The following is a 70,467-nucleotide window of genomic DNA, read 5'->3' as shown; positions in this document are numbered from 1 at the left end:
TAACAAATAAGAATATGAACATTGCAAGGTATCAAGCTGGGGAGTGAACTGTAAACGTGCATTCGGATTATTTCGTTTAAAATAGCTAATATGATCAAATGGACTCAATGTCCATGATAACATAATTTATCTCAGCTCCAAAATGTGAGTAAAGTGTGAAGGAGAAGCTGCAGTGAGTCGTCTTCTGCAGCCTCATCTGCTGTGATGTGTCTTCATACACACATGTGGAGACCTGTCTTCTATTTTGGGCCCTTTGTGCTTTGTTGTGACGGGGAGATCCGGCTGTGGCTGGGCCGGCTGAAGGGTGGGTGCTGTTTAAGAATGAGCTCCATCATATTGTTTGACAGAAACTCGCAGGTTGATAGAGTGCATTCTCGGAGAAGCACTGGAAAATGGTGATTTCCAAAAAGAAGTAGACAGAGAAGCAGCTCACATGTCTCTCAGCCTGTCAGAGATCTGAGGCCTCTGCATTGTCCACAGTGAAGAATCCAAATGTAGAACAGTTATTTTAATGATCTATTCCAATATATTTGCTGTTGTGTTGATATTTGTAAAAAAAATTGGACAATATCGTTTTTTTTATTAAACCTGACAAGCTGAATATTTGGCTACTGGTGTCAAATAATCAACCTAATGGTCATAATTATACAGGCTCACTCATAATGTCATCAATTTATCATTACTGCCCCTAACTGCTTCATCACCGACTAAATGAAATGAGTCGCATTTGAGAATATGAGTCAACTCAAATATTTCAATATATTAACCATATGTGAAAATAGTCTCATGTCTGTATTATCACTATGAAGCTAAAACGAATATGCTCAAGTCAATGAAGATTTTAATAATTAATCAATAAGATTTGATACTAGGTTCCTGTTTGAAATGGGTTTCTGTTAAGAAAGACCAAAATTAAATGCATTTGTGCCACATGTTCTTAAACATGTTTTCAAGAAATGTAAAGCTCCAAAACGAAAAGGGATCAAGGAATAACTACAGATTATGTGGTTTGTCTCCAAAAAATAAACAATATCCCAATCCACCTCTGTGCAGGACTTTAGCCTGAAAGACATTTGGTTCTTATCTGCTTTACAATGTTTGCAAATCCTCATAATTATAATTCGTATGTTTTCCATATTTGAACATTTGACCTTGAAAAACGGTCAAGATTTTTACATTTTTATGTTTACTTTTATTAAATAATAAAGTGATAATTTATGTGAAGTGACTATCTCTGTATTTTAAATATTAGGTGGAAAGAAGAGTAGAAATCCCTCATTTTCAGAGAAGTGTAGCAAAATTGTCCGACAACCTAATAATGATTCACCCACTATTTAACGAATTATCATTATTCCACATCCCCCTGTCACTACTGACAGCAGAAATATTATAAACCCAAACATCCACCCTGCAGAAAGGCCCAAGAGGAAGACCCTGCACCCCCCTGCAGGTGACCCTGACCTCTGACCCCCCCACTGAGAGGGGGGGCACATGATTATGATCACATTTATTTGTTTGGTGACCTTGTTGGTAGTTTGCAGTGATCACATGTGGGGGCAGTTTCCTCTCCATCACCTGCAGCCTCCGCCCCCCCCCCCCACCACCACCACCACCTAATGGTTTCATGGCGGAGCGAGTTGGCTTATTATGCTAAGAGGTTTTGTCGCGCTAAGTCGTGCATGTGTGCTTAAAACGTACATTTCATTAACAAACTGCGGAGGTATAAAAGCGGATTTATGAGGCTTCAAAAGATCACAGGAAGGACGCGGTTTGCAAACCCCCCCAACTCCAGGTGCCGCCGCAGTCAGGTTATATCAGCAGTTACTCTGCCTTTCACACAACACTGCAACTCCGGGATTTCTCTAAAAGGGAGGCTGTCTGCACCTGCCTCCACACACACACGCACTGCCACACGCACACAACGCATGGACACACACGTGGAGAGGTACGTTGGTTAAGACACTCCATGACCTCCCTGATTCCTCAAAAATATGGTTAAAATAAGAAATATGGCAAATACAAAACCAAACACGTGTCAGCAGGTGTTTTTATTTGTATCATAGAACACGTGTAGTTGTATTTTCTAATGCACCAAAACAGAGTCTTGTCCTATGGGCCAATGTAAATCTGTGTTTTGTGCGTAAAAGCGCAATCCATTAATCATAAGAAGGTTTGACTTGATTTTGCTGCTGTGAAGAAATGTGTGAAATCATCTAAAGAAAATGGAGAAAAAGAAAGTAAAAAATTGGTTTTAGTTAAGTAAATTTTCAAATTTGTGGCCTGAGAAAAAACATGTTTCCTTAAACACACCTGATAAGTGGGATAGCTTGCTGTAGACTCTGATTTCATCTGCTAAGTAGTAGTGCGTATTGACGGAGCTCCAGATCACACAGGTCACCGGGAGATTAACACACACACACACACACACACAAACACACACGCACACACACACACACACACACGCACACACACACACACACACACACACACACAGGCGGATCTAATCGGAAGCCACGTTCCCCTCCTTTGACCCGTACGCGCATTATTAATGATAGCTTTTGATTAATCCTACTTTTACCCCGGGAGCACGACGAGGTGGCGGAGGTGGCGCACGGAGCAGCGGGGATCGAACCTGCGCTTCAGACTCAGTGTATGATGGGCCTTTTAAATTAGGTTGCGTTCAAAGTGAAATCTTGAAAATGTCCTTTAAAAAAAAAAAATTAAATTAAGAAATTAATGTTAATTGTGTAATTAATGGATATTGTAATAATAACGATAATAATCGTCGTGATAATGCATTCAAAGCTAAACATGCATTTTGTCCCATGCTGCTTCTATAACTGGAATTAAATACACGCCGAGAAATAACCACTACCTGTGTAATATCTCAATTTGTAATTTATATTAAGGTTTACATTTATTCTAATAAAGGATTTTGACACAAAGAAAATAGGCTGGTGTCGATTATAGATATTTTTCATTAACCCCCTTAAAAAAGACTTCCGATAAAAAAATCAATTGCACCTTTAAATGGTCCGTGGCACATCGGGGCAAATCTTATTTTCTCCATCAACTGCATATTTTCCAGATACGAGACGCTCGCTTTGAACCTGCTCTGAAACACAAAAGCCTCCCTCTCGCCCCAGTCTCGTTGGATTTTCTCACAGGGCGCAGGGAAGCCTCGGTATTTGATGTGACATCCTCTCCCCGAGCGCAGCACCGCGCACTCACCTTCATGCTCGTGAATAAACCGCTCTCTTTGCATTCACCCGCTGACCGCGTTTCCTACTGTTTTCACATGTAAAACCGAGCAATGATCGGGGTCGTTAGCACCTCATACAAACTCTTAAGGAAAGTCTTTATTCTCCCTCCAGCCATTCATTGTCGCCGCTGCTGCCGCTGCTGCTCAATATTCTTCCCACCGTCGGCTAATCCTGCAGGAATAAATAGACTTGAATTCATGCGTTGCAGCTTGGACTCGCACTACGGGGTTGTGGAGCTGCACAGAATCAAGGGCATGCGTCTCTGCTCCAAACACTACGGAGTAAAAAGGTTTACACTTTACGCACGGAGTCTCCAATGCGCACAGGAAACATTTGCGTAAAAGTATAGGGTAAAAAAAATGCAAATTTTTGGTTCTTCAAGAAAACTCAACAAATTGTTTAAGACAATTAAAAAGAAGAAGAAGAGACTGTTAACTTAGCTGTTGTCGTTTTCGTTCTGCTGCTCTCAATAGAGTTTGTATTTGCAAAAGTTAAAGCGTTGGATTGTTGTTGTTGTTGTTTTTTTTTTTACGCAGCCACGTTAATGCGCATCGGATCTTTCAATCACGCAGCCCAATTTTCTCTCTTCGCCTCTTCCTCCTCCCGCCGCCGCCGTTAAATGGTCTATGACGGACGAACACAGGAAATCAGCGGAAAGCAGCATTGCTGATGTCCCATTGTTGACAAATCCATGAAACAACTCCAGTTTGCATGGTTTAACAGAGAGAGAGAGAGAGAGAGAGAGAGAGAGAGAGAGAGAGAGTAGAAGAGAGGAGGGAGGAGAAGAGAGGAGAGGAGAGGGGGCGTCTGTCGTCACCGCACCACGTGCCCTCCTCTGATAGTATATCTTATAGCTACTGGGAAAAGTAATCTATCAGACAGCCCTGTTAAGAAGCTCCGGCCTTTAAAAGCAGCATGTGTCATCTCGACTTGGTTCTCTTGATATCGCTCCGGTAGGAAATACACGCGCCGGGAGAAAGGGACGTTCCGGAGAGCGAGAGGCGCAACATCCTCCCAAAAGCAACTTCGAGGCGAGACGCGCGGCTCCTGCACGGGCCTGCTCACTGCCACCGAGTGGAGACATTATTTTGCAGAAGTTGAAGTTGCTCTTTGGCTTGACTGTCTGGCGGCCGGTTCCACCGCATTTAGACTTTGGGAGACATTCGATCACTTGTCAGAAGACCAACAGGAGCCCGCTCCGTGCGCGCACTGACCGCGCTCGGTCCCATCACACCCGGCTGCTCCATTCCTTTGGCTCCGGAAGACTTTCTTTCTATTTTTTTTGAAGCAGAGTAAGTGAGCCGTGAGATGACCCTGTCTGGAGGCAGCGACAGAGCCAGCGACATGTCCGGCCAGACCGTGCTCACGGCGGAGGACGTGGATATCGACGTGGTTGGAGAGGGAGACGACGAGGGCATGGAGAGGGGGGACAGCGACTGCGACAGCCCGGGGGGAGGCATCCTGCACGGCCTCCGAGGTGAGCCGGGGGACGACGAGGTGGAGGATGAGATCGAGGTGGAGAAGGAGGAGATGGGCTCCGGTGGAGGGAGTCCGAGCTGCGAGAGCTCCGGGGAGGGAGAGGCTGGCACCGGCAAGGGAGAGGGTCAGGACGGGAGCTCCGCGTCGGGAGGCTCGCTCCAGAAGCCCAAAAGCAGCCTGGTGAAGCCGCCTTACTCCTACATCGCCCTCATCACCATGTCCATCCTCCAGAGCCCGCAGAAGAAACTCACCCTCAGCGGGATCTGCGAGTTCATCAGCAGCCGCTTCCCGTACTACCGGGAGAAGTTCCCGGCGTGGCAGAACTCCATCCGCCACAACTTGTCCCTGAACGACTGCTTTGTGAAAATCCCACGGGAGCCCGGCAACCCCGGCAAGGGCAACTACTGGACCCTGGACCCCGCGTCCGAGGACATGTTCGACAACGGCAGCTTCCTCAGGAGGAGGAAAAGGTTCAAGAGGGTTCAGCCGGACATGCTCCGGGACCAGACCGCGCTCATGATGCAAAGTTTCGGCGCGTACGGCCTCGGGGGCCCCTACGGGAGGCACTACGGGATCCACCCAGCGTATGCCCATCCGGCGGCTCTGCAGTACCAGTACATGCCCCCGGTGGGTCACATGCTGCCGCCGGGCGTCCCCCTCCTGCCCTCGGTGGAGCTCAACCGAAAGGTGTTCAACTCCCAGCTCAGCCCGAGCCTCCAGATGCAGCTCAACAGCCTGAGCACGGCGTCCATGATCAAATCAGAGCCGTCCAACAGGCCGTCGTTCAGCATAGAGAACATCATCGGGGTCTCCAGCGCGTCCTCGTCCTCGCCCCAGGCCTTCCTGCGGCCTCCGGTGACCGTGCAGTCGGCCCTGCTGAGCGCGCAGTCCCTGTCCCTGACCCGGAGCTCCGCGGCCATCGCCCCCCTCCTCAGCGTTCCGTCCAGTCTCCTCTCGGGACACGGTTTATCCTCCGCGACGACGCTGTCCAAGTGGCCGTCACAATGACTTTATCACAGGAAGATATAGACTCTTATTTTTTATATAGAGACCTTACGGGGGAGAGCACATATCTATAGGCAGCACTGGACTTTGTAGCCAAGTAAAGACTGTTGTTGAGACAGAGCAAATAAAAAGAGAAGAAGAGATATTTCTGTACAGGTAATATTTGTAAATATTTGTAGAAAAGAAAAAAGATTTTACCTGTTTGACTTTTAAATGTCGTTTTTTTTGTTTTTTTGTTTTTGTCCTCGTTTGAAATCTGTAATAATTATTTTTCTTTAATTTCCATTTTTTGTATCGGGAAGCTCCAGTGGACCCAGTTCCCTTTTTTCATACAAGACACAAAACAAAGCTCTGAGGAAAAAGATTGTTTATAATGATAATTGAAAAAGATATCAAGCATATGTAATTCTATGTAGCTATATTGTGTTGTCAACTGAATTTATTTGTAAATAAATCCAAGAAAGAAATCAAATCAAACTTTCCTTTCTAACATTTTTAAAAAATCATTCGATAGATTGAATGAGACTCGTGATTGTTTTTACATTAAATTTCACAGGCGTTGCAGGTGATTTTCGAAAATTTGATATTTTAACAACCAAACATAAGCTAGAAATATTATTTCTTTGTTTTACAAAATCATAATTGTCTTTTCATGTGAATTTTACTTTATAATTTCCAGGTTTAATAACAGTGGATATCGTTTCAAGATGTTGTTTTTAATTTAAGTGTGAATTTATAATAATACTAATCTTATTATATTACTCGAGCAACAGCAGGAAATTTGAATTTACGATTTACTACAGCTCAAACAAGCCACACGCATTTACTTTTTTTAAAAGCTTAAACTTCATTGTGAGATCTTAATAAGGTATATTTTTGGGGTACACCTCAATTTAAACTTTATGTGCTGACAAATATATAAATATAATAATAAGGAATTGTGTAAAATAATGAAAGCTATTATAGGCTACAGATTTTAAAATTAAATACAAGTTTGAAAGGATTATTATATAAAATGCATGACTTAGAGATTTAGGGAAGACAAACCTGAACATATTTATTTCAGTAATCATTTGAACTCAGTTAAGAAATATGTGAACTTGCAGTAAATAATTAAAACGATCTAATTATTTTTTAAACCCTATATATATATCTCTCTATATATATATATGGTTGTTTTGCTGACAATGGCCGCAGCCCGGGTAGAGGTCACAGTTTAGACACCTTTTAATTTACTAGTAGCTCACATCAGCGCGCGGATCGTCTTACAGGATATTCTGCGGCTTGGCTACTATAAAGGTAACAGTTTCGCAGTTGTGTCTGGCTAATCACTTTTACACAAACAGCAAATGGTGTGTGTGAGTGTGTGCGCGGGGGGTGGCGGGTGTGTGGGTCTATGAGTGTGAGTGTGTGTGTGTGTGTGTGTGTGTTATAGGCGCTATATTTATCTGATCCCCATGGGAAAGAAAAAGGGAAAGGAGCTCACTCTCTCTCTTTCTCTCTCTCTCTCTCTCTCTTTCTCTCTCTCTCTCTCCCTCTCTCTCTCTCTCCCTCTCTCGCTCTCTCTCTCGCTCTCTCTGCCTCAATACTTCCAGACACCGAAGAAGGTGCTGATGATGCAAAAGGCTTCTCCAATGTCACCCTGATATTCCTACTGAACACATGTATTATAATAATAATGATGATTATTATTATTAAGCCATGATTGACATTATAATTACTAATAGTCTATTGGTTCTGGATGATAATCTAGAAGAAAGGCTAAATAAATATAGATATTAAAGGATCTGTACATAGGCCTAAATACGTTCTGTAATAATTGTTTTTAAGAATTACAATTTTCCAATAAATGTAATATGCACACACTCACTATGACAGACAGCTTAAATTGGCACTGAATGAAACACACCCAGCTTCAGGGGACGTGTTTGGAAAATTTAAATGTTGTCAAATATTGTCCAGAGGGGTAAATAAATAAATTCCAATAGTCATAATAACAATAAGCTAAACAGACCTATCATATCTGTGGTTTTGATCTCAGATATTTTGTGTGTATATATGTGTGAGGCATGTTGCAGGTCCGGGATCAGCCTCCACAAATCAGACAAACTCTCTCATGTCTCACGGTGTCTCAGTGTGTGCGTGTGTGTTTGTGTGTGAGTGTGTGTCTGTGTGCGTGAGTGTGTGTATGTCAGTCCGACTCTCACCTCGGAAGGGGAGACGAGACTCAAGCCGCTAGGGGGCGTTCAATGACACCTCTTGCTCTTCATTTAAGAGAATCAAAAAACGAAATAAATATTTAGAATGACCTGAATTGATGGAAGACAAACCATCTCATTAATTAACTCAATCAGTCCTTTGCACATTGATCACACGTTCAGGCTGAATACATCCTTATAGTTAATATAAGTGGAGGTGCAGATTTAATTTAAAGGAGATGATGACACTGGAATTAAAGCGATTAACCATCGTTCATTTCCATTCGCAGCAGGAAATGTGTGACTGGGAGGCTGCTGGTTATTTTCATCCACATATTCTGAATACAGAAAAATGCGGATGAAAATCTGTATACAGTGATTTACATGTGGTACTATTTAAGGAAGTGTAACCCTCATGTAAATGAGGGTTAGAAGGTGGATATTGCTGATGTTGAGGTTTACATTTACGATTTCAGTGGCGATGGTGGGAAAATACAAAACTCATTAGACTGTTTCAAAAACAGATAAAGAAAATACACTTCAAAATGTTAAAAAGAGGTGATAACGTCATTGTAAAAATAAGTGCAGGCCTTATTTAATTTGTTGACACCTATAAATATGTATATGGATAATAATAATAACGAAAATGATATGAATAATTATCTCATGATATCGCAGTATACGATTATAATTTGTTCAATCTAATACAATATCGACCCTTTTACGTTATTATGAGGTCAATTTGCTCAATGGACGCAGAAGATAGACGCCCCCCCTCTCTCTCTCGCGCGCGCGCTCCAATAATGACCTATACGCAGCTGCACGTGCTTGTGCACAGGTGGAGAAAAGGCTGCACTGGTTCCCACAGCTTCACCAGTCTGTATTAGTCACAAGAGACATTCTTCATAAAGTCTGAGTTTGACTGTAGATGTATTACAGAACTACCAAGTTTATTCTTTAGATTGAGTCAGTTGAGCTTTTTAACAGGATATAAGAAAACTAATACGGTTCTTTTACATGGAATTATTTGGGTGTTTACACCTCACCTATGAATGGGCCAGGAGTACCGACTCTTTAAAAAACAATCGCATTAGGTAGGTTTTTTTCTAATTTTGCCCATCAGTTCAATTGTATTCATTATTGACAACATATTTAATGTACCTGCCTTCAAATACATCTTGACAAATACATTTCAGGTAAATACAGCCAGCGATACCCAGATTAATGCAAAGAGTTGATGCTGGATGAATTTTCATGGTAGGAGCCCTAAGATGTTATTTTAATACACCCAAGAAATACTTGTTGTTTGCAAATAAACATAAACACACGAGTACCAATTGAAGTAATCCATTAAAGGTGAAATTTAAAAGTATTTTACCTAAAGGCTCTAATTTCAGTATTTGTTAGACTTAAAATAATATCAAAGCATCATAAAGTGGTTAGTTGCCATATATTACCATGACGTGTACAGAAGCTACTCCTGAATCTGGAATTTTAACAATCTGATAATCAGCTCACAAACTTGAGCCATTGCTGGTTTGAAAAAGACAAATAACAATGTTTGACACCTTCATTTAATGCTGTTAGCACGAGCCCATGTAGCCACCTGCCGTGTGGTTTGTCAGCTTGAATCCAGAGCAGCTCAGACTTGATCCTTTAACCATTTACATGCCAATTTTTGCCCATTTACATACAATGTCTCCTATCATGTGTCACATATCAGTATTTTCTTGATCCCTGAGAGAATAAACTGCTTCATAATTTCCTCTCACATTATCTAAACTCCACATTTAATGGGACACGCCATGAAGATGGATTCACTTGCTTTCACGCAGCAGTACTACCTTCTTCCCTTGTCCCAAGCATGCAGGGTTTTAAATATCTGGCTGATAACATTTTTATTAAAGGGAAGGAATGCATGTGCGACCTATGACCTTTAAATCAGTGAGGCCATGTTAAGCGTCACAAAAAAAAAGCCTGTTTCTGAACCACATTCTGTTTTGATGAAAAACAAATGGCCCTAATGGTAAATATTAGTCATTGCATCCTTAAAATTTAAAAAAAATTAAGCTTTTTATTACAATTCTTTATTTCTCCTCATATTGACAGACATGTGATAGAATAGTAGAAAAGATGAACTTGGACTTGTTGGAGCCGACTCGACCGGAACTATGATAGACAACAATGACATTGGGAAGCAAGGCCCAGGCCTCCATAATAACTAGGTCATCCTCCACCACCAGCTATAGCCTTCATCTGGGCGGAGATCACAGACTGTAAATGTAGGTACAGCAGTTACTGAATATTTAAAAAGGCATAGAGATGAAGCAATAAATGACAGAGTAAAGCTGCTGTGGCCGGGCATTAATAACTAATGGGTACCAGTGAGTTATAGGCTACTGCCGTTGTAATGAAAGTGTCATTGCAAATCAGCAGTTGTCCGAGGTTATTATTATTTATGCATAATTGATGCCCGAACCACAAGGAACACGTCTCACCCAACAAATCCCAACACCTTGGGAACAAAGACGATGGTGTCAACAGAGGAAAAGGTCACAGAGGAGAAAATGCCCCTGGGCTGAGATTTACAATGTGAGGGGAGGGCGAAGCTGTTATAACCACACATACAGAAGGTTACGACAAACTAGTTACACAACTGAGTCTCTGCAGGGGATGGTTGCTCCACCAGGGTTAGCGGCTGCAAAATGGACGAAACATGTAGTTACACTTGCTACCATGAGATCCTCATCTGTTTCCATAACTTGGAAAATATAAGATGTAGGATAGATTTTCTTTTGCAGGATTCACAAGTGTAGTTAATTTCAGTGATCTTTGTTTCTTAAGTGGCCAGAGTTAAAAATGCACAAGTTATACTATCTGTCATTCGGGCACTCATTCATTAGTTTCCCTTAATACTAAGTGTGTCATATTAGTAGCCCCTAATTTCCAGAACAAGACAAGTTTTGGAACCCACACATTTTTTCTGGTTATGCTGGCAGTCATTGGAAAATAATCCTGTCTTTGTTTTCCAAAATATTTCATTCATATTTACATTTATAACCATTTCTATAACTTATTTTTTATTTGTAGATGTTTAAAAAGTACCCTGTGTTACTGGAATCAAAGATTATGATGATGCACATGTCAGTTAATTTCAGTGTTATTCTGTTTGTGTAGCGCCAAATCATAACATACATTATCTCAAAGCACATTACGCACACATATGCCAACTTTATGATACAAATATTATAACTTAGTGTTCTTGAAAAAAGATAAATTTTCCAGCAGGCAAGAAAAAACAACGGAGATAAATAAATAAATTATCCTGCAATCAACTCACGTGTTCATTCAGTTTGTGGCTGAGTTGTGTTGTAAGTGAATTGTTGTAATGATATTATCAGCAATGGTTACGTAGGGACTAAGTGAACAGCTTATTCATTTCACAATAAAACGGAATAACACTGATGAAATGTATCTTTGGTGCATGATATCCATCAACTTGTCATAAATCATTACAACAAATGATGCATTCACTTTACCTAGGGAATTTAGACTTTCCATATCCGAGTTGTAGCTATAAATATAGAAAATGTACATTGAATTCCGGAAATTGACGTCAGACTAAAAGCACATCTAGTTATATCGCCTATAGATCCATCAAACTATTTAGTGACGTTATTTTTGCGTCCGCAATGAACTGTCTGCTGGACGAAGAGGACATTTCCAATTTCCCCTAATGTTTGCAAACGCCTCTTAAGTCTCAGCACCTACGTCATCCTCCAGTGTCCAATGAGAGCGTAAAACGAAGCCTTGGCGGTTGACGTATACAGGAAGTGTTAACTGTCTCAATGGGGAGATGAGTTTGTTTTCATCGTTTTCTTTCCTCCTCGATAAAACTGCTTCTGCCTCGTTGAAGTGATGCCGACGTGGAGCCTCGTGTCCATCTGTGTGCTTCTCGGTGTGGCGGCGAGATGGGGGGTCTCGTTAAATCCGTACTCAGGTAGGAAGTCAGTGTCGTTTCACGTGAGCACGAGAGAATCACAACAAGTCCTCTGCTGTAGTTCAGCTGGACTCTCAGTAGGGTGCTACACGTTAGCATGTAGCATCTAGCCTACAGCCTGCAGTAGCTGTTGTTGTTTTGTGTTTTGGGTTGTATTCACCTGTGTGTGATCTCTCTCTCTCTCTCTCTCTCTCTCTCTCTCTCTCTCTCGCTCGCTCTTTCTCTCTCCACAGGGGCGGGGAAACCTCCCATGTTTGGAGACTACGAGGCTCAAAGGCACTGGCAGGAGGTGACCCACAACCTCCCAGTGCAGGAATGGTCAGTGTGAAGCTCTGAGGAGAAAGCTCATGTGCCTCATTTGGGGTTCGAGGGGTTGTGTTGATTATCATAACATTGTGTAATGACTGGGCTGAACACACTGGTTTGCAGTGTAGAAGGGACACTTGTCTAATTTCAGAATAAACATGTACAACATGTGTTCTCTCACAGGTACTTCAACACCACTGACAATGACTTGAACTACTGGGGTCTGGACTATCCTCCTCTTACTGCCTATCACAGCTGGATCTGTGCTTATATGTAAGTAGTTTTATTAGATTACAGTTTATTAACTGTGAATTATATTCTGCATGATGGGCACATGTATTGCAGTTGCAGAACACCACACATCTGTGTTTCAGGATGTCCTTCAGATATTCGATGAACCAACCGCAGTGTTAAAATGAAAATTCCAAATCTAAATCATCCGTGGTTTCCTGCAGAGCCAAGACGATAAATCCCGAATGGGTGGAGCTCCACAAATCCAGAGGTTATGAAAGTCCAGCGCACAAGTTATTCATGAGAGCAACAGGTACAAGAATCACAGTAAATTAAATAAAAAAAACTTCAACGATTCATGTCCACCTCCACCTTAAAATACCGATAATTGTTTTTTATGATACCACGGTTTGGATTTGAATATTGAGTGTAAAATGTATGATTTCTTTCTGTTCCAGTCCTGGTGGCAGATTTGTTGATATACATCCCCGCTGTGGTTTTGTACTGTTTCTATCTGACGGATGGATCCTCTAGGAAAAAGGTAACGCTCGCATTTAGTAGTGTTTTTTAATCTAAAAGTACCTCTCTACTATCTAATAGTAATTAGCCACATTTTCGTCTTAGTCTGGAAAACCACCCGTATTAAAGCAAACTACAGCCTCAAATCTGAGAATTACGAAATCATCAATATAATATTTTAATAGGATGTTATTACATTACACTATCATGTTTTTACAGTATTTTACATGAGTTGAAAAAGACTCTTACTAGCTTTGTCTGCAAAAAAGGCAGAACTTGAACAGATTATCCCAGCATGCATTGCAGCACAGACTGCTGGTACCTAACTATCAATAAGGAAGTACTGTCCAGGATTGAATTAATGAAATAAGAGAACAGCTCAGTTATCAAACTGATAATCTGTCACTGCAATCTAACTAAATTCGGTCAACTTGTAAATGTTTTCTTTTTCTGTCGCCAGGTCTCCACTCTGTTCTGCTTCTTGCTGTATCCAGGACTCATTCTCATTGACTATGGACATTTCCAGTATCCTTTATTTTTTTAATATTTGTAATCAATCAATCAATCAAACTTTATTTCTATAGGTTTATGCAGTTCTAAGTCACAAATGGCAGATGAGCCAAAAATAAGAAAAACAAATAAAAATGCAGTTAATGAAATACTGTAAAAAACAATTATTTTAAAAGCTATTTCAAGAAAATAGATTAAAATAAATGGAGAGCGCTTACATTTAAATATTTATTGATTTATTAAATATTTCATCTTTATTGTAAAATTATACTATTCGGAAGTAAGAATTTAAAGTAGTTTTACATCTAAAAACCTGATTTTGCTCAGTTGTGAAACACTTTTCCTATGTTTTGAAACCAAACCCTGCAGCATCATTATTTAATGATGATGGTTATGAGTCTTTGTTCCACGTGGTAATGATCACTTACTTGAGATTAAATGAAAATAAACAATAGCCAACTTCAGACATACTGTGGTTGTCTTGTTTCATCCATTCACACTATCGTCTCACTCCGTCACATGATAATTAAATGAAAGATCTGCAGAACAAATAGAGCAATAAAAAATGGAAAGTGACATAAGCCATGAAATTGATGGTTCTTCATATCAGTGTTGTAAGCCCTTGTTATTCAGACACTAAAGAAATACAACAATGACATAGCTCAACACATCTGGACTGAACTGACCCTGGCTCAGCTTCTGTGACTACGCTTATATTCCAGTAATGACCTTAACGGTATTAGGTACAATGGAGTGAGCCAAGGCTTCGCTCTTTGGGGGGTTCTGGCCCTCGGTCTGGGCTGGGACGCTTTCGGCTCCATGGCCTTCTCCCTGGCTCTCAACTACAAACAGATGGAGCTGTACCACGCTCTGCCCTTCTTCTGCTACCTGCTGGGGAAGTGTGTCAAGTTGGGTCTGATGGGGAGAGGGTGAGTCTCTGGATTTATTTGCCTATTGTGTCCCTCATGTCTGTCTTTTCTCACATTCTCTCTCTTTGTCTTTGGCAAATTAGCCGTGAGTCACCTACTTACTCCATATTGTCACAGTTTAAACCACAATAGAACTCAGTAGAGCATTTACCTCCACCTCCAACAGTAAAGATAATCAAGCCACACAAAATTGCACAAACTCATGGACAGCTGTCTAGTGAGCATGAAGAGATTTTCTTTTATCTAGGTTCATAAATCTCTGGGAAATCGGAGAAAACATCCCAAAACACTCTCGCAATGAGAAATAAAGTGGGGGGAAAAAACACACACGCTGGTAGTTTTTGTGTAATGCTACTAACTTAACATTCACTCAAACAAACATCAATGAAAACCCAATAATCCTCGGCGGAGGCAACTTTATTCAGCCACAGTTCCCAGATGACACACGTCTGAAACCACAGAAAGAGAAGAACCAGACCAACTGATTTGTTTTCCACTGTCTTTTAAATTACTTATTATTTTTTATTTTTTATTCCTTCAATCAGTGATGATTTCACCTCATGTCTAAATAAAGCAGAGGCCGGTAAATAGTTATTTAAAACCTCAACAACAAACAAACCATAAAAACAGATCGAGAACATAACATTATGATCCTTCGGTTCATTCGCCGGTGATGTCGTTTTGCTGGCTGCCTCTGACAGCGTCAACTGAGCGCTGAAAGCAGATATGTAATGTCAGTCTATGAGAGAGCGCTGTCCTCAGGAGATGCCGCAGAATGACTGAGGTAATCACATTGGATGTTGTTACTAGTGTGTCCAGTGTCTGTTTGTCTAGTAACAATGTACCAAGGGCATTTAGTAGCAAATGGAAAGCTGGATTAGAAGAGCCAGGAGCGGGGGGGGGGGTGGGGGTGATATGTCCAGATGACACTCTCGTCATGCCCAAACTCCTCAGCTATGTCTGTGTGTGCAACTTAACCAGCAGCTTGATGGCTACAGCTGACAAGATACCCTGACCTACACTAAAGACTTTCAGCTGATGCATGGCTTTCACTGCATTCCTCAACATGAGGGTCAAAGTCCAAATTTAGGGCCTGCAGACAGTGTGTACTAATTGTTTGAAGAATACCAGCAGACATAGACGGAACCAAATGCTTAACGTCAACATGTTTATTCTTGGAAACTAAAGCGAGAGCAAAACACCCTAATATTGTGGCCCTTGTCTCTGTGTGACCCTTTTTTTCTATGCAGGCTTCTGTTGCTGGTGAGAATTGCTGTCACCGTGTTGGTGAGTTTTGCCCTCTGCTGGCTGCCCTTCCTGTCTGACCCCAGCCAGGCCCTACAGGTGGCGAGGAGGATCTTTCCCGTGGCTCGCGGTCTGTTTGAGGTACAGTAGACTCTCTTGAATCAACACTCAACACTGAAAACCACAACTGAGAAGCCCTATCTTCCAATGAGGCCAAGTCTGTAGTTGTACTTGTACGTGGGAATCAATGAATAGCTGCTCTCTTCTCACAATCCCAATATGCCTTTTAAAGAAAGGAGTGGGAGAAGATACTATCTCCTGACAGATCATGAATATATAAAAGGATAAATAGTGTTAGACCAGGATGGACTGGAGATCAGAGGAACTGGTCACATGTTCATCTCCTGTTCCCACTGAAGCCTGAGGGGAGACAGAAGGATTTTAGTTGCAGGTTCAGTCGGAGGATTATAGTTCTGTTATCTGTTTTAAGCGACCCCTTCTTCAACATGTATCAACGGTAATTTCCCCAAAAATTTTAACGAATGAATTTGACCCCAATAACAAAAATCTAATATCCTGAGAATTCTGATATTATCAGTAGCATAAAATGAGAACAGAGAGATTTTGAACAAATATGCTGCAGGGATTTTTGTATGGTTTTCAAGATGAAATATCCTTAATGCAGAGTTTTGTTTATGATATCAGAAATTCCACTTTATCAGTTACTTTATATCTTTTTTAATGGTTTTCAAGCTGGAAAATGTTATGAATAAAAAAGTGGTCCAAGAAGTCAGCATGTAACTCCTCTGTCAAAGTTAGGATCTGTTAAATGATTGTAAAATATTAGTCTGAATTGAAAAGGGTCTTTAAATTGAGATGTTCCACACTCTGAGCGTGCTCCACATGCTCCCCCCCCCCCCCCCCCCCCCTAGTGCCGCGCGGCTCAGGACATGGATACCCCGCAGCATCAAAGAAAACAGTGGAATAAAATGGTGAAAGGTCAAGAGATCAATTTCACTCTGACTCGCAGGAATTGGGGTTCAGGATGTACAGGAGGAGGAGGGTATAGATAAATCTAACTAATTTATGGGCTGGGTATTTTCAGCACTTCTTAGTCAGTCATGTTTTAGCCGTATGGACCAACGAGTGCGGCAAACTCTGCACTTGAAGGCGTATCAGAGCAGATCCGACAACTGTTGCCCGCTGCTGACTGCGTCTTTGGAAAGTGTGTTAGTATTTTGGACTTCTATAGCACGTACACACACACACACACACACACAGATTTGTATGTTGTCGTCACTCTCATAACCTGAGAGGGACAACTAGGGACAGGAATCTGACATTAATTAAAAAGGAGGGTGGTGGTCGACAGTGGGAGAAAGAGAGAGACCTGAAATCCCTCCAGTCGGCAGCGTTACAAGCTGTCATGGGAGAAGCGGAGGTAAAGTAACTGTGTGGGACTGACAGCTCAGATGCCAAGGTTTGCAGTTCTCATTTCGGAAACCCTCTAACACCCCTCTTGTCCTAGTCCCTGAGGTGGCACCCACCAGAAGGTGTCATAGATGTGAGAAGTAATTGAAAATTCTACCGGGGAGCGGATGGCTGCGTGCCCCGCGGCAGTATTTGTTCAATGAAATGATGCAAACATAATACACAGGGTGTGAGAGACACTATCCTCCCCTGTGACGGCAGCATGAGAGGCTGCCCGGGCGGGTCGTCCTGAACTAATTGTGAAATCGTGCACGTAAGCAAAAGCTTACAAGGGGGGAGGAGGGGTGGGGGGGGGGGGGGGGCGGACGAGGGCTGACGGGTGGTGGTCCTGGTGACTTCTGGGAGGGAGCAGTTGTAAGTTTACCCACTGAGCTGCATTCTGACGTCTCACGTTGCCGCCTGCTCACAAAAATGGCACCAAATGCTTCCCCCTGTGAAATTCCATGCTAGCTCATAGGTGAAGGAGCCGCGCGGCTTCCCCCCCCCCCCCCCCCCCATCGCTCATATGTTGCCTTGAGGCGGTGTCCAGGAAAATTCCCGTGGTGGTTATTTGGAGCGAGGAGGCAAAGAGGAGAGTGAGAGGGACGGGGGCTGAGACAACACAACGCTGGATGACCCAGTGCTGCTGACTGGGCTGCCACTAAGATCCACACAGCTGTGGGGCGAGCAGCTGTAGCACAGAGGGGAGAGAGAGCAGGACAGAAATAGGCTCTCTAGACAGGGCCACGCTGAGAAACCACCTGCAGTGGCATCTTAAAGCTGATCTAGGCACCACGTCTCTACGTTGTTGGATGTCAGCTTCGATATCATCTGATTCCTGCAAAACTGCTTAAGCACTGAAATCAGCTGAATCTCACCAGCAGGTCTCCCTCATCTGATCTCACAGCTTTATATCAGTCACAGTTGGATTTCTATGAACTCTCACAGTCTCGTCACGAGAGAAAAGTTGTGGGTCAATCAACAAAAAGTTTTAATAACAGAGTAATTGTTTGTCATTTCAAATCAAGTGGAAAATTCCAAACATTTATTTCCCCCAAAAAGTTAGAAATTGCTGCTTCTCTTTGAAATTGAATCGATTTGTGCTCCGTGATAAATATTTTTTCCGCTATTTTGATATTTTATTAACAAAGCGTTTTTAGTTTAGTCGAGAAAATATTCATTCAATATCAATACATTTTTTTTAATGTATTGCAGCCCTATTTTTGGAATATAATTATCAAAGTCATACATACATTTTAATATATGGAGAATTAACCAGCATATTGACAGTGAGTGGTTAGTGGCAGTGCTCTGTGGTTGGTCTGTATCTGCTCGTTATGCAGAAACTACTCTGGTTTGACCCTTGACCTTGTGTCTCCAAGTTTACAAATAAGTCCCATGCTTTCTCTGACAAGGGAATGAATTTATGACACAGGGTTACACACAAATGCCCCGAGGAATTTATATTGAACTCTCAGTGGGGGAATTACTACTCAAAGCAATGCCACTTATTTGCTTTCCCTCTGCAGATTAGAATTCGTTGAGTCTTGTAAAATGTTATGTTTTCCCCTGAGATCAGTTCTTAATTAAGTGTGTGTGTGTGTGTGTGTGTGTAAAGGATAAGGTGGCCAACACGTGGTGCAGCCTGAACACCTTGATAAAGATCAGATCCATTCTGTCCACAGACTCTCAGCTCTACCTCAGGTAATCCCTTTACATCGAGTATCTATCGCTTTTCTCCCCCCTCTAGCTGCCATCGTTCCTTTCTTTTGTTTTTACTCCTTTGTCATTGTTATTCTTCCCTCAACTCTTCTGCTCCCGTGTCCTGTTTTTCACTCCTTTCATTTCCTGGGAAAGCAGAGTTTGCCCGAGGGAATAAAGACTGTGATCCAGCAGAGTGGAAATAAGATCATCCCTGAAGGAAACGTCTTGTGAGGAACTTCTGAATATAAAGTCACAAATGTTTCTGGAAATGTGGTGACAAGGGGTTGAACTGCCCAAGGAACCACTGAAGCATGTGTCCTGCACAGATAGAGGCAGAGTTTTCAAAAATATTATGATGGATTGTGGGCGAGAGAAAGAGGAGGACAAATAATGGGTGCTATCAGTGGAGAACACGTAGTAAACTCATGTCATTTAACGTTCAGTGTCTCCGCCCGCTAGCCCACAGTGCATTCCACGAAGGCTTAAGATACATGTTATTCTGACCAAAAGCTGAAGACCTGCGCCGTCACAGTGGAGGAAATAGTCAACGCAGCAGTTGTGTCATGGTGGAGCCTGCTTAAATAACCCCACTCGCTAAATTTAGGAGTCCTGTGTTCGACGCATGGACACGTTCCTGCCAGACGGCTAAGTGCAGGGATCAAGTTGGACTCCTTTGACTGTCGTGCATTTCAAACAAACGAAAAACACTCCTGTCTTTTTGGCACCGGCAAATGGGTTGTTAAATGCTCCAGTGTGGGTGTGCTGTGTACACAGAAAGAATCAGCTGTGAAAAGGGATCCGTGTCCTTCCGGACCGCAGAACCCCGCCCCGCACATAACGCACATACAACACACACACACTCATACCCACTGAACCCCCACTGAGTGCTCTTTTGTTCATGTAAATTGCCACTCGTTCTCTTTATTTGGCTATTTATACACATCACTGTTCTCATAATGCTCTGGAATCACTCCTACAACTGGGAGAACAAACACATTGTTGCCCTCACACTTTGCACTGACTCGCTGCGGGGCCCATCAGCACCTTTGTTCACGTTTACACTGACACGTAGTCGGTGCCTCTGGCCCCCAGCAGGTGACAATTGAAGGGTTAAACCAATGCCTGCTTACCCTAACACGGGCCCAGTACTCTGTCCTCTCCCACACAGCCTGGGTCTCAACCACAGAGCAGGATGAGTTCGACTCCCAACATCAAAATCAGATCATTTAGAGCGACTGACCTTAAATGTATCTGGCTTTGTCATTTGTTAGTGTTTGGTCTCACTGGATAAATAGTCGACTTTATTATCAATATTAGTTTTCACATGAATCCGTGTCAACACAGCAGAGCGACGGGCTTGAAAGCCTGGGATTATGTGCAAATACATTTAATTATATTCCCTCCTAATTGATTTTCTGCTCCTCAGCTCGTCCCCCCCCCCCCCCCCCTTTTTTTTTTCATGCTCCATTGGATTTTCTGCTGCACAATCACTTCCTCTGTTGTTGACGGGGCTGATGTGCCATCATATGAATGTACTGAATGTGTCTGTTCTGTTTTCCCAGCTTTGCCTGCACGCTCCTGGCGGCCCTGCCCTCCTCCATCAGACTGCTGACCAGGCCCACCTTCTGGCAGTTTAAACTGGCCTTGGTGAGTGGTTTGGGGATTTCCCCATCACCTCTAATGTAACTAACACATCTGCAGCTGGAAACTATGAGGTGTGATTGTCTCCGTGAACGGTAAACACTTTATGGACGATGGCACGAGCGAGAGGGGAGGAGCCTGAAACTGTTGTGATCCACAAATATTATATTTATATATTTCATTTTAATTTCTCAACCACAGCATGATACATAGGTATATGATTTAGTAATGCCTGTGTTTATATATGTTTCTGTCTTTCATTGGATTTATTTAAAAGTATTTTTGTCCTAAACCGTTAGTAGCTGTTACATTGATTATCTCATTGCCTTTTCTTTTTAGGCAAATTCCTCTCTAGCATTTTTCCTCTTCTCCTATCAAGTCCACGAGAAGTCCATCCTCTTGGCTGCCTTGTAAGTACACAGAAGAAAACTTATTAGAAGTTTTTACTCACATAGGATAACATGTAACATAAGGGACATCTCAAATATTCATGACCGCAGATTTCATTTCTACTCTCACGGGAGCTTTGTCTCCGTCGTGAGAGAAGACATTTTCTGAAATTTTCTGAATAACCATTTGCTGACTGAACGGTTATTCACCTCGGTCATCGCACTCTGTGCACTAAATACATCTTTTGCACACGTGGGTGGAAGATGTGCTCGACGGCGGCTCATTACCATTCACCTCCATATGTGTAAAGCTGTGTTGCGGCTGTAGGTGGAGAGTGATGCCTGGGATAGATCTGGCAGCGAGGGATTTGGTTCCTAGATCTGGGCTCATCTATTAATCTAGATTAGGGTAGATTGTTGCTTTATTAACTATTGAGTTATATCTCCCACCTGTCCCCCGGAATCAATCAGTAATGCATGTCCAGGGATTAGGAAAGAATGGCAGGCGGCAGCTCGGGGCATTGTTTGCGCAGGATCAATTATTGGACTGTAACAGGATCGCCAAAGAGCACTGGCTGTAATTATGATCTCAGGGACCGGTGGAAAGTGTCCCCGAGCACCGACACAGACAAAGTTCAGTTAGCAACAGTCCTGCACCACAGACCCACATCATTTAGTAACACATTTATCACAGCGAACAACTGCAAGTATGCATACAGTGCAATTACAGTAATAAGGCGAACACTGACATAAAATAATGTGGAACAACAAACGCTGACTGCCTTGTGAGCAGCTGACAATAATCGATCACTGTGGAAGTCCCATTAGGTCAGTCGCTTTTTTTATTACACCCGCATGACAGCAATTCATATCCAGCTTCAACCTAGCGTGACCTCACTTCCTGTCTCACTGTAAAATGATATTTAACGGTACTTTCTGCAGAGTGTGTTCAACAGTGACTATATCCAGTTTTGATTTTTTTTTAGGCCGGTGTGTCTTCTGCTGAACGACCTGCCCCTGGTGGCCATCTGGTTCCTACAGGCCTCGACATTCAGGTAAGACTGTGAATATGGATGGTAGATGAATCACAGCTGGAGGTTATGTTTTCATCAATGTTTATTTTTCAGCAGGATTAGGCAAAAACGACTGAATTTATATATAATAAATTTGGTGAAGAGGTGAAACATGACCCAAAGAAGAACCACAAATTTTTTGGGGTGGATCCGGTTAAACAGGCCAAACAGGGATTATCTTTCCTACTTTATTTAACATGGAGGGATAGGATGATGGACTCGGCAGAGGTAGGTTCCTCCTGGGTCCCTTTCTAGAACATGCAAATACATATCAGTCCTGTAAATATGTCATGTCCATTAATTATTCACTAAGACATCAAAATATCAACAAAAAAAAGAACTATCTAAACCAATATTGGAAAGATGAACAAAGTGGTGAAAGAAAACCTCTGAAAATGTAACTTGTAATTACGCCTGTAACGGCAAAGTTGAGATAGAACTCTCATGTCCTCTCCTCTTATCTTCACAGTCCACTCTGCCCCTCGCTCCAACCATCAAATACCTAGAAACAATCCCCAAAAATGGCTAAATGGATCTGTGACCAGGGTTGAGCTGAGGACCATGAATGGAAAAAGACGAGTAGTGCTGCGAACGCTGCGTCTAACTTTCACCAGCTGTTGTTAAATTCTTCCGGCAGCACTAATTGTTGTGCGTGTGGTTTAGTATAAGGATATCTGGGGATTACACGGCATAGTCTGCATGCCTGCCATCTAAGTGTGTGTGTGCTGTGTAGGGACAGGAGGTCATTCTGTGGCTGCTTCCCAGTACAGTCTGACTCGGACACATTATCTGCATCCTCTCCGGACTCTGCCATTTAAAACAGAAATACATCTTTTGTGAGCCTAATTGGCCGAATGCAGCCAGTCTGTTTTTTAAATTGAAGAAGTATGTATTTCTCAAGTGTTAAACAGTTATCCTCTGAATGGAGCTTTATTGAGTCTGAATGAGTGGTCTATTGTGAGCGAGAGTTTTTTTTTATAAAGTGGGGTGATGTGCGATTTACTATGAGTCAACTGTTGTTCTTGTCCATGCCCCTCCACTAAACTAAGATAAGCTTGGCACCAACGTCCGAGCCATCTCCCTCCAGGGGACGTGAAGCTTGTGCAGGCCTGTTGGATATAAAAGCCGTGTGGTGTAATGTTTCCCCATCTCTCAGCAAACATGATACCGACCCTAACAATGTGCTGTCAGACGCGTATGACAATATGTGGATGTGTTTTCAATCAACGGTGGAATATAATGTCTTCCTCTCCCTTTCTGTTCTTGTCCCTGTGCGCAGCATGCTGCCTCTGTTCCTGAAGGACGGCCTGCTGCTGCCCTACGTGGTGACCTCGCTGGCCTTCCTCTTCTACAGCATCTACCTGCTGTCGGCCCTGGAGCGCTGCTCAGAGGACGAGCTGAGGCTGGGCGCCTACCACAGGCTGTTTTTCATGCTGCCCAAAATGGACTTGGCCTGCGTAGTGAGATGGAAGGTCAGTATTTGAGCGCTGGTACAGTGAGTAACTTCACAACAGCCAGCACTGATCTGTGATCTGCGTGTTTCATCTGTGTCGATGTTACTGACAAGCGCAGTCTGCTCGTAAAGTCGAGACGTTGGATGTTCAGTTTATATATTTACAACATTTTCATTTTCATTTTAAAACGTGAATTTAGTCTATCTAGAAACAATGAATTATTTATTGTTGGTAGAAGAATGGCTCAATTTAATCTATAGTAATAGAAAAATCTTTCTCTCTAATGTTTTAGAATTTACCCTGTTTATGATTCATAGATTTGAGGTCATGCAAATTATTCAAAACCTTGACCACAGGCAGGACTCCCCCCGCTCCATGTGTTCATGTTGGATACTTGCCTCAGATAAGACACACGTCCAATGAATTACAGTGAGCGCAGAGTTCCTGCTGCTCGATAAGTTCACGGGTTCAATAGTTCACCTCGGCTCGTGTACGTTGGTCGAGGGCGAGGCGGATGTACAGCTGATGGGTTTGTAATAACTCGGCTGGTGATTCCAGGATCCCAGGTGGCGCTCGAACCTAAACTGCAACTGTGTGAGAAAGATCCACGCAACTGTATAAATAAAGATCATGTGCCGCTGTAAGCTGTGTAAGCTGTCCGGGGATGAAAGCCGCTGCCAGGCAAAGAATTATTTATCACTTATTTAAGTTTCCACAGCGTCTGGGGGGGGGGGGGTGCAGCGGGAGCCCCTCAGCGACAGGGCCACCGATAGGGTGTCAGAGATTAAGAGAAGGTGTCTTTTTATAGCGCGCGTCATTAACACAGGTTTGCCTAGATATATTTATTTACACAAGCAGCATAAATAGCGAGCCCCGATGATGACGATAGGGTTTCATGAGTTTGGGGTGTCGAAGGCGCGCTGGGGGGGGGGGGGGGGGGGCTCTTGAGGTGGTTCTTCCATCTTACCCACAGACTAATCCTTGCGTCATATTTCCCAAATAGACACAGCAGTGATTTAACTTTCACCATCACCTCAGGATGGGGACAGGATAAAGAAAAGTTTTATTGGCCGAAAAAAATCCCGACTGCCTGTCCTTTTGAATATGATATTTCAAGCCTCGGTCTTTTCTTTATAGCACTTCTCAAATGACCAATTTGATGTCCGTCATTCAAGGATAAATATTCAATGTCGTCTGAGAGCTCTTTTAAAATTAAATCATTCATTGGTTTCGTGTTACGGTTGCAATTAAAATTAAGGGAAACGCTAACAGTTTGTTCATAGCCCGCGGTGCCCAGTCATCCCATTGTTTCACTAGCAGAAGTTCCTGATTCAGAATATAAATCCAGTGATTAAAATTACTTTGGCAAAGAGTTGGACATAAACGTCTGTGATTGGTCTCTTTAGCTGGCAGCAGCTTAGTATTCATACTCTATAGTGGCACTCAGCTGGTCTTAAGCAGAATAATCTGAGGGCATTGACTTAAGTTACTTTATTGTAACTTGAACAAACAAAACAAACCATAATATAATTTTATTATATACTTCAGCTGTTGTGACAAGGTTCACTTATTAGATTTAGAAGAAGCTTTCCACCGCTTCTAATTGTATTCATCAGAGGAATTCACTCATGGAGATGATGTGCTTGAAATGGTTGTTTGCTGAGGTTTGGGCTTCCCTGGACAAATTAGATTGTTGACATGAAAACAAGTGAATAAAACCTTTCAGCCAGGAGACATTTTAAAAACAGCCTCTTTTCAGAAGCTGGGGAAAAACACCAACTGTGTGTGCAAAAGTTTGTGAACCTTCTAAAGTTTGTTCCTGGTAACTGGCTCTTTGGAACGTACCACATCTAGGTCAGAGGTGTTTCTGCAGATCACTTCAACTTCTGAGGTTTTCTTTGCTTTCGTGTTCTCACAGATTAACCCGCAGATTTTCCCTGATGTTCAATTCGAGGGTCTGAAGAACTAAACTTCATCTTGTGTCACGTGGAGTTAAGATTTGATCTTGATCTATTTCCTGTTCCAGAGGCCAGATTCTAAATTTTGCAGATATTTAGTTGGATCCATTCTTTCCTCTATAATATTTTCACCACCAAGCTTAAGGTGTTCTGTCCATCAGATGCTTCTGCACAGTCCTCAGTTAACTTCCCTTTCAGATCCTCACTCAGTTAGAGGAGCCGGTGGTTGTGCTGGTACCATGAGGTTTGACCAGTCAGAGAATTTATCAGCTCTGGAAATGTCATCGACTTAACGACCTAATGAAGTATTACAGGAAGGAAGTATTTTACAAGTAGAGTGCTGCCTAAACTTAATGCCTTTGCCACAATCTCTGTTTTTTTAAGTTTCTTGAAATGGACAAGGCCATTAACATTTGGAAAAAATGTAATTTTTAATGTGTGTTTTGCTGCAGGCGTTGTTTACTTCTTTTCACTTAAAAATAAATAAATCAACAAACATGTTATTTGCCTATGGGTGTTCAAACTTATGAGCACATGCTGTGATATGACTGAAACACTGAGGTCACAAGATGACAGCTGAGCAAACTCCTCTTATTTGGAATCATATAACCTCACTCTCTCTCTCTCTCTCTCTCTCTCTCTCTCGCTCTCGCTCTCGCTCTCTCTCTGTTACAGTTCTACATCTGTGTCGCAGCCATGGTCGGGTTAAGCGTGGCGAGCGTAGCTGTGACCCCCCCGCCACACCTACCGGACCTGTTTCCTGTGTTGGTGTCCACTTTGGCTTTCCTGCACTTTTTGGGGACATTTGTATATTTCCACGTTGTGCAGTTCAGTGGCCCGCCCACCAGGAAGAGCCAGAAGAAGATGAGCTGAGTGATGCCAAAACCTCGAGGCTGTGAACTGCTTGTGCTTCATGTAAAAGCCAGTGTTACATTCTGGGTTCGATTTCCTCGAAAGGTGCACTACGGGATTCCCCTCTAGCTGCCAGGAACCAAATAGAAATGGGACAAAGTTCTCATTCAGCCGTCTTGTTAGCCAGACTCTGACCGTACGTCCTCAGTGATGTTGGCTGGTAAATGAACTACACGACCAAATGCCAATTCAGAGGTGCTGGGATATTGAATGAAAGGAATGGGTGGGGATATTTTGGACCAAATGATTTTGTGAAATTATAAAATGAACTACAACAGCACTCAGTAGCGCACTAACCTCCGCCAAGGCCCAACAGAAACCACACTTAAATTCAAAAGATGCATATTTAGATTTGTACTTACTTCCCCCACACAAATATCAGTCCCCTAAACAATTACTCTTTCCCCATCAAGATCCATTAATTATTTTCTGTGAAGGAAAGTGAAAAAACCCTTTAATGTGTTGTTTCCTGATCAGAACTTTCTTTCCAAGTAACTAACAAACTGATAAGAGGTGAAAACACAACATCCTTGGCTGAGGTAACAAGAGGAGTACATCCCACACATTTTAGTTTCAAGCTACAGAAGGTGGTCACAATAATAGGAACACCTCCCTATAGTTAATGTTATATTTCAAAGAGGTGCTGGTTAGAGCCGTTTAGATACTTGCTGTAGTAACATGTAATGGTATCGTGAGGTGTTCATGTTTTTTTGTCTACCCTCTGTACCATCTGTGAGGATTGTGATTAGACTCATGTCTGCTCGTTATGATCGTTAGTGATCTATTCATGTGAACTTTTTTCTTTTTTTAAATAATTTTCTACTTTTATTCTGATGAAAAATAAAATAAAATTCTCTGCGATTCTGAAGTGAACACAAGTGTTATTCCCACAGCCTCACACACAGTAAACTGTCTACATTAACCAAGTCATCTGCTAAATCACCCGTCTAACAGTCTGCCCCAGACAGAGGCAATAATTGGACAGAAATTATATCTTTCAACGCTTTTACTCAACAGCATTAAATTTTAATTACAAGTCCTGGGTACTGGAAGGGTCCCGTACATGGGACCTGCACATTTGTAGTGACGGCTGAGGCCTTAAAAAGAGATGATGGAAGGTGACATATCTGAACATAATGCTATAAAGTTGAAATACCACAGAAAAAAAAGGTGCAAAGCAATTTCTTTCTTCAATCTCTGAGAAAGTTAATGACCGGCATAAAAAAAATCCATTACAACTATAAATGTTATCAGGTCAGTGAGGGTTGCCTGTGCATCTGAGGCTCGGGGCCAATCGGCACTAATGGACCACAGGGACAAATAGGAGCCGGAGATCTGAGTTAACTGGTACGACACTGGGACACGGACGCACTGGAACCATTAGAGGTGGCGTGGGGGCGTTTGCTCGGTTTTTTACAACATGTGTTTATATAGGCTAATGAAATGTCAATTCCTTTACAAAGATGCAAGAGAATGTGATAATGTCCTCACTTCTAAAATGGAGAAAGTAATAAAATGCTGGTGGACAAATAGGGCTAAATCTAAAGAGAAATCCCATTTGAAAACAATGTATGGTCTGTTTAATTCAAATTAAAATAGTGCAGCAATGATTAGCTGAATTATCTATTCAATGAACATTGGATTTCAGGACAACTGGAAAAGTAGATCAGCTGTGATTCATCTAAAAGCTGCAGAAAAGCCAATGAATGTGATGTTTTGTCACAGAAAGTTTATCAACATCAATTTTGATAACTGATTTATCATCAAGTCATTCATCAAGCAAAATGCCCCAAAGGTGCTTGTTCCAGTTTCCGACGTTTTGCTGCTTCTCTTGTTCCATTTCATATAATTTAGCAGAATGTCTTTGGATTTCTGAGGATTTGTTAAACGAGATAAACGCTTGAAAGAAAAACGTGTTGGGCTCCTGGTTCCTGTCATCATGTTGCTCACAATTAAGAAAACAAGTGTTGATTAAGAAAACAAAAAGCAAAAGACTAAACTACTGAACTACCAACTAAAAGTGTCTGGCTGTGATCACACTGCTCTGTTTAAACTGAAGGAGGCAGATTAAGTTGATTCAGTTGGACCACTTTCATTTTAACCACATGAACTCATGGTTCTCCTACTAAAGCTAAACAGTTACATATATTTACAGTTGCACGGTCGTATACTTGCACATCAGAAAGGGAGCACCTTCCATTTCCCCAGTCCTCCTTCACCAGCTTTTGTCCCAGAATGCACTGTGGCTCTCAACCTTTGAGATGATGAAGCCTCGGAACTAAAGCTGTGCTAATGGGACCACAGATTACTACTCTTGAAATGAGAAGAGATAACACGTCATAGATCCCAATCGGTGCCGGTGAAGACGTGGATGTGTTGTAACGGGGGGGTGGGAACTGGGTATCAAACACACCAGGGGTCCTTCATTCAACCTCCTCAGGGGGCTTGTATCAAAACATTAGTTTTGTTTATGGGTGTACCGGCTTTGTCCTTCACGTGGCCTCTAAGGGTGATAAAGTGAGAGTTACACGATCCACCTTAGGCAGAAATAGGAAATGTTGCTGTGAACACCAGCTGTTGCTTAGGTCGACTTGGGCAGCTAGAGGCCTCAGCCTTCCCAGGCGCTGCCAAATAAAGAGACTACTGTGTTGTGCAAGACAGTCCCCCCCCCCCCCCCTCCCCCCCACCACCACCACCTTTACTTTCCAAAGGTGTTAAACTGCACAGGTGGGAAGCGTTGCATAGTTTTAGCCATAAAGGGGATGAGGGTTGCCATCTGAAAGAACATTATTTGCACAGCGTTGCAGCATTGTGGTTAATGTAGAATCAACATTTGTCAGCTGCCAGGCAGAGGCTCTGGGGGGGGGGGGGGGGGGGGGGGGAGACGGGGGTCTAACGTGTCAGAGGAGCCGCTCCTACCGTTTCAGACACTTCTCCTGCAAATGAGTGACGGCCTCCGACACAACCCGGCCTCACGACTGACAGCCCGGATTCCACATTCGTCTCCTGCCTTATCTCCGTGGGATCATACGCACAAGAAAGTGAAGAGCAATTCCATTAGCTGTCAACAGCCAAGGTGCCTCGCTCACAGAAACCTGGGGAATATGGGAGAGGAAAAACATGATTGTAACCCCACTGGCACCCGGTGATATCACGCACCCGCCACAGTCACTGTCGAGTCTCACACAGAAGAGAGTAAACAGGAGGCATATTTATTCATAAACATGTACGGCAACTTTATTTGTAATTAGTTCAACCCATAATGGACTTGAGAAACTGGTAGGAGCTGCCCATCTTTACCGGATCTATGGAGAAAATGATAAAAAACTCAAAGTCAAGTTTTTAAAGATACATGTAAATTTGAAAAAAAAAACTAAATATCTAAATTGCATGAAAATAATCTGTAGGCAAATTGTCCTAAAGAACTGTGTGTTTGTCTTTTAAATAAATCTAATTTATTATGACCAACTGCTTATCATTTGCTGTATAGTATATTTTTTTGCACCCCCAAGATGAAACGCAAGGTGACGTTTCAGTAAATCAGAAATCACGCCTGAGAAGACTGCATACTCTGCAGCCAGCGCTGTGGATCGAACACCACCTGCTCCTGTTGGACCCAAACAGCCTAATATACAACTCCCCTGTTTAATTGCAGCTGTGTGGTCAATCAGAAAGCATAAACCTCCCGGTGGGTAGGTGGCATCTGTCCGTGAGGCGTGAGGAGGATTGATGTGCCGGAGTCCGGGAGCTGCCTGGCCCGGCGGCCCGCAGCCGGCGCCACGCAGCCCCATCACTTTTATGGCATCTTAAGGAATCTTCTTTTTTAATACAGCCCATTACTGCTGACATACAAATCTTCCCCAACGTGGTCCCATCTGTGGCCTGATCAATTTTTACACTGCTGAGCCGTCCCCTTTCCCCTCATTTTGTCATTTCAAAATTCATATTATATAGGATTGTCTTATGGGAAAAAGAGCAATAAAAATACGTTACCACCTTGAAGACGTGAGCAAGTCAGTGCTCGGCCGTCACTAAAAAGCTTCACAGAAAATAAAATTTGTTTCTGCAGTAAGCAGAACTGTTTAAATGTTATTTATTTTTATGTTCCTAAGAAAATATATTGTGAAGTGCAGCATTGATTCAGAACATAACCACGTCTCGATACGCGTTGAGGGGCTGAATTTATGAATCCTTTGCACAACTCCTTTAATTGAATTTTCCAAATCTCTCACCAGACACAAATAATCAATAGCTACAGCTGAGGGAAACTTGCCTCAGAATTATTAGGGCCTTTCTTTTTCAATTTTGTAGTCATCAGCACATACAGGCGCTGTGGGTATTTGTAATGCCGCGACTATGCCCCAAGGATTTATGCCTGGCTGAAGCCTGATTGCTCAGGAAAAGTGACTTTAGACTGCTTACTGAAACTTTTGTTAACCTTACAGGAGAGTAGACGGGAAAGAGAGAGAGGGGGGGTGTGCAGGAGGGAAGGAGACAAGGAGACAAGGAGGCAAAGTGATTGGAAGATTGAGCTTTTAGGTTTGAAATGGATTTAATCCTGACTGAGGTATCACAGGTTACAGATCCTGGACATGGGGAAAGATTGTAATGGCTGCCACGGAGGGATTGTTTTAAAAATTAATAACATTTGAGTATTTTAAGTATTAAAACAAAACTGTACACAATTCAATTTAAAGCATGACACATCCTGGTAGGACCAGTAGCTTATTGGGGCTATGGGATACTGCTGTGTACAGTGTGTGACCTTATTCAGTCAGTTTACAGTTTTGTGACTCGTCTCGTTGTACGGCTGTTACACGATGTTTTACCATTAAACGTTATCATTATTGTTACTTGTTTAAAAAAAGGATATGCAACAATCATGTGCTTCTGTTCTGCTGCACATTTGCCTCCAGGTTTCCCCGAGGACGAGACACAAATAGACGTGTTTTTGCAACAGACGATCGAGGTTTACATTGTGGTCGTTTTATGAAGAGCCAACCCGTCACCACAAATCAGTGCGTTTGATATTATCACAATCACACGGTATCTCAACTGGTGCCAATAATCATCAGCACAGATAGATTTGGATTTTGACATCTTCTTCTTTTTAAATGCCGTGATTTAATCGTGTGTCATATTATCACGGCTCAGTGTTTTGCTCTGTCATTCTGAACCCTGCTGGAGCCACAACTAAGAAAACATTCAGAATTTTGACTATTATCTCATGTTACTACATTTAAAAAAATATATTTATTCAATATGTTAGTATTGTCTCCTTGGCTGTTTTATATTTCTCACCTATCTTAAACATGCTCTACAAATAAATCAAATACTGAGTAATGTACTTAGTATTTAAACTTTAGCCCTTTTCGATATGTTTCTTATCATGGCATAATACTTTATAATATATCTGCAATAATATATGTACTGTTTATTATTGTATGTACATTATTGAACACGTACAACAGTATATAGCATGTTAAAAGCACCTTATTCTTATCATTTCCACTGTGTATATATTGATATATATAATATGTTATCTCCCCCCCACATTGACCCGAAGCGTTAAGGCCAAAGCAGCAAATCTAAACAAACATTTTACACAAGAGCAGAATCACGCTTCCAGATACCATCAACATCATCTGTCTGGATTTCACGCTCTCAGCAGATATAGGCCAGAGCTCTTCAGCGGCTTTGAATAACAGTTTGTTTTCTTAAAATGTGTGTCTCGCCCGCGCACAGAGGGCCGATTCTCTCCCACCGCTATCTGCCCTGATATCATGAAGTCTGTTGTTGTAAGGAGGTTTATGCAAAACTGATACATTTCATGGATCCACCATGTGACAAAAAATGTGACATTCCTGGGGTGTGGATCCACAATGCATCATGTATGTTTGGCTCCCTCACTGGAACTAATTAAAATAATTTCTAACAACCTTATCGGAAAACAAGCTTGCTTCCTGACAGTACCCCCTATTCATTTTCCACAAGTCGCCATTGTGTGATTGGATCACAAGAATTGCTCTGCTGCAGGCATAACATGTGCCTAAAATAATCAAATTAATTCTTTCCCTAGGAAATCTACTCATTGACTTGTTTGTGCAACCATAACAAAATGTTGTTTTTCTCCGAAGGTCGCAGAGCACACGATTGTCTGAGCAGCTACAACAAGCCTCCATTGATGCTGTTACTGTTAAGGAGCGAGGAAGATGCAGCAAGAAGCGAATCAAATGGTGAAGTAGTGGCGGGTGGGGATGTCCTTGGGAATCAAACGTTCCCTCGTGACTACGTTAGTGTTCCTTCTCATCTTCAAATCAACCCAATTTTTTTTTTCTTTTAGCCCTTAACAGACCTAGAGATAAGGTCGCAATCACCAGAATCAAATACACAGGGTGAATGTCCTCAGGCTGCGGGGGGGCGAGTCACTCAGCTCTCATTACAAGCTTGTACCAGTTAAATCTGACTGACTGTGCGTTACGTTTGAAGATAACACCTCTTGTGGCGTTTTCTGTTGCGGTTAATTGAAAACTGCAAGTCAGCGCTGCCTGAGAAAACTGACATCACCACTGCAGTCATTCATTCAGTCTGTATTAAGGGCTTATCCACCGAGGAGGTCCATGGGGACATGGGGGCTACACTAGGTGTTTTAGGTTTTCTAGAACAGGCCCCTTACTTTAGACCACGACCATATCAATCACAGCTGTCATTGAAATTAGTGACTATAAATGTCTGTTTTGTTTATTAAAAAGTGGAGATACCACTTTTCTGTCTTGAGTGGTGTAGCTTGGTCAGTTCACTTGAAATACAGCACGGAGATAAATTATCATAAAACCCCTAAAAGCACATACAAGTTGTGAAAAAGATAAAAATATATATAGATTATGTGAAAGTATGTGCTGAGCTTCACTCCTGTTAAAAACCGGCAGCGGCAGCTTTTATTTTTCAATAAATCTTGTGGTATTGTTCAACCCTCAGCTCCACTAAGCACGAGGCCGTAAAGCGTCTCAGTGTGATAAAACCCAACTGACGTGGATAGGTGAGTTTATCTAGATGGTGTAGAAAGCATAATGAATAAAGCACATGAATGTTAAACAATAGAGATTGTTTACTCTGTGTATTGTATTTAGTTTGTTGTATTTATTAGCCGATACATTACCTTGAGTGTGATTGACGGGGCCTTTTAAAGAAGAAGCTGCTCTGGACGCTGTAAAGACAAAAAACATCATAACATTTATTTACGATGAGGCAACAAATGCAGAGCCTAATAGAATGTTTGTGCCGCTGATCCCATAGACAAGAGAAAACTGATTTGACTGTAAATTGGGACTCAATGCATTTTACATCAAGGTGAATCAGTGGAAAATAGAGAAAATGCCATGAAACCCAAGTTTGATTTGGTTTTCTGACACAATCAGGTGAAACCATGGAAGTCACTTCATGTACTCACTCAGTTCTCTGTGTCTTCTCAGCTCAGTCCTCAGGTCAACAGAAGATCCACTGAGGGGACGTCCTTGTTCACTGCTGCCCTCTACTGGCTAACTCCAACACAGGGTTAAAGGAGAGAATCAAGAAACCACAAAACCATCAACACACAGGAAATAGAAAGAGAATAAAAAAAAAGGGTAGCCAGCTGTCTTGGAAACAAATGGACAAAGAAAGGAAAATGCAGTCGTGCAAGAAGCTATTCAGAAAGGAAAAGTCATGTCAGAAGTGGATTTTCAGTGTGTGATAAAAAAGAAACCACCATCTCTCAATCTGGAGATATGATGGAGACAAAGAAATTTCCGCCTATTCTAAAGATTTAAGACCAAAGGAAAAAGCCTCTCACCAATATTTCCTCCAGCTCTTTCCTGGTCCTGACGAATGCATCTACGGATTGTTCCAGTTTAGATCGTAGGGAGTCCAGTCTGAGTAAAGCCGAAGAGAGAGAGAGAGAGAGAGAGAGAGGGGGGGTGAAGATACAATCACACGTTCAGATGTATCCAGATTATACAGACAGGACATGATACTAGAATAAATGGCGGGTTGACAGTAAATAACCAATACTGGTCATTTATATAGTGGCTGTTTTGATATTTATCAGTAGTTTGAAATATGGTAAATTGATGGGCCTTGACATTTACCACACAAAAGGAGGTAAAATACCATTATTTCAGTAGACTTCTCTGGTCTGAAATGATGTTTATAACTAAACCATTAACTTCCTGAACTACCTTTGCTGTAAAGTAGAGATTTATTCATTCACTTGTACGTTTGTTTGTGTCTTTTGGTTCCGTTTGTACAACTCTGGCTCTTTTCAGTCCGGGTGTTTTGGATTCCCTCCAAATACAATTAATTTTAATATCGAGAGAGCGTCAATAAATTAAAACACTGCACCCAAGTGACCCTAATCTGACACGACCAAGTGAGTGTAATGAATGTACTGTAAACCGAGCCGATGTAACGTATTAGTGACAGCGCCATGAAATTAAAAACTAATGCTCGTCTTGATGGATGAGCCTGACACCAAATGTCTGCCTGGGCTAAGGAAATGGTTCTTGTGTTAAGTGACTCTTATACAACTATTTTTAGTGCTATGTAAATCACTGATAATTTGGCCAGTGATGGATCTCCATCATTTCATGTCTCCTGTCATTAAATTCTGATATGTCATTATGGCCATCAGGAAAGTGTGGCAATTGCAGTACAGCAACTCAAAGGGGAGTTGACTTTAACCCTTTAACTCTGTGTTCTACTTGGACTCTGTTTAATTAAAAGTGACAAAACTCAACAGCAAACAAATAAATAGCTCAATATGAAATAAAGGCATAATCTGTGACATAAATACTCACTTTTCCAATTCTGTCTGAGGGACCCCTTCTTTTGCAGAGACTTTAGTCTTACCGCCTGTTAATAAAGAACCACATCCTTAATAGTATAATAAAGAGTAGACCAACTTATATACAAATGATTTTTTCTCTGTGGTTTGACAACAAAACTATTAAATCCTCGTCTCTATACTCTGAAATGCAGATCATGAACAGATGTCAAAACTGAGTAGCAGATTTCGTTTATTCATCTGGCGGTACATTACTGCATTTATCTCAATAGGGGAATTTCTTAAAGGAGAAAGACTATTGGAGATATAAATATTACGCCTAAATCATAGCTTATAATACACAGAATGAGGTCATCTCTTCAGGGATCTCGATGGGAATATATCATCCCACCTTCTTGAGAACTTGCAGTCACAGGCAGGGTTTTGATGTTTCTTGCAGGCACTGGGATTTTAGAAGTCGGCTTCTGTTCAGGGACAGTGAAAACAACTACACTGAAACATCCCACGATATTCATACATTATAAACACAGACAACCTTGATGTTAAATTTTAAACATTTAAATTATTCTTTTAATTAGAATGAGAGAGAGAGGTGATTGACACATCAATATATCAGTACCGCTGAAAGACTGTTTACTTACATTATGGGTGGTGCCCATGGGGAGAGGTTTACTCACACTGTTGGGGGGGAAAGCAGGATTTCATTAAATTAATAAGGGAATTACTGATTATCTGTATCTTCAAAAGACAACACTGCAGTGACCCAAAAAAATAAAAATACAACCCTGAAGTCCAGATTACTTAATAATCAACCATTCGCAGAAAAGGGCCCATCCCAGTCTGAGTACGTCATGTATTATAACATATTTCTCACCTCAGTTTAAAGGCATAAAAGCAAAATATAGCAATTTCACTGGGAATATTACAACAAACGCAGTATTCAGCCCATGTGAAAATAAAACAACCTTTATTAAGATAGATAATTACTTTCAGAAATGAGGATACGCTTTTCTAAAAGAAGCCATTTTGACACAACACAGTTAAAAACAATGATATTAGTTAAAGTTATGTTGAATGAATTGATGCGATGTGTAAAACCTGTGTTTACCTTCTTGTCATCTGTGAAAAAAATCTGTACTGTTTAAGTATTTCTGAGTTAAAATCTCCTTCAGAGCGACACGTTTTGAATGAGACATTAATATTATATTATGGTTATAGTATAACTTCATATTTAAAGGATACAGTAAAGCACTTACGGCATTTTCCAGTTTCAGTTCGTCTCAGTAAAAAGTTTGACACAAATATACAAGTGATGAAACTGGCGCCTTCGCGTCAGTCAAATGGTTCGTGTGAAACATGAGCGGTCATATATATGTTCCGGCTTCCCCTGTTTTTTATATCTACTACTCTAAGTATTTAAAAAAATTTAATAAACACTCTTATTATTTAGTTTTCGGTGATATGAAGTGAAATAATAATGAAAAACATCAGTTTATGTGTAGTTAGCAGCTAGAACAGTGAGTGTTTGTTTCTTCAGGGACATATTTTCACGAACACCTCTGACTTTTTTTTGTTTACGTAGCAACAGGCAGTGCATAGCAACAGTGCTGGGCGAAGTGGCTCTGCTGGTTTTATCCAGTTCAATGGATCCTGCGTGTTACTGGTTCCCAGTTAGCTTCAATAGCATCGTTTGATATCCAGTGAGCCAGGGAGTTAGGGAGCTAAGGAGCCAGGGAGCCAGGGAGCTAGGAAGCTAGCTACCGGAGCTACATCCCTGTTCTCCCAGTGATGTCTGTCCCGGAGTTCCACCGTGACGAGGAGGAGGATTTCTACACGCAGTGCAGGGCCTCGTACCTCGCTGTGTTCAAGTCCAGTCTGTCGAACATCACGTCGAAGCAGCAGCTGTGTCGCGGTGAGCTAACGTTAGCTAGCTTGTAGCGTTTAAAAGGACCAGTACAGCTTTGACTGGTTTCACTGGGTGAGTGTAACGTTGGACGAGCTGCAGAGATGATGTCTGGAAACAGAGCTGCACAAACAATGCACGATAACAACGTGGACACCAGCAGTCACGGGGACATCAGTGGGATGTGACCAATACAACAAACTGGGTCTGATTCATATTTAGCTACTACTGTGTTTGTTTATGAATCTTTCTTTGTGTTCTCCTTCCCAGACCTCGGCTGTGTATTGACATCACTTCCCAGTTATTTGAAGGGGGAAAGTTTTTAATTTTGTGTGGTTTCACTCTTTCAACCCCTAGCCCCACGCTGACCTGCTGATCCATCGTCACTACAAACACATGACGTGCTGCTCAAGTTGAATCGGTGTCAATGAGCCTGTTGTAGTGATCCCAGTTATCACAAATACCACGAAACGTATGAATGAATTTTGGGGAAATTTGCATAAAAGAAACTCTGAATATTTCTGCTCTACAGACTTTAGACAATACGTATTTAATCAGTTCAAGGTTTGTCAGTGATGTCCCTCTATAAAATTAATAAAGCTTCAGTAAAGAGCTGATTGAGAATATACATGACAGTAGAAAACACAAAGGTCCATCAGAAAATAAACCTGCTGTTGTTTATCCGCTTGTTTTAGTTCTATAGTCTAAGCTTTTTCCTCTTTATCTCATGTAGTTCTCCAGCAAGCAGGAAGAAATCCATCCCTTGCCACTCTCAGTAAATACTGGACCCCAAGAACGTCCAATCTGAACTTTGATGACTTCTGTGAGATTCTCAAGTGTGAGAAGAAGACGGAGGAAACGGAGCTGATGACAGCGTTCCAAAAGATGGATGTTAACTGCGACGGCTTCATCTCACACAGCGAACTGGAAACGGCCCTGACCACTGTGAGTAGCTGGAAACATATTGTATGAGAGAGATCTGCAACACATTGTCTCCTCTATTGTTTGAAATGAACGTTGCAGTTTGGGCTACAGTTAAATTGACTGATGTTGTGCAATCAGCCAACTGAGCGACCCGTTCTTGTTTATTACAGACTTGAGTAAACATCAAATTAATAAAATCACAGTTACCGGCTCAAGCTCAAACAGAACAGAATCATTTTTACTGTGGTGTTTTCTCTACTGAAGAAAATATGCTGAATCTTTCAGAGTGGAGAAAAGATGACGCCTGAGGAGGTGAATTCCATTTTCACATTAGCTGACATCAACAAGGACGGCAAACTAAACTATGCGGAAGTAAGTTTGGACAATTAAACCTGTTCTTTAAATATATTGTCAGCTGGAAGTTATTTAAAGTGATACACTAATAAATTGAAAGAGCAACATTATAACAAGAATAGCAATGTGATTGAATTTGCAGTCTCCTGACCTTATTGTTACTACAGTTAGAATAAAAATAAATTTTCTAATTTTTATTTCATTCAAAATTGTATTCTTTAAAGTTCAATTGATTCACATACAGAAAACGTTATATTGTTCAAAAGAAAACAATAGTATATTACTCCCATGATTTCTCTTTATTCAATGTCATATTCTTACTTCTACTTGTGACATAACCTCCAAGCTGTGCTCATGCATCATGTTCTGACTCGTGGTTTCCCGTTGCTGTCAGTTCTGCAGATTGCTGGTGTCGACAGTAGAACAGTGTCAGGTGGCAGCTATCGAGAGGCTGGAGGCTGATGCTAAGCTGAAGATACAGAACTTTGGCAGTCAGTCATACAGCCCTGCAAAGAGCGCCGTGTCATCAGCCTCCTCAGCAGCAGCAGCTCAGCCTCAACCTCCAGAAACACCAGACTCGACAATCAGGAAAGGTACAAATCTGAGGCTGAAGATTTGTGTATGTTTTAATACTGTGCTCAGTGACCAGACATCATTACATTACAAATTGATTCCCGAGCTACAGTTCGTGGTATTCACCTGTCACAGATATACACTAGATATACTTCACACTTTTCAAAGATGCACACCGGTTGCCCCAATACGCCTCACAGATTAGTTTGGCTGAATAAATAATAGCTCTGTTATCGATTGATTTTTCCCTCCCCCTATGACAAATGGCCTCATTAAGACAGACAATACATCACAATAACTCCACAACTAAAACAGTTTTTCTGGAGGGAGGAGACTGTGAAGCGTTGTGATTATGGGCGATCGTTGCCGCCATTAAGAAACTGGCAAAATCTCTGTCTACGCTGATGAAAAATTATTCCTTTCAGCTCTGGATTTGGAGGAAAAATATGGGACAACAAACAGGCAGGTTTTTACTGTAGAAAACGGCACCTTCAAATCTACTTACACACTTTAACAGCAGCATTGTGAGGAGAGAGAGGCCCGGAGATCCTGGATGAGCGATCCAGGGACAGGCCCACAGTGGGAAGATAGATGGGGTTGATTTAAGTGGTCAGTCCATGTTCATGCTATTGATCTGGAGGATTCCACCACTTCTCACTGGGGAGATGATGAGGGATTAGATGGTGGTAGAGAGGAGGGCCCCGTCGACCACCGCTGCAAAAACAAATGAGCTCCCACATACTAGTCGGGATTATCACATTATTGTGCCTCTCCCAGGTATTGATTTATACCTCTTACATTTTAACAAGGCCCTGACACCGGGAGCTACGTGATCGCACATGTTGAACGGGTTTTTCTTGTTGCTCAAAAACTGTTTTGACTGCATTTGTCAGTATAAACCAGTATTGCCCTGAGCACTACAGTATAACTGTATTTGACAGGGGCGATTCCGGCTGGTTCTTCACAAAGCATTGATGACGTTAAATTATTTATTGGGTGTTTTGTGTGTAGCAGACAAATTGATGAACTGCCGTGGTGTTTTCTGATAATTGGTTTATTTAGTTGAGTTCTTGTAGTTTTCCAGCACCAAGGAACCACAAACAACTCTCACCTTCAATAGAGTCTCACAGTGCAGCTGTTGTTCGGCCACGTTCCAGTGCATCTTCGTCCATATTCACAAACAAGCTACGATTGGCTCCTCCAGATTAAAACACTCCCATCAATACAAAATAGATCCGGGACGAATACCATGACAGTGGGTCTATTTATTCTCTGCCACGGTGATTTGCTTGTAAGCCCATCACATTACTTCGCATCTTGATTTCCCCGGCTTGGAAACAATCAGAGCCCTCATTAGTGAATTGATATTTTCTGGCTTCAATTAGTGTTCGAGATAAAAAAAAGTTGTGCGAGATAATGGATTTGAGAGGGTCCTGTTATGCTATTTGTGATTTAATATGCCTCCATCATTAATGGAAATGGGGCTGAACTTGAGATTCACACGTTTGTAGAACCCAAATGCAAAGTAGCCATCTTCATGTGAACTTAAGAATGCACTTCTGGGAAGGCAGATTGCTTTCTGGGCCACATCTCTCTTTTCAAAGTGTGTTTATTATTGAGTGGGGAAGGGGGGGGGGCTGTACTTTATCTTTTAGTGAGCAACGTTTTTTATTAGTAATTATTTTGTCACTTAAAAAAAAAATCCATATTGAGTATATTTGTCTGTGTAATTTCTCATCTTTCCATCCAATATGTGTTTTGGTTTTTACTTCAGACAGCCGATCTTCCTCTCGTCCGTCCTCGGCTCGCAGCCGACGGTCGTCTCTGGCGAACTCCATCAATATGACCTCCAGCAGCTCCAGGTCCAGCAAAGTGCCAGAGCCTGCAGGCTTACAGGTAAACTAAAGGTGTCACATGTGGTACACAGTCATAGTGATTTAGTTTTAGAGAGTTTTACATTATCGCCATGGAGGATTCTGCAAAAAACTATTTCCATGACCTTTTATGGCGGGTTGGGGTTATGAGTCAAAAAAACATCGATTACATTTTGGAGGGGATTCGGTGAAAGAGGCAGATCCAGGATATATCTCTTTAACTTCTCTTTTCTTTCTTCTTTTTAACTTTTGTTTGCGTTTGCTTGAGCCTTGGCAGAGGTGTGCACAAGAGCCCTTCTACTTTCAATACCCAACCAGATGTAGAGGTATTAGCCACTTTAAGGTTTGATAAATCAAAACAAAAACAACAATACGACAAGATTACCACAAAACTGAATGACAAGCATCACAGTATTTAGGAGTTCATGATAGTCAGCTCTTTAAAATGTGTTTTAACTTTAAATTCCGTTCATGATCCATTAGTCCAATCACATTGACCACATAAAACTTTGTTAAAGATTTATAACTTACTCAACCAAAGTTTACAATTGTCATTTGATAACAGAAAATCAATTTTGACACTGAAATTTAAATTAATGAATGTTATTCGAAAAGGAAAATGTCACATTATTAATAATTTATAGCGTCAATAACAAACCCATGTGAGATGCTCCATGATAACAAAGCCCCTGCAGGGGGCGGATCTTCCCAGTGACACTGTCACACAGTACTTTTGATGGGCGCATTTAGCCCCGGGTCAGTAGATACACACTGTATTGATCCATCGCTCTTTGTTTTCACTCTTTTTGGATTAACCTGGCCTGGTTTGCTTTACAGCAGAGGAAAAAAAAGTTATTAAATAAAAAAATATTACAGCCTCGTTCATCTCTGAGGTCCACACAAGGCGTTGAGATTGGAAAGGGCCAGACATCGCCAAGGTAGAAGAATGTGAGTCCAGAGATTACCTCTGAGGGAAGTTCAGCTCTATATTGGCTGCTATACTGCCACAGGCTGATAATTGGAAGGTAGTGGGTGGAGGGCGGGTTGTGTTTTTCTAGTGGTGTAAGTGTGTATTTACGTGTGTAGGATTCAGATATGCACAGAAAGGATTCATCTGACTTGTCCTTAGTCTTTATGTAAAGGTTATAATTATAAGATACAGCAGATTAAATGTGTGTGTGTGGGTGTGTTTGTTTGTGTGTGTGTGTGTGTCTGGCATCCTGCGACCCTCCGTGTTGCCGTAACTCAGACCTTCGGCCCGAGCAGGTGACAGCAGCTGTATTAGTCTGCAGGCCGACCCTCTCTCTGCGGGGGCATTCATTCTGATGTCTTTAAGCAGGAGACAGGTGCCCATGGCAATTTCCCTCATTTAATATTGTCTGGACAAACCACTGAAGTGTTATGATTTGATCTTTTATGCCTCTCACAGCCCAAGATAAATACAACGAGAAAATAGCTTTCCTCCGAAGGAGTGACATGCGCCGTCTTTATGGTACTTTTCTTTGTTTAACTTGGTGATTTATTTGTCCACTAAAAGGATATATGGCCTATTCCAGACTCGCTCGACCCTCAATGTCCTCTTACCGCGTGTCCACACCAACTGTGTTTTCATTTAATGGGTCCCCGATGAACGGAAGGAAAACTTGCCTTGTTTTGATGTTCCTGTTCAATTTGAAATTATTATGTCGTTTCAGTTGTGCTGCCAGACAAAGCAACAACAGGATTTCAAAATGAGAGAAATATTAGGATTCATAAATATCGCCCAAGTAGCCTCCTGATGGTTTTGAATGAGCCCTGGCCCAAGATTGAAAGGGCTGTATTTATCAAAGTTAAATGGACTCCTACTCGTCGTATCAGGAACTAGAGGGAGATTTAGTCCAGCCTGCAGCAGAGAGCCAGTGTAACACTTCTGCCCTCCTCTGGACCAGCAGGAGAATAACAAGTGTTTACACGCTGCTGAGCCCAGACACAAGCTGTGGAGTAATGAATGTGCCCCCCTGAAGGTTGGAGTGGTAATTATCACAAAGGCAGTTTCTTTTAATCAAGTGAGCAACCTCACTGCTATGATCGACTGCTTAATTCCCTCTGTCTTGCCAAAATATACTTCCCCCGTCACAAGATCAATCCCCCTTTTAATAGGCACTGCAAATTAGTTTTGGTTTCTGTTGAATGAATAAATGCATTTTGTTGTCAAGTAGCAAAACTGTTTGTTGGGATTGTGTCAGGATTTTAACAGCGGCCACACATCATCAAATATATGAGGATTTACAAAACGTGAAAAACAATATTTTTTATTTCACTGTTTAGGAGATGATATTTTTTTTGGCTCTATTAGCCCACACCACGGGGATGGACCTTTGAATATTGCAAGTCGGCTGGTGAAGCACAGATGTTGTCTATCGTTGCAGGAGTGGCACCACAGCCACATGAAAGGATGTTTCTTCTTGGAGGATGATGGGAGTGTCGGCTCTCTGCAGTACCAGCTCCACATCCCGCAGACAGCCAACGTCTACCTGACCATCCAACCTCAAAGCCTCAGCCACAGACCTGGTAAATACGGCAAAACTACTGCTTGCCCCCCCGACTCAGTAGGTCAGATGTCAGGGAGGGGGAATAGACTAGGACCTCTGGAGTTGTGGGAATTCAGTAGTTTGCTCCTCGGTTCTTCAGGATCCATATAGAAGCATGCTGGATCATTTCAGTAGTGTTCAGGCTAGCTGCAATTTTAAATAGGATTTTTGTGACACCAAGACATAAATAACGTGTTGGCCCCTGTAATTATCAGATTATGAATCATAAACAAGAAAAAAAGACCACACCGAAGCCTGGCGTTGGTTATTGGTCCCTGCAGGGTGTTTCTACATCGTGTGGCGGCAGATCGGGTTCTGTAGGAAACATGCTAGATTGTGTTCCAGCCCAGTGGACGATATTTTATGACGAACATTAAGAAGGAAGGTGTTGTTCAGTTTATTAAATTGGAACGTGCGGTGGAAGATACTGAACTGATGTCGACGCTAGAAAGTTAATCCTCCTGTTTATGTCGTGGAAAAGACAGAGTGAAAATGTTTTCGTCAAATACTCAAATGTGTTTGTAATGACAGGAGAAAATTGAAATGTTTTAACAATTCTGTTTTTTAAATCTGTAGTTTACATTGAATGTGTATTTTGGTTGTTGTTTAATCTGGTTAACTTGAATATAAAATAACAGAAGTGTATGGACAAACTACAAATAGATAGTATGATTATAATAGTGTTCATAATAAGCCACAGTAGCATGTTCAATCACAAAATACGCAAATATTTATTTGTTTGTTAGATTCCTCCTCTCCATTTTCGGAAAGGTTTTGTCATAACCCACAAAAATGCTCTTATAAGGCGACTGTTGGTTCAAAGTCTTATTTCATTCACATATTCCTGTTTATCATGTTTCTTCTCAGACAAGTCTCCTCCCTGGATGACGGTGGATACGGCTCTTTTCATTATGTCGGCTGGTGAAGCCAAAGAAGACTCTGTAGTGCATTTCACTGAGTCGAGAGACAAAGAGGTATATTATGTTTGTGTTGAGAGATTAACATTTACTGTCTTTATTTATATTCAATGTTGCATTTATCAGCACTGTTGTGTTTTATTTTCCTGATCCACTCTTTTTGTCTCTGCAGAAGTACATTTGGAAAGGAGAGCTGAACTCTGGGACGTACTTCCTGCTTCCCTTCACCAGCGGCTGCAGACTTAAGAAAAGGAGCAAAAATGATCTTCCTGACAAACCTGTGGAGCTCGTCTACAGGACCGACTCTGGAGAGCTAGACCTCACCAGGGAGCTCAGGTTTGTAGTTTTGATATATTCTAAAAGGTTCCGCTTTAATCTAGAAATGTTTGGTTTATTCTGGAACATTTAGACTTTCTTTTCAAACTGCTTTTTTCCCCCTCATGCCTGATCCTAATACTCATAATATATCATCAGAAAAATGCAATGGCTTTGGCGTGAAAGATGTGGTTATTGTTCCCCTGTGAATACTGGATGAATGCCTCCGATGCTTTGCTTGCTTTCTTCCTTGCAACTGCAATGGTGAGAAGGTCCCTGCATGAAATGTCTTGGTGTCGCTCCCTTTGTGCCACAGGGAGGCGCTGTCTGAAATCTTTGAGGTCATAGACCTGGATGGAAACGGACTCCTCAGTCTGGAGGAGTACAATTTCTTTGAGCTCAGGACCAGTGGAGAGAAGTGTGACAAGGAGGCCTGGGCTGTCTGCAAAGGTAATTCACATTGAAATAAATATAGAAAACATTATATAAAGGCAAAAGCAGTCAACCAATGATTAATATTACTTAATGTTGCAGAAAACTTTGATATGAGAAGTAATCAACTGACCAAGCAGGGCTTCATGGAGCTGAACCTGATGGAGGCCACAGAGAAGGATGGAGACCCTGCAGACCTGTGGGTCATCCTGGAAGCCATGGGCTACAACCGCATGCTGGAGCTCGTAGAGGTCAGTCTGATTTCACTCTGTGACTCTTCACAACCATACAACAACCTTATCCTTCCATCAAACTGAACTCCTCCTTCTCCTCCCTCTCCGCCAGGCTTGTCCATTCCAGATAGATGTACACTGTGAAGACACGCCGCTGTCTCTCCAGCCCCTCAGTATGGACACAGGACCCAAGCTCCTGAACCAGGCCCTCCAGAAGTCCATCATAGCCCGGACGGGGGCCAAAGCACTGAGGGGACTAGATAATGTTTTCATCTACACCTACCGAGGAGAGCACAGGATCTCCTCACTCATAGCTAACAAGGTCAGCAGCCATCTCTGTGTATCTGTGTGAAGGTGCTCACAGAGTTCAGCAATACTGGAAATGGATTTTCCTGTTTCACTGTGATCGTACAGCTGCAGTGCATCTTCGTGGCCAGTAGAGGGATAATAGTCCAACTTTTATTGTGATATAATTAATTGATTATCTACTTGGGTATTGATCATGACACAGAGCATCAGGGTGTTTTTATACTTCTCAAGGAAATGCCAAAGTTCGCACATTCTGTCTTATTACAGTCCACTGGTGTTAGACTGTGGTTGCTGGAAACCATTCAACCCATATGTAATTGATATGCAGTGGTGGTATCTGCTCTCATAGCAACAGGAGCTACTCTAAGAGAATGACCCTGTGATACAAAAGAGCCTCTTACAAGGGAAAAGTTAACCTGGTTATCACGAGAGTTTCATTATTTGTTTTATTTTGTATTTACGCATTGTCTTTCGATTCAACTACACAAACTCAACTGCTTTAGAGAGCACTTGTCTTAGCTGTACTTAAATTAGCACAAGGTCCACTACCTTGTCGTTGTGTGTAGAAAAGAGGCTATTTGTGTTTTTTTCCACCATAGATTCTCATCTTTTCCTTTCTTCTTTATTTGTAGCTGTTTAAAACGGTTTCTTCATATTCTCTGGTCTCAATAATAAAAGGTTGACCCTTTATGTTGCAGACTAATCAGAAAGTGACGGTGCACATAAACAACGAGCAGAACAGGAACTGCAGCAGCAGCAGAGGCATGAGTGTGTTCGCTGTGGAGGTGCCGGCCCGGACCAAGATGGTACAACGTTTTCCCTTTTGCACTTTCAAAATCTGAGAAATGTCTTTAAAAATACTTTTAGAAATATACATATGACGGTAGAAGGGAATTAAATGATTAAATAGTGTTTTATATGTTAATACAAACATGTGTGTTGTGTGTTCTAGGTTTGCCAACACATTCTACCCATCAGTGACAAACAGGATTGGACCTATAATTGTGTGGAGACGATACTAACCTGCACATGAAGATGTGCTGCCATGAAAGATTTAATGCTCAACTGTGCCACTGCTACAGAAAAGGGATGGACCAAAAATCTAAAATTGAACCAGTGCTTTTAAATATAGGATTCATAGATTGTTCTATATCCACATCAATGAAAAACATCGTTAATTGTTGGACCAAATGATTGTGATATGTCATTTTACAAAAGAAACACTGCTTATGATTTATTTTACAACAGCTTAGCGATGTGTTTTCAGATCCCAGCACCAGGAGCGGAGACATTTGATCAGACCCACCTGCAGCTCAGTGCATCAGTTGTTAAACACTGATGGTCACAGTTTAAATAAGACTGATAGTGGTGACCTCTGCTTTTGTGCCTTTGTTATGTTTGACATATTGTGTTAATGTGGAGAATTTCAAAATTCCCTTAAAATTGATCAACATTAAAGACCAAAGGTTAAAATGTCCACATGGCTCTTTTATTCATGATTTATCATTTAAAAAATAAATGATCTTGTTATGACAAACTCAAATAATAAACTCAAACACAGGAAATCTGGGATCTGGATCTCAGCTCTCTTTAAAATCACAACAAAGTTTTCTGACAACATTAGAAAAGAGAGAATTAAACCTACAGTTGGTCATAACATGAAGGTAACACAGCTTCACATTGAAATTAGATGTAAAAGGTTTGTGCACTAAGTCTCTGTTACTCTGTAGATATCCGCCACCACCGTCCCTGCTCTTTACACAGTTTGGAGCTGTGAGGATTTAGTGTTGGCCATGAAATGGATTCCTCTGTATTGCAGTCAGGTCTAAACTTTATTCGCCCTTGGCCTTTGCAGCTGAGAGCAGTCTTGACCTCCTATTTATATCTCGCTGGTCATTATTTGCCCTTTGACTTTCTCTGCTGAAACAGTAGAGCCGGTGAACTAAATGTCACATGACACGTGAGAGGAACAGTATTTAATGTTCCGAGCCGCTGTCTGCTCTTCCTTTCCCAGCACAGAGGTTTAGTGACGCTCAACTGCTCGGGTCTAGCTGGCGTTCACGAGCTGTGAGCCAAACTGGACTTCTACAGTACTGGACTGTTAATAAAACTCTTTTTATATGTAGTTATAAGAAACGTAAAATTTGTAGAACTTCATTGTGATTTGTGTGACATAATTTTCTTCCAAATTAAAAATCAAACAATGCCATACAGATGATAAACAAGCTAATCATAAACACACACGTCAAAACATACACATGTTGTGTCTATGCTGGTCTCTGCACTCTCTTCACACGCCCCCTCGTCACGATGGCAGGTCTGACGTTAAACTTTGTTCTGCAATGATCAAACACGCCGTGCTGCAATAGGCAAACAGGAGCGGTCTATTTCACAACATGACTCCTGTGAAACAAACCTTTTCACACAACTTCTCTTTAAATATCTTTCTCTTTCTATAATTGTGAGGTGTCAGATATTTGATAAATTGCACTGACTTATCAGAGACTTAATTAATTTACTCTTTTCTTCACTGTGTTAAAGTTTGGGACAGAATCCTTGGAGTCATTGACCCCTCTGTGCGTGTGTCTTGACCTTAAAGGTACAAAGGTCTGTTGAAGCAGGAATGAACCACCTGCATGTCTGCACAGAGGACAAGGCGGTGATGTTGTTAACCACAGTTTGCTGTAAGGGCCTGGCTCAAGGGCACTTCAGCAGGGTGGATAAGATTCTTAAGTGCTCTTGTTTAGCTAAATTACAGGACCTCACATGCAACAGATTGAAATGTACAGATGCTGGGCCTTCACTATGGCTATAATAGTATTTATGGACTTCTTTTTTGCCCCGACACTCAATTTCGACTCATGTCTTTAGCCTCAATGTCTTCTGATATCCTCCTGCTAGCTACTGCGGCAGTTTACAGGTTGTTTTTTTACGTTTGAAGAAGTCGTCGCCATTTATGTAAATTTTATTGGATTTGTCTGCAATGCTGCTCTGTTTTGTAGACTCAAATACTTCAGCCCCCACTTCCATCCGTATAGTGGTGAGTAGATAATGAGACAATTTATTATTGTCCCCTGTTGCATGAATGAGACCTGCTGCCTTGACTTCCAGGTTATCAAGTGGGCGACCATGTCCTCAGTGTTTCGCCGATGGGCCAACGACGTCTCCAGAGGGATCAATCCACATAAAGGCAAAAATACTTTGGAAAAAAAAAGACTGGTTAAAATAATATGAGGGTTGTGGTGGGCTACTAGGGGGGGGGTCACTGGAGCCCCCAGTACCTCTAAATCCTGGCTACGGCTCTGTGCAGCATGATGTCCCACAGTGCAGTTTATATATTTATTAAATACATTTCATGTGTTCTTTATATTAGAAGATATTGCACTAGATATTATCAATACGAACCCATGTTGTTGGATGTTGATCCACCCAGTCTCCACTTGCCCTTTAAACCGAGAGGGCGGGTCCACCAGGGGGGGAGTCGTCCGCTCCGCGTCGGGCCGGATCACCGCGGTTCACTCTGACCGACCAGAGGAGCTCACAGTGCGGGTCAAACATGGTGAAAATAACCACGGTGAAGACCAAGCCGTACGCGGACCAGAAGCCCGGCACGAGCGGCCTGAGGAAGCGGGTGACCGTGTTCCAGCAGAACCAGCACTATGCGGAGAACTTCATCCAGAGCACCATCTCCGTCGTGGAGCCGTCCGAGCGGCAGGCGGCCGCCCTGGTGGTGGGAGGGGACGGCCGCTTCTTCATGAAGGAGGCGATCCAGCTCATCGTGCAGATCGCCGCCGCCAACGGGGTCAGTCTACCCGGGGGAGACACCGTCCACCTCCGGCTGACGTGCGAGTTAGCTCTTGGTCAAACACAACTGGCTAGCTAGCAGGTTGACATCAAGCTAGCCGTCCCATTCATTCATGTCAGAGCCTCGCTTAGCATTAAAAAGGATAATTATAGGTTTTTATACCTCAAAACAAAACTGTCTTTATCCACACTTCAATGCTAATGACGTTACAGTCAAGTTAGCTTCTCATATGAAACGTTATTAGCATGGTTTTACTTTGCAGAGGTAATAACTTGCAGCTAGCAAGTGGACATCGAGCTAACTTGACAGGTTCGCTCTCATAACTTTATATTTGCAGGCTCGAGCAGCTTCCGGTCTATAAGCCTCCAAATGTGACGTTTCCAGTATAACTTCCCAGTTTAGCTTGATGTTCACTGAGTGGCTGGAAGTTCATGTCTCTGCAAAGTCATGTCTGATCACTAATGCTAACGTCAATGCGAAAAACATGCAAATAACTCAACAATAATGTGTCTTAAAAGAAGCTAACATTACTGGGACGTTATCAGGGTTCAAGCTTGTTCGGTTCTAAGTGTTGTCACGGGTATAAACACGTGTATTTAACATTTTAACGCTAAAAAGTGATGCGGTGCATTCAAGTGAAGCTTTCCCCTCATTCCTGTGGTTTCATGGAGAATCAGTGTTGGAGCGAACAGGTCCTTCCTGCCGCTACATGTCAATATTTGATATTAGAGATATTGTGCAAGATCTCAGCTTGTGCATGTGGAAGGAGACTCGATGGTTCTCGTGAGGGTTTTGCAGCAGTTACAGTGTTTTTAAATGACATGTTATCATCTCATGTCTGGGAGCTCCTGCACAGTCTCCAGTCTCAGATTGACCGCAGTGACCTTTTGGATAAAGTGCATGAAGAGGAGGAGGGGGGTGTCATGTCAAACCTTTACCTTTGACATTTAAACACTGGCCAATGGCACAACCTCATCTTTGCCTCTTTGCTCCAGCATTAAAGATTCAGCACCTTTTTCTGGATTTCATTATAGCATTATAACACATTTTTGCGATTCGCATTGAATGGATAAATGAGAGAACCTGTGTTTGAATCGTGCATGAAGGGGAAGCAGGGTTGTGTTGTTTCGTAATAGCTGCAGTGAGATGCCACTGGCTGCTCAGGGGACTCCAGTCTAGTGGAGGGGGGGGGGGGGGGGGCGGAGAAACGTGCAGCCAGTCACGTTGCTCTGCATATGTCTGTAGCCGAAGCTGCACAAGTCAATGCATGAATGGGACATACAGTTTGTTTCTTAAATATGAAATCATCCCAAAATGCTGCATGCACAATTGCTGCAGCCGCTAATGGTTTTTGCAGGGGTTCCTAACTGGTGTCACTGGGTTCAAGCTGCTCAAAGCTTTTGGATATTTCTTGCAGTCTCTCCACGAGTGTCTGTGGTTTGGTGAAACGAAGCAGTGAGGAAACCGTTTCATTGCCTCACGTCCACGTACAGAGGCGTCTCTGTTCATGTTTGCACAGAGCAAACCGCTGCATGTTTAAAAAGGATGGTTCCTGGACTGAGATAGATGTAACATGAAGATACAGTGTGTGTGTGTGGTGTGTTCTGCAGCAGTGTAAAGGACTGTTATGTCCAAAGTGCAGTGACCTGAAACATTTTTAAATTAAATTTATATTTGGTGTGTGCAGGATCTTTGAAATTGTCTCAAGGTTGTTCCAAAGCATCTCTGACAACTTGCCATGGTTTTAGTTTCTTGTCCACCGATCTGTCTGTCCTCTGTCTCTTCATGTTGTCTCAGATCGACTCCATTATGTTTTGTGCAGTGTTGTCACCACATGATTTGTTGCAAGGTCTCCCTTGTTGTTGTTGTGGCCAAGCACAGATCTTTATGATTCTGGCTGTATAGTTTTTTCAGTCATTCTCATGCTTCAGAATATATTTGAAACAAATCCTGGTACCTTCCCGATGGCTTTGTTTGATGGATAAGAATCAACAGTTTTTGCACAGTACCATATGTTTTAAATACATCATAATGGCAGTGACTGTATCTCAGCTGCCTGTCTCCCACCCTACGTATTTAACTGACTGTGTTGTGGATTAACCTGTTCTCCTGTCTCCCCCATTTCTCCTGTTGTTGTTCCAACCTGCAGATTAATCGTCTGGTGATTGGTCAGAATGGCATCATGTCCACGCCTGCAGTCTCCTGCGTGATCCGCAAGATAAAGGCAGTCGGGGGCATCATCCTCACAGCCAGCCACAACCCAGGTGGCCCCAATGGAGACTTTGGCATCAAGTACAACATCGCCAGTGGAGGTGAGCGGCGACTACGTTATACTACCAGTTGTCAAAGAAGCTCACAGACCTAAGGTTCCTACTCCGGTGAAGAGGAATGTGTCATTTTTTAAATGCTGTTCGACTTGAGTACAGTATCTCACTCTAACCATCCACCTTTGTTCCCAGGACCTGCTCCAGAGGCCATCACAAACAAAATATTTGAGGCCAGCAAAAGCCTGCAGGAGTATCACATCTGCCCAGAGCTGAAAGTGGATCTGGCTACAATTGGCAAGCAGACATTTGAAGTGGACACTTTCAAACCTTTCACAGGTACACAAGCATGACGAGCACAGCCCTACCCTTAAATAAAAGATAAACAGTATAATGGCACTTTACTTATTGATTGTTTAAGGTTAAAGCAGGTAGTTGCAATGTGGTCACAACATTTTGCTTTTAAACATGATCATCATCTTCTTGGATGAGGAAATCGCATTGTAATTAATTGTTATTAAGATATTAACAACTGAGTCGTGTGTAATGAAACTCACTTCTTCAGATGTCTTGACTGTGTTGTGTTTCCTCTCACTCGTCTCAGTGGAGATCGTGGACTCGGTGGACGCCTATGCTGAGATGCTGAGAGGCATCTTTGACTTTGCAGCACTGAAGGAGCTTCTCTCTGGAGCAAATCACATTAACGTGCGACTGGATGCTATGCATGGAGGTAGGAGCCAGCACGACACAATTTAGTAGATTGTAAGGTAGTGTGCAGTTCCTCTAAATCAATTTTTATAAATATAGTTATATAATAAGTCATAATATCCAATTGGGAAAATAGGTTGAATAATAATATTAATTAAAAAAAATACACAAAAGATTAGTCTCAGGTGCTCAAATACAGTCAACATCAGCTTCATGTCACAATAATGAACATCAAAACAACACTTACTTTCTAAAGTGAAGTTAACTTAAGATAGATACGATCAAGCAACATAGCAGGACAGCACCAGCACCATGTCTGGAGTTTCTGTAAGAAATGCTGGATAACACTTTTTATAACTCACTATAAAAGTTCTAACTCTTGAACTTTGTTAGTCAAAGATTTATTGTGGCAGTAGCCAAACTCTATCCAAACTAATTTCTGAATATGACAAGGCTGAAATGTACTGAACAATCTTTTCTTTCTACCCAAAAGGAACAGGTTTTTACTAACACTTGTTTCAGGTGCATCAACCAATACAAGGTGATCACTGCATTAAAACCTTTAAAAGAATAAAATAACACCTGAGAGGACAGTGACAAACACAAATACATATTTCTTTTTAACAAACAGGGAATTCAGAATATATTCAACATAATTATCGAGCTTGATGAAAGAAAAGCAGTTTATCATATTTAGAATAGATCTATTATTCCATATATGTATGATCTCTGTGGAGTAATGCTATGTTTGTAAATGTAAATATATCAGTTTTGCCATTTAATTTATGGAATGATGGGAGTTTCAGGTGAATTTGACCAAATTTAACTATATACCAACATAAAACTGAGAACCAGTCGAGGAGGAGACATGATTGGAAATAAAATTCCATAAGGAGGTTGGACACTTGGATTAATGTCTGATCCAACTGGTATTAAAGTAAAGTTTAATGTGGTGAACTCCAGACGCTGACGGTCACAGTTAACGTCCTCACTCAGAGTTCCTTTATGTCCCTGTGAGGGGTAACGACTCCTTTTTAATGACGCGCTGTCCCCCTCTAGTGGTCGGTCCTTACGTGAAGAAGATCATCTGTGAGGAGCTGGGTTCTCCTGCCAACTCGGCCATCAACTGCGTCCCCAAGGAGGACTTCGGGGGCCACCACCCCGACCCCAACCTGACCTATGCTGCCGACCTGGTCAACACCATGAAGGGAGGAGAATATGACTTTGGAGCCGCTTTCGATGGTGATGGTGTAAGTCAGCGTCTCTTCCAGAGGGCGAGATTCTTTTATAGCCTGGATTGCAATCTATGATGTCATCTCATGTGAAATGAATTCAATACGTTAGGGTTAGGGTTATGGTTACAAAAATGGTCTCATTTTGGAAAAATAATCAACTTTTAATATATAATTTTTTTTTTACCCTATGTGTCATATCTTCAGAATTCATTATCTAAGAAGAACATTTATGATTTATGTTGGGAATCTTTTCTCAAATAACCTCCTGAACTTTTCAGGAGATTAATTACTGTTAATTTATATAAAATAAATCATGTCTTCTATTTGTGATTGTTTCCCCCCCCATCTTCAGGACCGTAACATGGTGCTGGGTAAACATGGCTTCTTCGTGAACCCCTCAGACTCCGTGGCTGTCATCGCTGCCAACTTCGCCAGTATCCCTTACTTCCAGAAGACTGGTATCAAAGGACTGGCCCGCAGTATGCCCACCAGTGGAGCCCTGGACAAGTAAAAACCATTTAACACAACAGCTACTCAGTGGTTTTACCTGTCAGAGCACTGATCTCCACTTGGTCACAGATGCAAGGTTTTATTTTGTGGTTTATTTTGTGTGCCAATCTGTTCCAGTGTGGCCAAAGCTCTTAAGATGCAGCTGTACGAGACTCCAACTGGCTGGAAGTTCTTTGGGAACCTGATGGATGCCGGCAAACTCTCCCTGTGTGGAGAGGAGAGCTTCGGCACCGGTGAATAGAAGTCATCACATTAGTAAACACGGCTCTGTAATAAGAGAAGGAAGTTCTCCTCACTCACCCACTCCTCCTCTCCGTCCTCTAACCAACCAGGCTCAGATCACATCCGTGAGAAGGACGGCCTGTGGGCGGTGCTCGCATGGCTGTCGATCTTAGCCACCAGGAAACAGAGCGTGGAAGACATCATGAAGGATCACTGGCAGAAGTTTGGCAGGAACTTCTTCACCAGGTCAGCACCGGTCCATGTAGGATGGTTTATGGAAAGTGGGCTTGAGTCCCTGAAGAAAAATATTTCAGGTTGCCAGAGATAAAAAGATATTTAATGTTTGACTGAGATGATGCAGGGATGCACAGTAGTTTGTTTAAAACTCTGCCATCTAGTGGAAAATAAGAGAAGTACAGCTCAGTTGTTCAGGTGGGTTGGAGATTCAATAAATATATACTGATAGACATCTCTGTATAAAGCAGTCCAGTTAGAGTGCACCAGAAACTACATCCAATCAACTTAATCATTTCAAATTTCAATAAAAACAGAACTGAAGGGAGAATCAGTTGAATTACTGTTACATTACACCACTTTAGTTTTAACTATGTGTACCTAATAAACTGTCCACTAAGTGTAGCTGTTTTGAGACTGGCTTGTAGAAACTTTTCACAGAACAAAAGTTTTTATCCTTGCAAATAGAAAAGAAAGTAACTTGCCTCCAAACTCAAAATCATCACTCCCACACTTTCAGATTAAACTCAACTTGATTACGTTCTGAGCAAATCTTTTTTTGCTTAAAGCTGATTTCCACTTCCCATCGCAGGTACGACTACGAGGAGGTCGACTCAGACTCGGCCAACAAGATGATCACGGAACTGGAGACGGCGATGTTCGACCCGTCCTTCGTAGGAAAGAAGTTGTCCTCGGGCGATAAGACTTACGAGGTGGCTGTGTCGGACAACTTCTCCTACACGGACCCTGTCGACGGCAGTGTTTCCAAAAACCAGGTAAGGAGCCGACAAGGCAGATTTCATTACCTCAGTTTTCCATCTATCTTTGGATTTAGTCCATATCCTTCCTCCTGCAGTCGGTCCTCCATAACCCAAACAGTGACTTCATGTTAAAATTGACTCAATGCATAATAAAGTCATGTTACCCAGCATGCAGCGGTGTGGCTTACCGTACCTCTTGCACTCCATATGTTTTCCTTTTTCTCTGCATTTTTCATTCATCATCGTCTCTCATCCGGCTCTCGCTCTCTCAGGGCCTCAGGATCATCTTCTCCGACGGCTCCAGGATTATTTTCCGTCTCAGCGGTACAGGCAGCGCGGGAGCAACCATCAGGCTCTACATTGACAGCTATGAGAAGGACCCCCAGAAGATTTACCAGGACCCACAGGTCAGGCCGCTAGTGGAGCGATTCCAGCCAGCTAGATCCAGAGAGAAGGAAAGACTAGACAATGAAGTCATCAGATAGGAAAATAAGCATCCACAGGAGCAGGAACAGATTTTTCTTTTCTCTTGGAATATTTTCATATGTAGAAAAAAGATAACCACCGAGGCACCATCTTTTACAAAACGGGTCAAAGGTCAACTGCTCGTGTCAAAACCCGGAATGAGCTTTGAGTGCTCGTTGGCACGGGCCCCCGAAACCTCCACGCTGAGTGGAGTGATCTGTAATGTACCAGACAGCCAGCTTGTGTTGAGTGGAGCGCTCCAGAAACAAGTTCCAGAGGTGGTATTAAACATGAGAGGCGATGGGGTTGTTTGGCCAAGTCTTGAGTTATGGCAGCTTATCAGGGCCAGTATGAAGAGAGGGGAAAGTTAGCATCAGGGGGAAATCAAGAGCGCTAGTTCCAACTAGACACTTCATAAAGTCATCCTGACTGGTGTGGACAGGGAGGGGATGTAGAACAAGAAAGTGAGACAAGCTCGGGAAGAAAATGAACAAGAATTCTACTCCAGCCCTTTATCCTCTTCAGCGCTTTAACTTCAGGAAGATAAGCAGAAACATATTGTTCCAGGGTCTTAACTTGACAGATAAATGGCTCCAGGGTGAAGGGTTCAGTTGGCCGACTCTGACTAAGTTTGATTTACACTCCCAGAGGGTTTTTATTTTGATTAGAGCAGGTTTCAGAGGAGAACGACTGCACAACAACCAAAGGTTATTTTCTGAGTTTATTTTGGTTTGCTCATCTCCGGCTGAGGACCACCACCGGGAAATGATTTCATTCTGGCAGCTCTCTGCTCGGACCAGGACAGTTTATGTTTCTGCTCCATCTCGAGGGAGGTTCACGATCTGCTCCTTCATGTGATGAAGCGTTTCATTGACACAATTAATCAGGAGTGATTTTTACATTAAGTGTAATTGGTTGTGTGTCAAAAATGCCCCCGAAAGCAACACAACTGTCTGGGGTGTGTTAACGGTGACTAGAGCTGCTTATAACAATTAGAAAGAGAAATTAACTCAGTGAGGTTGTTTATGTTCCAGCAGTTCTGAGCTGTATTTATTATCACAGCCACTAAGATAGATTGAAGATTCAGATATTTATTTTGTTCTTTCTATCCATTTATATGTTTTTTTATCTTATCTCTTTCTGTCCCTGTGTGTTTAATTCCTCTCCTCCTCTACACAGATGAAGACTTCATAAAAGTCCAAAACTGACAAATTAAACCAACTGAAAAAAACATAACCTCCTTTTAAATATACGTATTCATTCTTTGCTTATTTAATAATAACATATGAATCATTCCTCATTTATCGAAGTTTAGACAAGTAGACTTTCTTAAATCATTAGATCGAGGGAAGGTGAACTTTTCCTGTCACTTTAAAAGACTCTTTTAGAAATACAATTTTATCTCTGATTACTCTGCATTTAATAATTTGCATGTAGCTCATACGTGGCTGTATTACAATGTTTGGTTATGGAAGATTTGCTAAGACGACCTGAACAGGAAGTCATATTTTCTGCGTGTCTGTGTTATCTCATCGTCCAGGTCATGCTGGCTCCACTCGTAGACATCGCCCTGAAGGTTTCTCAGCTCCGGGAGCGGACTGGACGTACCGGCCCGACTGTGATCACATGATTCCTCAGCAACTGGAGGGGGGGGGGTGAAGCTGCCCTCGAATTCTGTCTTGTGTTCCGTTAAAAAAACCCCACAGAGCTGGATGTTCAAGTGAAACCCAAACATCCCGTATTCCAGTATCCACTGCCGCCTTATAGTGTTGATGTGCGTTCAGACAAATTCCTAAAAAATGTAAGATTTGAAATTATTAACAAATTTAAGGGACATTTTAAGGGGATTTAAACACTCAAATCTAATCTGTTTGTTCACGTGTTTCCATATCTGTCTCTGATCTCTCATACATCACAAGTTGGGGCAGTCTCACCCCCCGTGTCAATACATTTCCCCCGACTGACCCAGTGCCTTCCCTCTCCCTCTGTTCTCCACCACCACCCTAACTAAAGCCTTGAGAACTAACTCATCCACCATTAATAAAAGATATTTACGTCTCAAATAAGACCTGGGATCATGTTTTAAATCTGCTTCTGTCTTTTTTTTTAAGCATGTAAGTAATATTTCGATTTGTGTCACGGGCACACAAAATGCACAGCACACCCGGGTCTGTACCTTTCCTTCAAGAATCCAGCTGGTGCTTGAGTAAGTGTCGGGGGGGCTGCAGCTGTAATTGCTTTAGCAGAACCTGGGCTCAGAATACCTAGCACTCGCAAGAGAGGCTGAAACGAGAGTGAGTGGGGTGGTATTAATAATAGCTTCTTTTTCACTTAGGGAAATGATTCTAGATAAATGCAGAGATCCTGGGCCGCGGCGAACGAGCCAAGTGAAAAAGAGCAAAAGCCCAAAGCCTCGCCAAAGACATTCCTGAGGCCAGCGGAGAGACATAAACCGATTTAATTCTCTCACTCCCTCGTAAGTTATCTTGTGTAATTAGAGAGTCGGTATAAGCTTGATTAACGATTAGCATTTAAAAGTGTCAGGAGGTCGGAGCATCCCACTGGCAAGCGGACGGGAGCTGAACCAGATTTAGATTTGGGGTTTCTTTCAGAAAGGGAACGGGTGAAGGGCGTTTGACGCAGATTGGACCATTTGAGGCTCCACAGGTGCTGGATCGGTGTCAACTCTCTCCTCATATCTGTGTTCAAATTGGCTATGATTAGGCTAATAGGAGCGTGTGGGTGGAATGAATCAGGTGCACGCTGCGTGTTTCCCTCTGAACTCAAAAAAGAGGTGGAAAATTGGGCCTCAATCACAGATCGCACATTTTCCGCCAATTTCCGTCACGCACGTCGGTGTCATTCCCTCTGACCGCCACAAGCGCCTCGACCTGTTTGCAGGAAGCTCCCGCCTCCACACGGAAAACACATGGCGAATAGCTGAGGTTCCTCGGACTGGAACTAATTGGCCAATCAAGTTGTATTTTCTCGGCCGATTCTGAAAGCGTTTGATGTGTGACGACGTTGTGTTACAGCTGACTATTACTGCTATTCTCCGTTTCCTGCGATTAACTGACACAAGTTTTGAGACACGTCACACACACACACACACACACACACACACACACCTGAACCCCAGTACCAGCTAGATCTCAATAAATGGTCCCATTCCTTTTGTCTGTGTTGACTTTAACACGTTGGATCAGGCTTTTAAGGCCCATTTCCCAGCCTTCAAAGTCCCAGTCAGCACTCTGCAGGATTCATAAGGGCCCCAAACAGGTCCCCTCTATTCTCTTGGGATTCACAAAACATTTGTTTCAGGCCCTGTCGGGGAAACGCAGTGCAACTCATAATGTGTTCCTCTTGCTCGGCCTGTAATGGCTCCCAGGCTGTATTTGGATTGGCTGTCAGTATGTCAGGTAATCACAATAAGGCTTACATTAAGCCGGCCTGGTCCGCAGCTATTAGATGTCCAAATGGCTTTTTTTCTCTGGAGCTGGCGCGAAGCCGTGTTTCTTGAGAGCGTCCTGTTCGTGGCTCGCTCGCCAGTCGAGGGCAATGTGGCAGACAAAGACATCATTCTCCAAAGTGCTCGAAAAAAAAAAGGAGCCAGGAAAGCACAAGTGGGTTTCATTCCCCCTCCGGTTCTTATGGTTCCTTCTGTGAACTCTCTCTCATGCTCTGGCACAATTTTCGGTGTCAATGATACAGAATTAGAGTCAGAAGAAGTGGATTAAATAATGTTATGCCTTTCTCCATCTCCTCCAAAGTGAACAATTCAGTTCCTGCTTTAATTTCACCTCTCAAACGTAAGTGCAGTATCAACACGTGGGAGAAATGTGCACGTCTCTGACTCTGAAACCTCACTGCTGAAAAAGTTCCTGCAAAGTTCAAGGGCCGAACATTTTTCTTCCACCAGAAACTATTAATTATCTGGATCTGCACCAACTTGTAGACACTTAAAAATGTCAACACAATATACATGTCTATCTTTTTGCATCAAGATACCAAAAATGTGTTCCTGACAATTTGAAAAACATTTGATTAAGATAAAATATATCAAGTTATGGCAATTTTGCGGATTTAACTTGAACAGGTGGTAAAACCTGCAGTGGGCTCTGGGCCTGCCTCACCTCCGTCTGCTTGGCTGGCTGCGGGGTCTTCAGCTGGGGACCACCATGCCTGTTTCGTCCCTTCATCCCAGAACATGTACTGGTAGCGGGGGTGTGAACACTGATGACAGCTCGTAGCTAACTTATCTCAGCCAGAGCCAAAAGCTGGATTACTCAGCTATTTCAGTTTCTAGCTTCTTCTCTGTAGTATCAGGGTATTTTTTACTAAAGTAAAACATCTGAATACTTTCTTTACCAAATTCACATATTAGTAACTGTAGTATTGGGTTTGAAATTACAATCTCCTTCCTGCTCCTTACTTGAAGTGAAGTTTATTAATATTGGATAAATGGAAAGAAGAATGGGAAAATATAAAGTTGTCTGTTCTAAACTTGAAAAGGTTTCTGAAAGCTAGATGAAATAAATCATTGTTTCTTGCTCACAATGACGACTCCCCTTTATTTTAACGCAGCGGCACCATAATGTTTGCGTGACAAGTTGCCTCCACCCTTGTATTTGTTGCACATTAGCACTGACTGTTCCAAAAGACACCTCACAGCATCTCAAAGGTTACCCCAGGAAAACACGTAGCATGTAGCACTGAGTTAAAATGATTTCCCCAGGGTGGAGGGATGTGTAGGTGGATACAGAGGATGGACCACGACCAATACTGTGTGTCAGCCATTAAACGATGCTTCAACTGGGATGGAAACTGTCTGCAGTTATCTGCTGATTGAAGAATGTGTAAAGTGGTTGCACATTTTCTGGCAGGATGAAGCGCAAGATCCAGCTGAAGCACCGGCTTAGATTCATCTGAGGATGTGACGGGAAAAGGGACAGAGGGAGTTTCTGGAGAAAACAAGAGGAAATACTGAGGAGAGGTGCTCACACCCTCTGTATGGGTGCTGCAGGAAGCCTCTGAGATCTTTAAAGACACCTTCAGGACCTGAATCCTGTCCCCTGTGAAAGTTAGAAGACTTTCATCACGCATGGTTGCAATTTTAATAATCATATCCTACTTTAAAAACAACAGAAGTAACGTCGCTCCTCGATGGATCCCGTGCCGAATTCGTCCTTTTCCTAAAACCTCCTCCACTTCTCCGAGTCTCTTTAACACAGAGAAATCCGCAGCCTAGTCTGAATTAATTTGGCTGCTTGAGCAGAGCATTTTAAAGAAGCTGACATATGAGGTAAATCATCTCGCACGTTTCTCCGAACCCTAATCAGTCGCGCCCAATTTCCTCCAGTGGGACCAGTTGTTGTGTTTGCTGCCCTCGTCGTCTCCCCACAGCACAAACAGTCCATTGTTGTGTTCATTAAAGTGTCATGTAAAATCTGGCACACGCAGACACACACTTTTTGGTGTGCTGTTCCAGAAGAAGCTCAGACCCATGAGGAGAAGACACTGAAGTCTCTGATGTTACAGTTTCCAGTTTCAATGTAAACACTTTCAGCTCGTTTTTAAGTTCATAATTTAGTTTGTGTTATCACTTGAAAAAGCTTTTCATGATTTAATGATCAGAAAAACACATCTTTCCTCAGACTGACCGTTGCTGCAGCTCCTCTTTTCAGCCACTGTCTGAAACACTTGGATTTAGCTCCTGTCCCTTTAAGTCTGGTTAAGCCCAGTCTGCTCTGATTGGCCGGCTGACCCACTCGGTTCTGATTGGTCAACCAACTCCAACGTGTGTAGGTTATTTCGATCTCTGACTGGTTAGATGAATGTTATGCAAATGTAGCGCATAGTGATGTCACAATGACACAGAAGTACAGGCCGGACTGATGAGGTGTTTCCATTTCCTTTTAGCTTTTTAACTTTGCAGAACTTTTACATCCACAAAAAATCCCCTTTTACTTTCAATCTAGTTTAATCAAGAAGAATAATAATCCAACACCACTTCTTCGAAAATCACCAGCTCTGGTACATCTAATTTATTAAAGTGTGATCACACAATCACTAATAGCAAATGAGCCTCAGTCTCTGTTTACGTGTTGAGCAGCTGGATTTGACCGCAGCCCTTCTTATGATCAGACGTTTTGGCGGCTGCAGACGTTCCTCAACCCTCAATCAGCGAATTCTTAATTTCCACAGCCAATCAAGGAGCAGTGAAGCTGAAAAGATGACGTATACTAAACAGAAATACATGGAATTCCACACAGAGGCCGAGTGAATGGAAATTGAAGTTGTCTTTCCTCCGACACACACGGGGACCCACCCTGGTGCTATCTGGAGGTTCTCAGGAAGCAGTGTTATCTCCCGGTTTAGCCGCGTCTCTCCAGGGGCGGGGGGGGGGGGAGGCCTCTGAGTGTGTTATAGAAGGAAGGAAGGTTTTGATTAGGAGCTCTCAGGAGGGAGCTTCAGACGACCAGGACCTGGACGCCTGGGCCTGATGGGGAGCAGAGATATCCGAGGTGAAGCCCCGACACATGTGATCCACCCAGTGCAGATGTCAGATCTCCAGTCCAAAGCATTATTGATCCATACGTCTCCTCTGTGGCCGTTAAATCAAAACAGGCTTCTGCGAGGATGATGTTTTCCTCTAATGAGCGGGGGGGCAGGTCACACTATGGGAGAACCGGAGATGCTAAATTACTTCCATTCTCTTCGCGCCGCGTGCAGAACTCTGGTGTTTTCAAAGTGGCCTGTGTGAGCAGAGTAAAATGAAACAAGGTGCGGAGCTGGAGAGAAGGTGAGCTGGGTTAGTATTACTGTAAGGCTCTGGGATTAATAACTGTAAAGGTGTGTGTGTGTGTGTGTCTGTATGTGTGTAGTTGTGTTTAACATGTCTGCAGATGTGATTCTTTTAGGCACAAGAAGCCCAATTTTCTTCTCTTTACACCCCTCCCCCCCCCCCCCGCCCCCTCCATCAACGTGTCTTTAGGATTTGAACGTGGTTTTTTTTTATGTGGAAGCTAATTCCTGTCGTTATTATAACAAGCTGCTTTTTGAACAACGTCCTTATTTGTTTTTATATTATGCAACAACAGCACTAGAATAGAAGAATATAATAAATGTATTGTTGTAAGGTTAACTTATTCTATTAGGAATAAGTTCTGTTTATACATACAATTGAGGTGCCGTCTGTATATCTATGTATGTGTTGAGTTCACATGACAGTTTTACCATTCACACACATTCACACTCATTTAAACAGTACATCTTTGTGCAGCACTTTCTCGACCATGTGATGTATAAAGAAATATCATATTCATCCTTTATTCATGCTCCCTGATTTCACGAGTTGTTTTTTCGGTATCACACCCAGAGGCTGAACAGAACGATGTTGCTGTTTGATGCTCATCGTGTTTAGCTCATTGTCTAAGTAAAATAAAATACTCTCCCTGATTTCATCTCCGTGCCAAGAGCAACACCTCATCCCTCATAACAAGCTGCGGGAATATAACCAGTAAAGTTTGTGGCTGCAGTGGTAAGTATCGCATGTTACTTATTAGTACTTACTGAGGCCTATTTGTGACTCCTGCTGCTTGTGACTAAGAGAGGACCTTCTCATCTTATCTTAAACCAGGTAGGATGAACACACGGTTTTCTACCTTCTCTCTGCACCATAGACTGTTTAAAACAATAAAAAGTGACAGGTTATTGTTTGAGGAGGACCCACTAATGGAGAGGATTAATTATAAAGTACACTCCAGAGATCAGTCCAATCCAAACGTGCAGGTTTAGATCAGGCACTGCTGTAGCTCATCGAAGTGTCCACCCCACCGACAGTTCCTGTATTGAACACGTGGGGGCGACACGCGGCTAATGAGAGCCATGTGGCTCCTGTGGAAACGAGTCTCTCCTCAGTGGAAGTGAAGGATTGAGAGAGAGAGAGGGAGAGGGAGGGAGAGAGAGAGAGAGAGAGAGAGAGACGAGGGGGAAAGTGAGCTGGGCTCCAGTGAGGAGGGAAGAGACAACCGAGGACAGACGGAGACAACTTTCCTCTCCACACTCCTGCAGTGTTTTCTACACGGAGTGTGCGTCTTTTTTTTTATTTGGACGCACACGTTCCCCCTGCTCAGACTCGTAGGGATTTGTTTGAATCTTGGAGGAGCTCGACAACTTGAATCAGGTCGAGCTGTGGATGTGAAGAGCGGCTGGAGGTTTTAACACAGAGCCGGAGGAATGTACCCGACTCGGGCAGCGGCGTGCCAGCGTCTGGGGAGATGTCCCGGCTGCGCGCTCTGGATCGTCCTGCTCCTCCACTGCGTCCTGGACCTGAGCGCGTCTGGTGAGTCTCACTTCTTCTCTTCCTCTTCCCTCCACCTCAGAAATCCATTCCCCTCTCTCCCCCCAACCCCCTTGCTCCTCTCCTCACTTTCTGCCCTTCATCTCCTCGTGCGTAAATCCACTGCGGGGACTTTTACGCACCATAAAGAAAGTTTGAGTCATCCATCACCGCGCTCATGGAGGATCTGTGTTTTCAGGGGGCGACCTTCTATTTGTTTTTACGCTGCTGGAAGCTTCTCATAATTGTCCTCCATCGATGTAAAGCTGCGCTGTTTACCATCAGCCAGGCTCCTCTCTCATGTTAATGCTCTTTGGTTTTTAGATTAACGTCCCATTGTCATTCTGAGACCTCTGCACGAGGAAGGACTCGACTCCGTTGGCAGACAATGGGGGGGCTCTTAAGCAGTCAGCTGGATATCCATTGTGGCCCCCAACACATTTAGAGATAAGGGATCCATAAGGGCCCTGGAGGGGCTTGGCTGCTTTAGTGCCTGTTTGGAGCCAATGACAAGAGAATTAAGATGTTTGACCTCTAAAGAAAGAGCCTGCCTGGCTTCTTCCACAAATTCTCACTTTATTATCTGAAGCTAAAAGTTTCCTTATTTCAACAAACTACTGAACTACACCCCCCCCCCCCCCCCCCCCTTACATGTTCTGAGTGTCTGCCTCCACATCTGAGGGAGCGGGCTTCCTGGTGCTGAATGGAACTCGGCTTTTTTACACAAGTATGATTGAGTCCAGTTTGGATGAGTTGTTTATGGAGAAGAAACGTTCTCTCCCGTCGTCCTGTGGCTTCTGAACGAGGATGAAACGATCCCCTCGTCCCAGATGATGAATCGTCCTCACAGGGCTTTTTCTCGGGTTTGTTTGGATTCTCTCTGTCCTCCCTAAAATGCTTTTCAGTGTGTTATTTACAGCAGTGGGTCACAATATATACGCGGCGCTGAACTTAAAGCACTTCTCCGATCGCCTTCTCTTTCTTCCCTCTATCTCCAGGCCTCTCTTTTTTGTTCCCAGTGAGGTTGAGGAATGTTAATCCACGTTGCTTAACAGGATGAATTTGCTATAACTTCTTCAAATGGACTTTCATGATTAAATACGGAGTGGAGGAGAGCTAAGCCCCAGCTTCTGCAGCCAATTCATATCTGGAAATATTGAAGTGGGGAATTTATAAGCCAAATCTACCCTGAAAATTAAATTTCATGTGCTAATACTGATATTCAGGCAGTAAACCTGATTTGCTTTGCACTGAAACTATAAATCTACTGAAGAGTCTCAGTCTCTTTCTCTTGGAGATAATCCTCAATTGTCGTTTGTGACTTTTTCTCCACATCAGAATAATCGTAGCTTCAGCCTCAAAACGTTAAAGGACAAGAAAATCACTCCCATCAGGTCGCTCTTCAGTCGGTTCCACAATCTTTACCTGGTATTCACCGCTAACGACGCAGCTCCAGGATCTGTTTACAGAGGACGACAGTGGGAGTCCTGTGTGTCTCCTGGAGGGGAGTGCTGCGCCCTGTGATCAGTGGATGCAGCCGGGTCTCTGCTGAGGAGGCCGCTGAGCAAACGCAGCGAGGAAGAAACAGAAAGGCGCGGCCGTCTCGTCTGTTGTTTTTACTGGTCTGTCTGTGAGCGGACACTCAGGAGGTCAGAGGTCGCAGAGCCGTGGCTGCAGAGTTTCTAGGAACAGGGGATTTGAGTTTACCTGGCAGATCTGAGGTTAAAGGGATTTCAAGGAACTGCATGTTAGTCTCTTACCAACGCCTGAAACCGGACTGGCTCACTGAGTGCAGTTGAAATCACATGCTTGCTATTTTGCTAAACCCAATCCAGGGTGTTCGGCCTCGGTAGTTCCTACTGAGGGACAAGAAGGTCTAGTTTAAGGAAGTGATCAGATCGAGGCAAGAGGGTCAGGTGATCTAAACAAGGATATGGAATCGTGATCATGAGATTTCTCTTTCTCCCACTAGCAGAAACCTATCTCTGCTTATTGTGTTTCTTCATAATCAGTTAAACTCAGAGTTAATCCAGCTTCTGCATCGTGGAAATCAGATTTTAAATCATCACATCATCAGATCACTAAGTGAACTCACCTTTTTTAAATGCGATGGAAGCTGCTTGAGTGTTTTTAAAATAGTCACCATCAGTCAATCCATCTAATAACGTTTCGCTCTTGAGCTGCAAACTAATAGTCCGTGACATGTCCGTAAAAATAATTTGACAACACTGTTTTCCCGCTACATAAACTGTGGATGTTCCCTGAATGTGGGGCATTCACCTCTGCACATAAAAGGTCCTGTGCAGGGCAGCGGCTGTGTGAAATGTGTTTAGAGTTGCGTTTAGCCTTTTAATAACACTCAGCGAGGCTATAAATCACGTAGGGTGGAACTGCCTCGGTGTAGTTTTCAGCAGGACTCACTGTTGACACTGCAGGCACTTCACCCCTGGAAAGAAAAACTGCTCTCCTCCTCCTCCGTCCGACCGGCCGAGTGTGTAGGAGCCTGTCCTGCTCCGCCCGGCTCCTGAGATGTCTATCTGTGCTGTTAGTCGTCTTCTGGCATTTTACTCCGACTCGTATTAAGGGAGCAGTTTACAAGGAGGTGAGAGAGATGTCAGAGGTAATGGCTGCCTGCCTGTCTGTCTGTGTGTGCATTTATTCAAATCGGCCACGCCCTCTCAGGGAGTCTGCTGAGCGTGTGTCATCGTCGCGGCGCTGCTCTATTCTCTCCCTTTTTTATGTGTGACTATATTGGGCTTTATTGATGATTTATCCAGATGCTGTGGGAAACGCTGGTGCTCCGTCAGGGTCTGAGTGGTGCATCCCGCTCAGATGGACGAGTGTCTAAGACTCAACCCCCCCCAGCCCCCCCAGCCGTCGAGTGCTGTGCATCACTAAAGGCTCCTGGCATGACGCAGAAGAATGTGGCAGGAAGTGGATGTGTGAAACAGATGTATGGTCTTTTCCTTTTCTGGGAGAAGGGGGGGGGGGGGCTGATTTTTTTTTTTTTTTATTTGTTATGTTTTGGAGAAGTTTGCCTCCATTTTGAGTTTGTGGAATGAGAAGAAAGTCCCAGGCATTCATTTAATCAGGGAGCGCTCATCAATCATACGCCCCCCCCCCCCCCCTCTGTTTTATGTCACTAATTTAAAACATTGGTGCGTAAACCACGTTGTGCTCCAGCAATTACCCACTTCCCATTTTGTTATTAAGCACACGTGGAGGCCGAGGCTCCGGCTGAACTCAGTGCTGCCACAGGGCAAAAAACTGTTGGATGAGTATTACAACACTAATTGTTTAACTGATGTAGAGTCAGGGGCTGATTTGCTTTATAATGATGATAATTATCAATTAACTGATTTTCAGTACTTAAAAAAAAAAAAAGGGACTTCTGTAGATTACATCTGCCAGGGAAGGCTGTGTTTCTTGGTTGGTTTGTAAAAGAGATAAAGTAGAAATTAGAGACGGATTTCTACGTTACTTGTTGAACAGATGCATTATGGGTAACCGAAGAACTAATGAAAGGTTGCTGTGGATCCAGGAATGTATTTTTTACTTTATTTAGTACTTCATTTAGTAGAGTTTTGTTTAATTCCTGGATCTTGATGAAACCGATCAGGCAAATTTAATGACCTGATATCTATGAGTGTGTGAAAACTGGTGCAGCTCGATTGAATAGCTGGGCCTTGACGGGGGGGGGTTATGATGCCATTGTAGTTTGTTTTGATTGTTAGCAGGAATTCATGACCCTTGATTAAAAAAAAAGTCATATTTAGTGGACTGATATCTTTGAATTTGGGCAAATTGGTGCATTTCTGAATATAAAAACTGGAGTTATGTTCTCTCTGGCTGACATTCAGTTGTTTCTAACTCCTAATTCCATGATGGTAGTTTCATCTGCTTCTCTGATGACGACAGAATCTGTAGTTTACTCATGATGTGAGATGACAGTAAAAGGCTGCAGCAGTTTTCCATCGAGCCGCCGGCCGGAATGTCTTGATAACATGTTGTCAACGCTCGGTCGACGGAAGAATTTAGGAAGAAGCTCGATTTCGGTTTTCCTTCTCTGCGGCCCGACTCGCTGCCAAGTCACAGAACGTCTTTCTCTGAATGGCGAGGAGTGTAAAGTTCCTGCCTTTTTGCGAGAATAAAAAAAAATGCTCTTATTTCTCCAAAACCCGTCTCTGAGGAGAACGCTTGTTTCCTCGCGGTCAGAGCTCCTGGGAGAGGCAGCGTTTAATCAAAAGCTAAACACAGTCCGCCCAGATCCCAGTCGCAGACGTTTGATAAAGTTTCTGCCACTACGAGCTGCAGCCGAGCGTGAAACCCCCTTTTCCTGCAATTTACTGTCTGCACAGGAGGTCGGGGGGGTTAGGGGGAGAGAAACCTCTGCAGGGTTCAGGGAGGTGGATTAGGAGACGGAACAAGAAAACCCTGGTTCAGGTCTGAGAGAAGCAGCGTGTGTAGATGACACTGTGTCTGGAGGGAGTCAGGAAACAAGCTGTGGCAAGGCAGCAATAATTTCATTTTACAAGCGTACTCTACAAAAATAGCCTCAAATTATATTTTGCCCCCTTTTCCGTCAGTTGACCCGCGATGTGTGTGTCCCACCACAGATGAAATGTCTCACTCTACCTTTTTTTTTTTTTTTATTCAGTACGTTCTGTGTCCACGTCTTTCAACTGCCGCCTGGAAGACAAATTACTCCTGCCACATAAAAAAAAGCTGTTCTCCTCTGTACTTTACACACGCAACACAATGCCTCCTTTGCTGCAGTGGTCCGGCGGCCCTGTGAGTGCAACAGTGTGCTGATGACAAAGTGACACTTTAATGAGTCTAATGGAATAAGCCACACACACTGCGTATCAGTTTCCCCATGTGGACTTGGCGCGGTTCACTGTCGGGGACCGGGGGGGGGGGGGGGGGGGGGGATAGCAGGGGCTTAAAGAGCTCTACATTTTTATTGAGACCACTCTTCATTGCAGTTTTATCAAATCACTGGTTTCCTAACGTCCTCCACGCCACCGCGCTCCGCTCCGGCTTAACAAGTGGAGATCATGCTACATTCTGTTTTACAGGAGGCAGGATGAAACATGGCTTTTTCAATTCCCCTGTATGTGTCAGGGTAAATCGTTTAAAACCCTGTTTGCGTAGCATTAAGGACTTGAGAACCCCCCCCCCCTGCAAACACACGGGCTGATCTTCACCCGCCCACAATTAGCTCTTTGTGCGACGCTGCACTCGCTCCGAAGTTTTTTAAATACCTCGGACCTTATGGGCTCCACTGCCAAAGAAATACTAGTATTTATTTACCCCCCCAAAAAATGTGTGACGCTTATCAGTCGGCCTTGTTGCTCTGAGGTCCAAACTCTGCCTGAAGAGAATCTGTGTTTGTTTTCATGTCTTCAGCGAGTTCATCCTTTCTCTTGTCACTGATCCAGCGTCTGTTCTAAACCGGCCTGTTTGCAATGGGCTGTTCTTTCAGTCACTGGTGAGGCTGGTTGCAGCTTTTCTGTCTGACACTTTAAAAAGTGAGCTGCAGTGAGTGAGCGAGTGAAGACCTGCTGCTGGAGTCAGGCCCACAGAACCCGGGAGCTGCACACAGAGCTGCTCACCTGTTGGTTCAGAGTTCAGTGAAGCTCGGCACAAGCAGAACCACGACCTGGAGAATGAACTGATGACGTTATCTTGATCTGTAATGTCACTTATGTTGACGAGTGCAGAAAAGAGGATCAAAAGGAGATGTGACTGTGGAACAATGCAAATGTAAAATTAAGAACGTGTAACTCGATATTTGTTTTTCCCCAAAAATGGCCCATGAAGCTTTTTTAGATGGTGAATAATCTACTTGTTCTGATTTGTCTGGATGAAGAATTGAAAAGACAGAAGATACTCCTCCAAATCACACTAAGTTCAACCCTGTACTTCAATGGGCCCTTAACAAGGAAGTTAGAGATTTGAGTCTTTGGCCAAAACCACTGCGTCTGAGGAGCTGAATTGATCTGTGTGATAAATGTCTTCACTCCGACGTAGAGAGCAGAAACTCTCAGAGCACCAGAAGCACGACCGTGGAGTTCAAGCTGTTTGTGGATCCCAATCGCCTGTATTTTGTATTTTCTTTGGAAAACTTTTTTGCCACATATTCATCCCTCAGAGTGGGTTTCCAGTCCAACGCACAGACCCACTCTATTCCCACTGGAAATCAGAAACAAGTCACCTCACCCCCACCACCACCACCACCACCACCAGTATGACATCAAGACGCTTTGGCATTCCTCTTATCTGGCGGGCACCAGATGAACGCTGGCACTCGCTGCCCGGTTTCTCATTTTCTTGGCTGGAATCTCTCACTCTCACTCTCTCTCTCACACACACACACACACACACACACACACACACACACCCTCACAC

General features: G+C 42.7%; 6 protein-coding genes across 7 annotated transcripts in view; 5 read left to right on the top strand and 1 right to left on the bottom strand.

Annotated features, from left to right (window-relative positions):
- The first annotated feature begins 4,571 nt into the window (after positions 1–4,571).
- Positions 4,572–6,167, top strand: foxd3 (forkhead box D3). Its single transcript, XM_053431067.1, has one exon. It carries the CDS (start codon positions 4,572–4,574, stop codon positions 5,748–5,750), a length of 1,179 nt encoding a protein of 392 aa, XP_053287042.1. The 3' UTR covers positions 5,751–6,167.
- A 5,592-nt stretch (positions 6,168–11,759) lies between these two features.
- alg6 (ALG6 alpha-1,3-glucosyltransferase) lies at positions 11,760–27,154 on the top strand. Its single transcript, XM_053431168.1, has 14 exons — positions 11,760–11,945; positions 12,179–12,263; positions 12,435–12,524; positions 12,707–12,795; positions 12,941–13,023; positions 13,462–13,526; positions 14,255–14,440; positions 15,691–15,826; positions 18,774–18,859; positions 20,422–20,506; positions 20,840–20,910; positions 21,876–21,944; positions 23,242–23,434; positions 26,050–27,154. Exons 1-14 carry the CDS (start codon positions 11,864–11,866, stop codon positions 26,245–26,247), a joined length of 1,518 nt encoding a protein of 505 aa, XP_053287143.1. The 5' UTR covers positions 11,760–11,863; the 3' UTR covers positions 26,248–27,154.
- Positions 27,155–29,497: 2,343 nt separating this feature from the next.
- Positions 29,498–36,449, bottom strand: itgb3bp (integrin subunit beta 3 binding protein). 2 transcript variants are annotated; one of them, XM_053431166.1, is made up of 8 exons: positions 36,364–36,449; positions 35,749–35,785; positions 35,499–35,571; positions 35,121–35,175; positions 34,118–34,196; positions 33,737–33,824; positions 33,446–33,493; positions 29,498–29,591 (listed from the first exon to the last, which is right to left on the bottom strand). In XM_053431166.1, exons 1-8 carry the CDS (start codon positions 36,366–36,368, stop codon positions 29,539–29,541), a joined length of 438 nt encoding a protein of 145 aa, XP_053287141.1. In that variant the 5' UTR covers positions 36,369–36,449; the 3' UTR covers positions 29,498–29,538. The 2 variants fall into 2 exon arrangements, with proteins under 2 accessions (XP_053287141.1, XP_053287142.1); XM_053431167.1 differs by having other exon boundaries at positions 35,499–35,568; positions 36,364–36,442.
- A 228-nt stretch (positions 36,450–36,677) lies between these two features.
- efcab7 (EF-hand calcium binding domain 7) lies at positions 36,678–46,988 on the top strand. Its single transcript, XM_053431178.1, has 13 exons — positions 36,678–37,019; positions 37,744–37,955; positions 38,220–38,306; positions 38,683–38,881; positions 40,636–40,757; positions 43,144–43,285; positions 44,173–44,279; positions 44,395–44,558; positions 44,854–44,987; positions 45,072–45,220; positions 45,315–45,524; positions 46,210–46,317; positions 46,464–46,988. The coding sequence occupies exons 1-13, from the start codon at positions 36,896–36,898 to the stop codon at positions 46,542–46,544; spliced, it is 1,839 nt and encodes a 612-aa protein (XP_053287153.1). The 5' UTR covers positions 36,678–36,895; the 3' UTR covers positions 46,545–46,988.
- A 2,002-nt stretch (positions 46,989–48,990) lies between these two features.
- pgm1 (phosphoglucomutase 1) lies at positions 48,991–57,781 on the top strand. Its single transcript, XM_053431177.1, has 11 exons — positions 48,991–49,313; positions 51,466–51,628; positions 51,776–51,919; positions 52,185–52,310; positions 53,348–53,538; positions 53,876–54,030; positions 54,151–54,266; positions 54,366–54,501; positions 55,082–55,265; positions 55,523–55,657; positions 57,256–57,781. Exons 1-11 carry the CDS (start codon positions 49,068–49,070, stop codon positions 57,343–57,345), a joined length of 1,686 nt encoding a protein of 561 aa, XP_053287152.1. The 5' UTR covers positions 48,991–49,067; the 3' UTR covers positions 57,346–57,781.
- Positions 57,782–63,710: 5,929 nt separating this feature from the next.
- Positions 63,711–70,467, top strand: part of ror1 (receptor tyrosine kinase-like orphan receptor 1) — a 113,242-nt gene continuing 106,485 nt past the window's right edge. Inside the window, exon 1 of the mRNA XM_053430715.1 lies at positions 63,711–64,059. Within this exon, the coding sequence (XP_053286690.1) occupies positions 63,954–64,059 (106 nt within the window). The 5' untranslated portion in view covers positions 63,711–63,953. The remainder of the gene's footprint in view (positions 64,060–70,467) is intronic.

Source organism: Pleuronectes platessa, chromosome 9 (assembly GCF_947347685.1).
Source record: "Pleuronectes platessa chromosome 9, fPlePla1.1, whole genome shotgun sequence".
In the NCBI taxonomy this organism is placed as follows: domain Eukaryota; kingdom Metazoa; phylum Chordata; class Actinopteri; order Pleuronectiformes; family Pleuronectidae; genus Pleuronectes; species Pleuronectes platessa.
The sequence above is the reverse complement of the archived record's forward strand: the minus strand, read 5'-3'. Positions and strand labels throughout refer to the sequence as shown.

Coding starts and splice junctions, on each gene's coding strand:
- foxd3 (XM_053431067.1), top strand. CDS start 4,572: ATGACCCTGTCTGGAGGCAGCGACAGAGCCAGCGACATGTCCGGCCAG.
- alg6 (XM_053431168.1), top strand. CDS start 11,864: ATGCCGACGTGGAGCCTCGTGTCCATCTGTGTGCTTCTCGGTGTGGCG. Junction 13,527..14,254: donor ATTGACTATGGACATTTCCA/GTATCCTTTATT, acceptor TAACGGTATTAG/GTACAATGGAGTGAGCCAAG. Junction 21,945..23,241: donor CTACAGGCCTCGACATTCAG/GTAAGACTGTGA, acceptor CCCTGTGCGCAG/CATGCTGCCTCTGTTCCTGA.
- itgb3bp (XM_053431166.1), bottom strand. Junction 33,825..34,117: donor AAGAGCTGGAGGAAATATTG/GTGAGAGGCTTT, acceptor TGTTGGAGTTAG/CCAGTAGAGGGCAGCAGTGA. Junction 29,592..33,445: donor CCCCGTCAATCACACTCAAG/GTAATGTATCGG, acceptor TTTTCTCCATAG/ATCCGGTAAAGATGGGCAGC.
- pgm1 (XM_053431177.1), top strand. CDS start 49,068: ATGGTGAAAATAACCACGGTGAAGACCAAGCCGTACGCGGACCAGAAG. Junction 49,314..51,465: donor AGATCGCCGCCGCCAACGGG/GTCAGTCTACCC, acceptor TCCAACCTGCAG/ATTAATCGTCTGGTGATTGG. Junction 51,629..51,775: donor GTACAACATCGCCAGTGGAG/GTGAGCGGCGAC, acceptor CTTTGTTCCCAG/GACCTGCTCCAGAGGCCATC.
- efcab7 (XM_053431178.1), top strand. CDS start 36,896: ATGTCTGTCCCGGAGTTCCACCGTGACGAGGAGGAGGATTTCTACACG. Junction 38,882..40,635: donor AGACTCGACAATCAGGAAAG/GTACAAATCTGA, acceptor TTTTTACTTCAG/ACAGCCGATCTTCCTCTCGT. Junction 44,559..44,853: donor GACCTCACCAGGGAGCTCAG/GTTTGTAGTTTT, acceptor TTTGTGCCACAG/GGAGGCGCTGTCTGAAATCT.